The sequence below is a fragment of the Nomascus leucogenys genome, chromosome X (assembly GCF_006542625.1).
Source record: "Nomascus leucogenys isolate Asia chromosome X, Asia_NLE_v1, whole genome shotgun sequence".
Lineage (NCBI taxonomy): Eukaryota > Metazoa > Chordata > Mammalia > Primates > Hylobatidae > Nomascus > Nomascus leucogenys.
The window spans coordinates 115,535,317-115,606,278 of NC_044406.1; the positions used below are offsets into that span (position 1 = coordinate 115,535,317).

At 49.0% G+C, this 70,962-nt stretch overlaps 2 protein-coding genes across 2 annotated transcripts in view; both read left to right on the plus strand.

Annotated features, from left to right (window-relative positions):
* Positions 1-21,273: 21,273 nt before the first annotated feature.
* On the plus strand, positions 21,274-52,263 carry XPNPEP2 (X-prolyl aminopeptidase 2). Its single transcript, XM_030806869.1, has 21 exons — positions 21,274-21,551; positions 24,402-24,475; positions 26,266-26,376; positions 27,509-27,572; positions 28,557-28,661; positions 28,916-29,002; positions 29,922-30,068; positions 33,113-33,214; positions 34,333-34,414; positions 34,738-34,933; positions 35,743-35,832; positions 37,105-37,214; positions 37,926-38,003; positions 39,103-39,174; positions 41,952-42,012; positions 43,284-43,353; positions 43,944-44,048; positions 44,759-44,818; positions 45,447-45,523; positions 50,344-50,433; positions 51,032-52,263. The coding sequence occupies exons 1-21, from the start codon at positions 21,503-21,505 to the stop codon at positions 51,224-51,226; spliced, it is 2,025 nt and encodes a 674-aa protein (XP_030662729.1). The 5' UTR covers positions 21,274-21,502; the 3' UTR covers positions 51,227-52,263.
* Positions 52,264-62,694: 10,431 nt separating this feature from the next.
* Positions 62,695-70,962, plus strand: part of SASH3 (SAM and SH3 domain containing 3) — a 14,858-nt gene continuing 6,590 nt past the window's right edge. The window contains exons 1-3 of the mRNA XM_003262310.2: positions 62,695-62,913; positions 70,348-70,443; positions 70,808-70,954. Of these exons, the coding sequence (XP_003262358.1) occupies positions 62,857-62,913; positions 70,348-70,443; positions 70,808-70,954 (300 nt within the window). The 5' untranslated portion in view covers positions 62,695-62,856. The remainder of the gene's footprint in view (positions 62,914-70,347; positions 70,444-70,807; positions 70,955-70,962) is intronic.

Here is a 70,962-nt window from a genome sequence, read left to right on the forward strand (position 1 = left end):
TTCAACCTAAGTTACCGAATTCTTTTACCAAGGTTCAAGGAGGTGAGTCCCTTGCCCAGATTTCAATGTTCATCTCTCTGGCTCCAGAGCCCTTTTGCTATTTTCCCTACACTGCCAGCTTCTATCAGTTGTAAAATCCCTGCTATAAGCCAGTCCACAGGGGCTAAGAAGTCGGACAGGAGCGGGCCTGGCTAGGGTTTCAAATGCTCTTTTGCAGGGAGGATGAGCTGACTTGGCCTGAAAATGTTAGTCTTTTAGCGGTCGTGTTTCCAATTTCGTTTTAGTCTCTCACTCATCCAGAATCCACCTCCCTCACCACACACACACACACACACACACACACACGCACACACACACAGAAGAGCCAAGCAGCTGACTCACACACCATGCCGCAGTTGCCTTGACTTTGTTTACGTAGGCTCAGCAGCTTGAGACTGCAGCCCCAGCATCGGCAGTGTCCTCAATTGGCACCCGGAGGAGCTGTTGCATTCTCCCCTTTATTGTGGAGATGGCTGCAGCCGGTGCTCTTGTCCTGGGGGAAGACAGCCATTGAGATTGGCAGAGGCTTCAGTATGAAGTCAAAGGCAACGCCTGATATCAGAAAGGGCCCAGGCAGCAGTGGGGAAGTCCTCAGCTGGATCTTTGAGCCTTGGACAGAACCAGCAGCAGGTAGGGCAGACCCCAACCCCACTGATATCTCTGCTGCTCGCTTGCCAACCCTGTGAGCTGCACACTGGGGCAATAGGCCTGGCAGTGCTGGAGGCTGGGAAGGGAGAGACATATAGTACAGTAAGCAATGGCCCCCCAGGAGAGGCTCACAGTGACCCACCCCCCTTCATAGTATGAGGGCAATGACAGAGCATTGTCTGCATTGGGGGTGGGCAGGAAATAGAGGCCAGGGAAATGCACATACTCAGAGCCTCAGGCATCAGGTGGGCCGGAGAGGCCTGGCCGAGGAATGGGGGATGAGTCTGGACGTGCAGACAGACTTCCCATGATATTCTACCTTGAGATGAATGTGGTCAGGAGGAGAGTCCAGGCTGGCTGGGAGGTTGATCTGGGGCTACAAGCCCTGGGCCACAGGAGAGAGGAACCGGAAAGGCTTCCTCCAAGAACCCCAGAAGCCTCTGGCCTTTCCGGGCCTAACTAGAAAGAAAAGCAGACAGCCCCAGGATCTTACTCAATGAGAGCTCAAAGGCTTGCCTTCCTGTTTCCTCTCTCATGAGGGGGCAGCCTGAGATGCCACGAAGAGCCCTGGGCTGGAAGTTAGGAGGCCGGAGTGCTAGTCCCATCCCCGCCTGCCAGAGCCCTCCTCTCCCTGGGCTACAGTGTTCTGCATCTGCACAAATGATGAGGCAGGATGCGTCAAGTGGGGAAGGCAGTTGGTTTGACCAGAATCATGGTTTTCAAACTTTTGCAGTTTGGAACACTTTCTTTAAACAAAATCTAACAGGGCAGCTCAACATGTAAGGTGGCAGATGAAAATAGAGCTGCTCTCAGCCCATTCCCCTCCCCAGAGGTTCCCCTAGAACCTCCATGGTAGCCCAGAGCCCCTTTTAAAGACCACTGGGTTAGAGCTGTGGGCTTCCAACTTGAGTGTGCACCAGCATCACCTGGAGGGTTTGTAAGAATAGATTGCTGGGCCCACCCCTAGAGTTTCTGACTGTGTATATGGGATGGAACTGAGAATTTGCATTTCTAACAAGCACCCAGGTGATGCTGATGTTGCTGGTCCAGGGACCACACTTTGAGAACTACTAGGTTACATTCTACCCAAGGGCCTTCCTGTGATTCATGTCCAGTCATTCAATATTTACATTAATCCACCACAGATAGATTTTCTGTGATATTAAAGCATATGAGAACACCTGGTATTGTCCCTGGCACATAGTAGGCACTCAGTCAAAGCTGGTAGGATCCTTTCTAAATGCTCTGCCTAGAAGTCTGTTTAGGTGTACAATCATGCTAGCTACTGGTCAAGGGATTCACAGAAGCAGAAGCTTTTCTTTTAATAAGTTTACAGTCTGCCATGGCCCCTCCACCCACCAGGAAATACCACCCCCACTAATTCCATCATTAGAAGTTACTACATGTTAAACATTATCCTTTCCAGATATTCTCTTTTTTTCCAGGTAAACCCCCTGGGAAGGGGTAGTTGTTCAGTCCCTGACCCCTCAGCATTTCTTAGATGTTTTCCCCATGTGAAGGGGACACAGCTTCGATCCTCTAGGAGTTCTTCCAGGGCAAGGACCTTACCTGTATCATTCTCCCCCACATACCCCACGGCTCCTAGCCCAGTGTCTGGTACAGAGTGGACACTCAGTACAAGTTTGCAGAATAGAATAAAGGAAGCATGTGACCCCCAACTTGACCCAGCCCACGTGAGCCACCAGCACCACCATCATGGCCAAGGCTGCTCACTGGGGAACTTTGGAGGGTACATGGGAAGGGCAGGTCTCCAGCCACACGTACCTGGGATTGCTGCCCGGGAGGTTTTGCAAACTGGCTCCAGGAATGTTCGGGGCCTCCCATTCCCCACATCCTCCTTTTCAGCCTCACCACGTTCTTAAACAAATTGGCACTGACTCTGGTGACAGACTTGATCATTTCCCTTTGCTTCATGATTGTGTTAAGTGACTGCCAAAGGCCTGTTCCTGAATAGTCAGCACATTCCTCAGGACGGTGAGTGGGAGCCCATCTGCTCCTGGAGCGCTTCCTTTCCTTTATTGTGCTATTTTGGATTCAATTTCCCATTTGGACAGGAGCATCTTCCAGCCGGTGGGGAAAGGGAGAGGGTGGAGAGGGGCGCCACAGCCTTCCTTCATTTCTCACTCATATCCCTGGTTTCTCTGGAAATAAATCAACAAATATTATACTACGTGCCTGGCGCTGCTCTTAGCTCTCCACATGTGTCCATGGAGTTAATCCTTACAACATCCACTGTGAGGAAAGCACAAATATTACCCCCATTTTCCAGATGAGGGAACTGAGGCTGAGAGAGGCAAAGTGACTTGCCCAAGGTCGCACAATATGTGATAGAGCTGGGATTTGAACCTAGACAGGTCTGGCTCTGGAGTCTGAGTTCTCACCCATTGACTCTACCAAGGGTGTGGATTCTTGAGGCTGTGGATCTGGGCCCAATGGTATCTGAGGCCATGGCCCTTTCCCTCTTCACTTTGTGTCAGCAGGATCTAAAGTCACTTAGATTGAACACAGAATTCCAGCCAGGCGCAGTGGCTCACATCTATAATCCCAGCACTTTGGGAAGTTGAAGTGGGAGGATCACTTGAGACCAGGAGTTCAAGACCAGCCTGAGCAACATAGCAAGACCCCATTATTACAAAAAAATTTTAAACTGGCCAGGTGTGGTGGCGTGTGCCTGTAGTCTCATCTACTCGGCAGGCTGAGGTGAGAGGACGGCTTGAGCCCAACACTCCAGCCTGGACAACAGAGCAAGACTCTGTCTCTTAAAAATTTTTGAAAGAAAACAGAATTCCTTGCAGATCAAAAGGTTATCTTCATACCTTGCCACTGACCCACTCGTTTAATGCAACATTTGAACTCACAGATGCTACACCAATGTGGACTCTACCTTTGGGTTATAAGGGGCTGATGTAGTAATGCTAAACACCTCATCGTGTGTTCTTCTCCATGTACCTTGCCTCATTTATGTCTCACATCGACTCTAAAGTAGGTTGTAGGGAGAAGCTGAGGCTCAAAGAGCCCCCAGCCAACCACAGACCCAGCATGTGGGCCATTCATTACTACACTAGATGTTAAACAGCCAGGTAGCTTTTGCTAAGTGTCAGGTGTTGTCTAAACACTCTCCCTCATTGATTCATTCAATCCTCATAACAATCCCATGAAGTAGGTACTATTATTATCCCTGTCTCTATTTCGCAGATGAGGAAGCCGAGGCACAGAGAGGTCAAGTAACTTGCCTGAGGTCACACAGCCAGAAAGTGGGAGATCTAGGATTTGAACCAAGTCTGTCAGCTTAGACTGTTGGGTTCCTAGTGTATGCTCTTAACCACTATACTGTGCTACCTCTTAGCACTGAGGCCACCTCCAGGCACTTGAGGTACCATGATACCATAACCCCCTCCACCTCTTCTCCTTGTCTTCCTGCTATTCCAAATTGACTTGGTATTTCCAATAACCATAATTCTCAGAGGTTCTGGAGTTCAAATTACAGCACTGCACTCACTAGCAGGGTGACCTCTGTTTCTTTCTGTACCCCAGTTTCCTAATCTGTAAAGTGGGAATAATATGGTAATGAGCCCATAGGGTGGTTGTGAGCATGTAGGTCAGGCACAGTGGATTCCCCATCACCACCACCACCTCCTGTTGCATCTTCTCCAGCCCAGCCCCAGCATCCTGAAGGGGGAAATGGTGCTTCACGCCCTTTCACTTATCAGTCTCACCCTCCGTGTCTGTCTCTTCCTGTCTCAAATGAAAAGCAGCCTTCAGTTACAGATTCCCTAGCCTTTTGAAAACTTGGTGATTACAATTCCTCCCAGGAGGTCAGAGAAACCTATTTCCCTAGCATTCTAAGCAGGAATTCTATTGTCATTTGTTAACTCAAACATGGCCAAGATGGCCCAGCCCATCTCCTTTCTTCCACACCCACAGGAGACATAGAGAATAGATAACTTGACTGGAACAGATCCCATGAGCACCCCATGGCCAGAGTACCTGAGAAAGAAATTCACAGCAAGGAAATGCACCAATTTCAAATAATTATTTGGAATGTGATGATCCCTTGCAATGTCAGTGACTGCGAGTGAGCCTCTCCCTCTTGCCGTCTTTACAGAAAATGTTGAGGTACTAGACAGGGGAAATAAATTTTCCAGTATCTTTCCCTATCTTCCTAAGTGTCCCTGTCCTATAATTCCAGTCTTGCCTCGTTGCTACTGGTGTCTTATGTCCTCAGCTCAGTGGGGTAGAGCATAGCGCTACCTATAAGCAGGCAGTTAGGATTAGAAAATAAAGTCCCCTTCACTTAGCTCTTCATCCACAAAGCAAGCTCTAACCCTGGCCACTGACTGAGCACTAACCCCACTCTAGAATGTTCCCTAAACCTGTTCAGAGAATGAGCCTAAACCTTGGTAACGGGCTGCCCTTAATCTCTTTCACAGACTGAGTATATAATTGCAGAGTGAAGAAACTCCAACCTGGAGAGGTAAAGCAACTTGGCCAGCATCACACAGAACCAATCCTCCATCCCAGCCGTATATTGACCCTGAATTTTAGCCACTAAGAACAAGATTTTAAGCATGTGGATGTATCAGTGCAAGTGACCTCTACTAGTAAGATTCCAACGCAGAAACAGGTGAGTGGGCACCACATCTTTGTCTCTGAGGGAGATGCCACTGTTCCAGTCTTCACGGAGTACTGGGGCTATTAAAAAGAATTCTTGCCTAGGGAGAGTGATTTGTATGATGAAAGAAATCAATAAATTGCCATTGAATGCAGTCCAACCTCACTTACTCAAACTAATTGGAGGTAGCCTTTCAAATTAGTGAACCATCTGTATTGTAGTTTACTTGTAAAGAAATGAAGCTTTATTGCTTTGAATAATTCACAGTAGCTCCAAGTAAGCTAACAAGTTGTAGCCTAATCGAGGTCTTAGGAGACTTGCCTTAATGAAATGAAAAGAATCCCCAGCATCAATCATTTGTATGCAAACGGTCCTGCCAAGGAAATGATAAAGTTTGCTGCCTTGAAGTATAGAAACTCAGTGCACAGAGTCCATTTATTCAATTCATTTATGACTTTGTTGAGAGTGGACAAAGTCAAGACAGATAGGGCCCAAGCTATCCCCATTTGGTACTCATGGAGTGTCTTCTAATGAGGTTTTACTGTAAAAGGAAACAAGTGGAGAGCAGCAGGTGCAATCCATCCACTGATAAAATAAGAGATGGTTTTGGAATACTGTCACTTCCTTTCATGTTTTTTTCCTAAGAAGACATTAGAAAAAAAAGTTACCAATGCAAGTCAAGTACCTCGGTGCTTTGTCAAAACCCGGAACAAACATTAAGGGGAAAAAAATCTGAAGGTCGAGGAAGGGAAATAAACAAGAAGAGTAAGTAAAGCATGAATCATCCATTACCACCTGATGGCTCCTTAAAAATAAAAATAAAACTATGGAAGGAAATAGAGTCCATGCCACAGTCAGGCATGTTGATAGGGAACCTGGCATGGACTCTTATTTCGCAGAAAGAACTGACCTTTGGCTTCTGATTTGGATTGTCTTTTCCTCAAGGCCTTGCAGAGCACAAGGTTAGACGATGCTCGCCTAGCAATGGTTCCCACTTCTTTCTTGGGCACTATGAGTGGAGACAAGAGAAACAATTTTATTTTCATGCATTTAATTTAATTACCCCACCTTGTTTCCCAAAGACTTTGAGGTGGTTAATGACAACGAAAAAATAATGACAAAATAAAAACAGAGAATTAGGACCAAGGAAAATATTAATAGAAAGTTTTAAATCAAGAGTTAAAGACCTGAAAAGTCATATAAAGTTGCACTACAGGTTTCTAAAAAGAGGCACGGTTGGGATTCAAACCAGCTCAGTCCAATGGACCACCTTTGGAAGGAGCACAGGATCCCCAGATGGACCTATCTGTAAGTGTGATCTTGGGCTAGATACACAACTTCCCTGAGCCAATTTCCTCATCTGAATGATGGACCTAATCAATATTGTCTATTTCATAGGCTGTTATGAGGACTCAACGAAATGGTTTCTTTAAGCCACTGAGCTCCACTGTCTAGCAGAAGACATGTGCTTAATAAATGGTAGTTATGAGAATGGATATGAAGTCTCCCATGATGCAATACAAAGCATTTGCCCATAATGGCATGTCATTTAATCCTCGCACCAGCTCGGGCCTTGGGCCCAGGATCACAGGGAAGGGAGAGCAGAGGAAGGAGGGAGTCCTTGGGGAGGCTTCCTACAGAAGGTGGTACCCCAGTCATAGCTTCTGTAGGATAGGTAGGATATGAGGAGATGGAACTAAAGGTGAAGAATGAGCTGGAAGTGTATGGGGACAGTAAGAAAACCTACTAAAGCAGATGGCCAGGTAGGAAATGAGGTTATAGAGAAGAGGATAGGGCAAGATGGGCTCATGAACTTGCTTGAATCGGGCCAGATGGTGAAGGAATGTGGATGTCATTTGACAGGAAATGGGGAGTCATTGAAGGATTTTGAGCAGGTTGAGCAGGGGAAGGATGTGACATGTTTGAAGGGATGTTTTCAAAGGTGGAGTCTGTCTGCTGCTGTCTGCTGTGTGCAGGCTGTGGTGGGGGTTGGGAGAAACAGAGACTGGCAGACCAGCTGCAGTGATCCAAGGAAGGGACATGATAAGAGCTCAAGCTAAGGCAACAGTGACGGAGAAGATGGGCGGTTCCCAATTTCAGTTGGAGGCACCTGAGAGGGATGATTTGACTTCCTTTCTAGACTCAAAATTCCATGAGGACAGGGACCATGCTCTCCTGGTTCATCACTGTACCCCTAGGACCTAGCAAAGTGCTTGTCACATAGGCTCCCAGCAAGCGTTTTGTGAATGAATGAATAAATGAATGAATGCCTCTATGAAGACAGACACTGAATAAGAATGGTTGCTTGCTCAACAACAAGCAATAGTACAAGGAAAACAAAATAGAGAATTTTTTTAAAGAAAACATCACTTTAACTGACTTTCTTTCACTGTCCCTGGACTACAGTAACAATGTGGTGTAGAAAGGCAGCCCAGGAGAAATCCAGAGCTGACTGGGAAAGAAGCCCTTTAGAGCAGAACCTGTATCAGCAGTGATGCTCTATAGGAAGCATGCCAACCATATGTCCCCTGGACAGTTCACACAGTGTAGAAACATCACAATGCAGGTAAATTATAGATAGGAGAAGAAAAATGGCAGTATTTACCTCACAAAAGGATTAACTGAGGCTCCATTTAAAGTAGCAAACTGCCTTTCTAGTGTACTTAATTTGAGACCAGGACTTGACGTACTGAAACTGGGTTCCCATCCAAGACAATATAGAGTAATTGTCTATACTGGTAAGAGCCTTGATTTGGGAGTCCAGAAACCTAACCTTTGACCTAGGCAAGTAGCAGAATGTGATGGTTATGTTCACAGGCCCTGGAATTGTGCTGCCTGGATTTGCATCCTGGTGCAACACTGACTGGCTGTTTGGCCTTGGGCAAATGGCCTAGCCTTTCTGAGGTTCAGTTTCTTCCTCTGTAAAATGTGATGATACAACACCTGATCCTGCTTCATGAGGTTATTGTGAAGATTAAGTGAGGTAATGCATGGAATGTGTTCAGCAATAGCTAGAAGGTTTCAGTAAATATTGGCTTTCACTCTTAATCCTAACTATATGACCTTAGGCAAGTCACTTCCCCTCTCTGGGCCTTGGTTTCCTCATGAGCCTGAAGCTTCTTTTATTCATACCTTAGGGATGTGGCCCCTACCTGTACTACAGACTCATCATCTATCACACATAAAAGCATCTCCACCCTCTGGGGTCCCCAGTCGATAACTCTGCCCATAGAAGGACCATTGGGATTCCTAGAAATGAGCAAAAGCCCAAATAGACCAGACTAGGATAGATTCATTTTTCTTAGTATACTTTGTAAAAGTTCCAACTCACTCACTCAGCTCCCACTTCTAAATCTTAGCCCCCTCTTTTCCTCCCAAGAAGCCTTACTTCCTTAACCATCTTCATCCCAGGCCCTAAGGGAAAGGATGCTCAAGAGCACTGCTATCCTCTGGACAGCTCCCCTAGCCAAACCCCCATTTGGAACCCAAGTTTTTCCTTTAGGTTTCTCTTCCCCCAGCCCCGACTCCAACCCAGGGAACTGCAATCGCACCAACCTCTGCTGCCCTCTGCTGTCTGGTTCCAGATGAGCTGGCTCCAGTTGGGCCAGTTATGTCAGCTTCCAAGGACCTGTCAGTTTTTCCAGGCCCTAGCTGCCACTGTGACCTCAGGAATACAACTCAGATGCCCTCTGCAATATCCGTGCTCTCCATTAATCTGGACAAATGCACAGTCTTTCCTATTCAGACTCGACAGCCAAGCCACATCTGGTGTAGTCCATGAGTTCAGAACTGTTATTTTCAGCAAAGAAAGGAAGCTGCTAGAGCCATCCATACTCTCATCTAAGCCCCCTTCACAAACATTCTGCAATCATTTATTATGCATTTGCTGTGTGCCAGGCACTGTGCAAAATGCTGAGTATGCATTCTTATTGAATCCTGGCATCAACCTTCCAAGTAGGTAAAATTATTATTATTACTTCCATTTTAAAGATGAAGAAACTGAGACTCAGAAAAGTGTATGTCTTGCCCAAGGTCACAGAGCCAATGAATGGCAGAGATAGGACATAAAAACAGATCTACCTAGCCCCAAAGCTGGTGTTCTTAACCACTGGCCATAGTGTGGAGGGTAGCTTGGAGGGGAAGAGAGTGAAAGCAGACTAATCATTTAGGATCTATGGCAATAGTCCAGGGTAGAAAGCAGAGGAAGTGATGATCTTTAGATACATGTAGGAGGTAGACTTGACAAGACATGGTGTCAAGGCAAGGGGGAGGGAGAGGTCTGTGATGACCCTCAGAATTCTGGCTTGGGCAACTGGGTGGACAGGGACATGTTGGGGCATGGGGGAAATGAAGAGATCCATTTTGCACATATGGAGAAAGAGACATCCAGGTAGGGAAGGTCAGTAGGCAATTTTTTTTTTTTTTGGAATCTCACTCTGTCGCCAGTCTGGAGTGCAGTGGCGGGATCTCGGCTCACTGCAATCTCTGCCTCCCAGGTTCAAGCAATTCTCCTGCCTCAGCCTCCCGAGTAGCTGGGACTACAGGCACACACCACCATGCCCAGCTAATTTTTTGCGTTTTAGTAGAGACGGAGTTTCACCATGTCGGCCAGGATGGTCTTGATCTCCTGATCTCGTGATCCGCCTGCCTCGGCCTCCCAAAGTGCTAGGATTACAGGCATGAGCCACCGCACCCAGCCAGCAATTGGTTTTATGAGTCTAGAGCTCAGGAAAGAGACCTAGGCCAGCACCGACTTGGAGATGAGTGAGAGTGGAGTGTAATTCATCAGAAGATAAGAGGGCTGAGGCCAGGACATCAATATTTAAGGGGAAGGGAGAATAAAAGAAGTGTAGGAAAAAGACTAAGAAAAAGTAGCCACAGATGTAGGAGGAGAACCAGGAACAATTGTCAAGGAAGTCAAAGAAAAGGAGAGGTTCAATGAGGGAACAGTTCTGCTAAGTCGACTACCACAGAGAAGTCATTACCCTTAAAATGGCCCTTTAGATTTGGGAAGTAGAGGGCTGTTGGGTTATCTATTGCCATGTAAAAAAACAAAACAAAAAACAAACAAACAAAAAACCTTAGTGGCTTAAAGCAACAAAAATCATGGTATTATCCTATCATCTCTTATGGTTTCTGTGGGTTAGAAATTTGGGGTGGGCAAGGAATCTGGCTCAGGGTCTCACCTATTGCTGCAGCCAGAGAGGGGCTGGAAGCTAGAACATTGGGTGGCGGGGAGCTGGGGGCTGGCCTGGGAGCTGGCTGGCCTTCTCTCTCTCTCTTCCTGTGGTCTCAGGGCCTCTCCATGCCACCTCTCTGCAGGGGCTACTCTGAGCTTCCTCACAGCCTGGAGGTCTCCGGGGAGTAGACCTGATTGTATGGCAACTGAAGACCAAGAGAAAGGGTCCCATGTGCTACAGACAGAATGCTCGTGTGCCTCCAAATTCATTTGTTGAAACCCTAATCCCCAATGTGATGGTATTTGAAGATGGGGAAGTTTGGGAGGTGATTAGAGGTCATGAGGGTCGAGCCCACCTGGTGGGATTTGTGCACTTATATGGAGAGACCCGAGAGCCCCCTCTCTCTCTACCCCCTCCCTCCCTCTCTCTCCACCTGTCATATCAGGGCATAACAAGAAGATGGCCATCTGCAAACCAGGAATAGTGTTCTCACCAGACACCTGATCTGCCAGCACCTTGATCTTGGACTCCTCAGCCTCCAGAACTGTGAAACATAAATGTTCATTGTTCAAACCACCCCATCTATGGCAATGTGTAACAGCAGCCCAAACTGACTAATATACCATGTTTCTGTACATCAGCAGTGAAAAATCCAAAAGGAAATGAAAAAAATAATTCCATTTACAGTAGTACGTAAAAGAATAAAATATCTATCAATAAATTTAACCCAGGAAGTGAAAGACTTGTATACAGAAAACTACAAAACATTGCATATAGAAATTAAAGAAGACCTAAATAAATGGAAAGTTCACTTTCACTATCTGCCATTGGACAAAATACTCATAAAACCCTGCCCAGTTTCAAGGGGAATGGACAAAGACATCCCCACAACCTGCCACCTCTCAGTAGCGAACACCACAAAGGTCAGTAATGACTCTAGCAAGAGCTCCTTTAGTGGAGTGGTCGGGGCTCAGATCAGACCACTGTGGGCGAGGATAGGCATAGACAACTTTACAGAAGGGCATACAATACCTGAATCAATGAAAAGACAAGGAATATTACAGGTTATTTTAAAAAACTCAGACATTTTCCCCAGATTAATCCAAACATCTAACGCAATATCAATTTGAATCATAACAGGAATTTTTATAGGACTTGATGTGCTGATCCCAAGATCATCTAGAGAAGGAAATATGCAATATGACAGAGAAGTGTTTAAAAAATGGGCAGGAAGTCTTCCACTGCCAGCTATCAAAGCACAACACAAGCTATAGTAATTAAAGCAGTGTAATGTTGGCACCGCGACATAGATCAATGGAACAAAAGAGTCTAGTACAACCCCACGTACATGTGAGACTATAATATACACTACATAAGGCATTGAAAATCAATGAAGAAAAGATATACTTGTCAATAAATGGTGTCGGGACAATTAGTTGTCAAATTGGGGGTGTGGGGGTTAGGGCACAATATTCTTGAATCTGTACCTCTTGTCATATCCAAATACAATTCCCAGATGGATTAATGAGCTAAACACAAGTGCACTCACAAAAAAATTATATGAAACTGTGAGAATATATAGGACAGTATTTCCTTGTTAAGTAAGTCACAAGTCCTAGAAATTATAAGAGTATCTTGATAGGTTTTTGGCTACACAAAAAAATTTCAGTCTCTAAAATTAAAAACAAAGTTAAAAGGGAGAAAATACTTGAGGTATATACATATTTGTCAAATAGATAAAGGAAGAATGCACAAAATATATAAAGATCTCATTTTTAAGTTAATAAGAAAAAAACAAACAACCCAATGAGAACATGGGCTAATGAAAGGAACGGGTACTCAAAGATGAAGAAAAAAATAAAAGGCAAATAAAACATAAGGAAGCATAGTCAACCTTTACCAGCCAGCAGGTGTACACAAAGCAGCAAGAGACCAATTTTCACCCATAAAATTGGTAAAACCTTAAACCATTGATGTTATCCAGTGTTGATGACGTTGTGAAAACGACTATTTTATTGGTAGAAGTGTGAACTGCTACAGCTTTTCTTGGAGGGCAGTTTGGCAGAATCTATTGACATGACAAAATTGTATGCTTTTCTGCTTCTAGATGTGGATCCTAGAGCAATACTTCATGTGCATGGATTTTCATGGCCCCTGTTTGTAACAATGCAAAGTCAGAAACAACCTGGTCCATCAGTCATGAAATGCAAGCAGGGTAGGGATTTGAGGACAAGGATAAAGGTCTGGAATCTCCCACAAGGGCAACGGAAAACACAGCTGACTCAGGACAGGGAAAAGGATTGCCAAGCAGCACCAAGAGGCCTGCCCTGGTTGGACACCAAAAATTTGGAGTGATCCCAACCAACAGGGTTGGGATATATTCTCCTGTAGAGAAGACAGATGGTTCAAATGTCCTGGGGTTTCCTTATTTATTCAACAAATAGTTATGAATGCCTACTAAGCTCCAGGTAGTGTTCTAGGCCCTGAGATATAGCAGTGGACAAAAATAAACAAATAGATACACAATATAATGTCAGGAAAATACTCTGAAGAGGTAATCATACAGAATAGGAAATAAAGAGTGACAGAGGCACTGTTTAAATAATGAGATCAGGGAAGTCCTCTCTGAAAAGGGGACATCTGAACAGAGGACTGAATGAAGAGAAGGAATGAGCCATGTTGGCATCTGAAAAAAGAGCATTCCTGTTAGTGGGAATGGTATATGCAATGACCCTTGGGGATGGACATTGGCAGGATACATGGAGTGGAAGCACAAAGGAACAGGAGAGTAAAATGTGCTACTGAAAGTGAGGTTGGAGTGATGGGTTATGTAGTTTGAGCCAAATAGAGAGGGAAGGGAAACCAAGTGTTGCTGATAAATGGAGAGGAAGAGCATAGGGCAAGGGACAGGAAGTTTCGGTGAAGTCAAAAATCAGGTGCAGTAAGAGTGAGGGAGAGAAGCACAGGAGGATGTGTTCAGAGAATGGGGGCTGGAGTTCAGTATGTCAAAGGACAGTGATCCTAAGCAGTGGCAAGGCCCAAGATGCTACTTTGGTTGTGGGAGGTTAAGGAGGAGTGGAGGAGAAAGGGCCTTGAGCTGAGGAGCTTTGGACTTGAGGAAGGAGGACATTAGATGGGTCACTGACAGGAACCTTGATATGACTCATGGTAATGGCAGACGTGTTGTGGAGAGGCAGCCATGAGCTAGTTGCTGTGGTCCTTTCCATGACTGGGGAAGTGTTGAAAGGCAGATGACGGGACCTGTGACAAAGGCAGTAACAGAACTAATAGGGTAAGTCAACCTCGCCAGGAGGTCAAGGAAAGCTTCCAGACCAAATGACATTTGAGGCAAGACTGGAAGGAAGAGGAGTTCACAGAGCAAAGAGAGGAAGGAAGGGCGGGTATTCTGGGTGAAGAGAAATGAACAAAGACCCTGTTGCTAGAGGAGACACAGTAAGAGGGATTCAAAGAATGGCATACGGCTAGAGTGGAGATGGTAAGGAGAGGGGCATAAGATGGCTGAGAAGTAAAGAGATCAGGCTCCTGAAGAGGACAGAAGGTTGGGAGAGTGCCCAAAGACCACCAAATGAAGGGTTGAGTGAAATCAACTAGAACCTTGGTGAGGCCCAGTGGTGCTATCGCCATGCATTCTTATGCAGTGCAAGGCCCCTGAGAGGGCAGCATAGGTTTGTGACATGCCTGGCTGGGCTTTGGACTCAGCCAGGGCTCAGGATCTGACTCAGTCTGTGACCACTGAAGTGAACCAAGCTAACTGGCCTACACAGGGCTCTAGCCAGATCCACCGGGTCTCACTAGCAAAGTTCTTGAGCCATAATCTCTGATAATGTTTGAATATATGTCTCTTTCAAATCTGATGTCGAAATGTAATCCCCAATGTTGGAGATGGGGCCTGGGTGGAGGTGTTTGGGTCACGGAGCAGATCCCTCATGGTTTAGTGCTGCCCTCATGATAGTCAGTGAGTTCTCAAGTGATCAGGTTGTTTAAAAGTATGTGGCGTCTCCTTCTCCACTCTTTCTGTTGCTCCCACTCCTGCCATGTGAGATGCCTATTCCCTCTTTGCCTTCTGCCATGATTGTAAGTTTCCTGAGGCCCTCCCAGAAGCAGATGCCAGCACTATGCTTTCCTGTACAGGCCACAGAACTGTAAGCCAATCAAACCTCTTTTCACTATAAATTATTCAGTCTCAGGTATTTCTTTATAGCAATCCAAGATTGGCCTAATACAGAAAATTGATACCAAAGAAGTGCAGCATTGCTATAAAGATACTGAAAATCTGGAAGCAGCTTTGGAACTGGGTAATGGGCAGAAGTTGGAAGAGTTTGGAGGCCTCCAAAAAAGACAGGAAGATGAGGGAAAGTTTGGAACTTCTTAGACACTAGTTAAAAGGTTGTGACCCAAATGCTGTTTGTGATGTAGACGGTGAAGTCCAGGCTGCTGAGGTCTCAGATGGAAATGAGGAACTTATTGGGAACTGGAACAAAGGTCACCTATATTATACCTTAACAAAGAACTTGGCTGTATCGCGTCCATGATCTAGGGATCTGTGGAGGTTTGAACTTCAGATTGATGATTTAGGGTATCCAGCAGAAGAAATTTCTAAGCAGCAAAACATTCAAGAGGTACCAGGCTGATTCTAACAATCTATGCTCAGGTGTGGGAGTAAAGGAATGACTTAATGTTGGAATTTTTATTTAAACGGGAAGCAGAGTGTAAAAGTTTGGAAAATTTGCACCCTCGCTATGTGGTAGAAAAGAAAAGCCCAGTTTCAGGGGATGAATTCAAGCAGGCTGTGGGGTAACCACTTGCTAGAGATATTTGCATAACTAAAAAAGACATTTCAGAGATCTAAGAGGCAGCCCCTCCCATCACAGGCTCTGAGGCCAAGGAGGACCAAATGGTTTCATGAGCCGGGGCTAGGGCCCTGCTGCCCTGTGCAGCCTCTGGACACTGCTTCTCGCATCCTGGCCACTCCAACTCCAGCCTTGGCTCAAAGGTCCCCAGATACAGCTCAGGTTGCTGCTTCAGAAAGTGTAAGCTGTAAGCCTTGGCAGCCTCTATGTGGCATTAAGCCTGTAGCTGTGCAGAGTGCAAGAGTGAAGAGGCTTGGCAGCCTCTGCCTAGATTTCAGAAGATGTATAGGAAAGCCTGGGTGCCCAGACAGAGCCTGCTACAGGGGCAGAGCCCTCATGGAAAACCTCTGCTAGGACAGTGCAGAGGGGAAACATGGGGTTGGAGCCCCCATATAGAGTCTCCACTGGGGACACTGCCTAGTGGGGCTGTGGGAAGGGGGCCCCAGTCCTCCAAACCTCAGAATGGTAGATCCACCAACAGCTCACACCCTGCACCTGGAAAAGCCACAGGCACTCAACAACTGTGAGAGCAGCTACAGGGGCTGAACCCAGCAAAGCTACAGGGGCAGAGGTGCCCAAGGCCTTGGGAGCCCACCCCTTGTGTCAGTGTGGCCTGGATGTGGGACCTGGAGTTGAAGGAGATTATTTTGGAGCTTTGACACTTAAAGACTACCCTGCTGGGTTTCAAACTTGCATGGGGACTGTAGCCCTTTATTTTGCCCAATTTCTCCCTTTTGGAATGAAAATGTTCACTCAATGCCTATCCCCCCATAGCATCTTGGAAGTAAATAACTTGTTTTTTATTTTACAGGCTCATAGGTTGAAAGAACTCATTGCCAGATGAGACTTTGGACTTTGGAATTAATGCTGAAATGAGTTAAGACTTTGGGAGACTATTGAGAAGAGAGGACTATATTTTGCAATGTGAAAAGAACATGAGATTTGAGGGGCCAAGGTGGAATGACATGCCCCTGCCAAATCTCATGTTGAATTCTAATCCTCAATGTTGGAATTGGGGTCTGGTGGGAGATCTTTGAGTCATGGGGGTGGATCTCTCATGGTTTGGTGCTGTCTTTGCATTATCAAGTGAGTTCTCACAAGATCTGGTTGTTAGCCTGACCAACATGGTGAAACCCCATCTCTACTAAAAATACAAAAATTAGCTGGGCATGGTGGCATGCACCTATAATCCCAGTTACTCAGGAGGCTGAGGCAGGAGAATCGCTTGAACCAGGGAGGCAGAGGTTGCAGTGAGCCGAGATAGTGCCATTGCACTCCAGCTTGGGTGACAGAGCAAAACTCCGTCTCAAAAAAAAAAAAAGTGTATGGCACCTTGCCCCCACTCTCTCTCTTGCTCCCAGTCCTGCCATATGAGATGCCTGTTCCCTCTTTGCCTTCTTCCATGATTATAAGCTTCCTAAGGCCTCCCCAAAATCAGATGCCAGCACTATGCTTCCTGTACAGCCTGAAGAACTGTGAGCCAATTAAACCTCTTTTCTTTATAAATTACCCAATCTCAAGTATTTCTTTATAGCAATGCAAAATGGCCTAACACAATCACCAACAGATTTCACAAGAAGAAGGAGGAGCCATGGGCAGCTGTAAGCTGCTGAAAAGGAGCTGACCACTGGATCCACCAACCACAGTGAAGGACATCCAACCCTCACCCTGAGGAAAGAAACTCCCTTCTCTGATGCCTGGCTGTCTGGGTAAGGTCTTGGGCCTCATAGCACCAAAGATCAGATGCCATGAAATGAGCTCTTTTCCCCTCCTGTGTGACCACACACACACACACACACACAAAGAGAGACAGGGTAGTTTTATGTCAAAGCAGGGCAGATGTGATGGATGAGGCACCCAACAGCACCACAGCAGCCTTCTGGGGCTGGAAAATTGCCCTCCATTCAGAACATTCCTTTCAGGTTAAGGATGGGGAGGCTGGGCCACACAATGTTGGGGTTTAGCATCAACTCCACAAACTTGTGTTGAGCCCACTCTTTGCTGCGCTCTGTCCTGGATAGGACCTGTCCCGGATCTAAACATTTATAAAAAGCAAGCTCCTGCCCTTGGGGATGGGTGACCTAAGACAGAAGAGTTGTTGAGAAAGAAAAAGGTCAATGTGAGGCTTTGAAAATAGAAGCTCCCATAAAATGTTATGGGAGTCTCCAAGATGAATTTGAGGTGATGAGGGCTTGGTAGACAAGATGAATTTTGAGCTGGACTTTGATGGATGGAGAGAATGTGGACAAGAAGAGACGGGTAATATTAGGGAGGAAGGCCTTGGCCACTGAGCTGAAGAGATTGAATTCTACCCTGAGGGCAGTGAGAGCCATGGAGGATCTTCAGATTGGAGTGACAGTGAGGCCCAATGGACAGAGCATGGGCTTTTAAGTTCCCCAGACCCAGGTTTGAGTCCCAGCTCTGCCACAGGTCAGCTTGGACCTGGGCAAAGCCACTTTTTTTCTCCAAGTCTGTCCTCACTTCTGCTGCTGAGAACCCTGCCTATCTCCCAGCATGAGATGCTGGAACCTGATGGGAGGGTATAAAGGGAATTTGGAAGCAGTGATCACATGCTGTGCCCACGAGGCCAAGAGTCCCCAGTCCCTCAGCCTCTGAGGTCACATGAACAGTTAGATTGGGCATGTGCTAGCTCAAAAGCCTCCTTCCCACCTGCAGAACTGCAGAAACTCAGGTATCACTTCATGATTTCATCCTCAGTAACTTGGGACATCCCCAGGGGATGCTCTGCAGTGCTCATAGCCCCCTTGGGTCTCTGACTTTCCTGTTGCCACCGGCTATTCCAGGCCATGGCGCTGTCTACCTGTGCTTCCTCAGGCTGCTTTTCACATTATTGCCGCCAATCTGCCCCTAGACTGCTGTCCTTCCCTGTGACCACCTCCTGCAATGCCATCTCTGTACCTCTACTGCCAAGGTTCACTCCACCTCTCTGATTCCTGGCCTTCCTCCAGGTTCTACCCTTCCCCGGGGCTCCCACAGCAGAGCTGTTTGTATCCCTGGTGCTAGAGTTCCTTGCTTGCTTGTCACTTTATATGCATTTTCTCATTCACATTCATGACATGAGTTATTGTGACCTCAGCTGCAATTCAGGACACCTAGTGGTTGTCACCTGGTGAGAAAACATGTAAGTCAGGAAAGTGTATTCTGATGGAAGTCAAGGAGGCATTGGTGCCCAGAGAGGGCAGGCTCAGGTTGGAAGTCAGGGTGACAATCCTGGGATGGCATGAGGGTGCAAAATAAGAGGCACAGACAGGAGGTACTCTAGGGAAGATCACCTCTGATTTCACAATTTGGCCTTTAAGCTAGCTTTGGACCAAAAAATAAAACAAGCAGAAGTCCACTGCCTGAGCAGGCCAGAGTGAGACTCCACTGACGCATGCATCTTCCAAACAACTTTGATGCAAAGACTCGGCCATTCAACCCTCCCCACGTTGAATCATTTCTTTCCACTTCAAGCCTGTTGCCAACTTGGGTTGAAGTCTCTCAACTGATAAGAGTAAAGACAGTGGTTTTGAGATAGGGAGATAAGGAAGGAGCTGATGAAGGCAAGTGAAGTTATCTTCGCCACCAGGGCTAAGGCTGGGACCCAGAGGTATGAAACTAGAGGGCTGAGTATTATGTAGGGACCATCCCTGGGCAGAGTCCAGAAGATGGGGGTGGAATCCCCGTTTAGTTTGTTTGCTTCGGCGGTTGGCCCTTCAGCTCAGCTGATCTTTGCTATAACAACTGCTATTTCAGCAGTGCTGGATGCCAGGGAGAGAAAGAACAAAGTACAGATGAGACTGGCTTTATTTAGTTCTAGTATGTGAATTAACAAACATTTGTAGAACATTTACTCTTGTCTCTGCGAGGCATGTTCTGAGAGCATCACAAACATTAGCCCATTGAATCCTCATAACAACCCTAAGAAGTTAGTACTATTATTATGCCAATTTAGCGGTGAGGACACTGGGGACTCAGGGAGATAAAGTCACTTGCCCAAGATCACACAGCTAGTGGGTGCCACAGCTGGGACTGAAACTCAGGCAGATTGGCTCCCAAGTCAGTGTTTCGAGGCTCGATTCGCTGACAGAAAGACAGGACCGTGTTTGTCCTCGAAGGCTATCTTCAGGGGTCTTCCCCTGCAAAATCCCATCAGCTCTACCTGCTTGCCCTTCAGGATGGCTACTACAGCAAACAGAGGAGGCAGGAGTCTTTGAGGGGGCATTTCCCAGTGCTCTGGTCTCTGGGAATAATTTCATTACTAGCCCTGGAAGGGGTGGGAGAGAGGAGCCCGGGGAAAAGGCTGCGGGAACTTCAGAAGTTATTGAATGACAGCATTCTCATGTTCTCCTTGTCCCTGGTCTGTCCTCTGAGGCTGTGGGCTCCTGCCCTCTGCTTTTATTCCTGAGAATGAAGTTCACTGAGCCACCTCAATCATTTTGACTCTGCCCCTTCAGAGACTCCCACGAAGGTCCTCTTTCCCTCTTCAAAATGGCCCATTTTGTCGTTCTTGAATGGATTGTTGAAAGTTGCTTTACACTTGATGTGGACATAAGCAGACTGTAAATCCATTAAAAATAGAAACAAAACAAATGGTGGCCGGGCATGGTGATATGCACCTGTGGTCCCAGCTACTCGGAAGGCTGAGGCTGGAGAATCACTTGAGCCCAGGAGGCTGAGGTTGCAGTGAACCAAGAACATGCCACTGCACTCCACCCTGGGCAACAGAATAAGACCCTGTTTCAAAAATAAAAATAGAAACAAAAGGAATGGGCGGTTTGCCTCTGGGGCCCTCCAGGCTAGGTGAGCATCCATCCCCATTGGGTCTGTTTGTCTCTCTAAAGCATTCCTCTCTGGGACATCGCCTTCCTCGAGCCCAAAGAGCAAGGGTTCTGTAGAGCATTTACTAGGAGCTGCCTTGAAGCTGCCCTCTGATTCAGCTGGGCGTGAAGACAAGGCAGGCCTCAGCTTCTCCACTTCCCTCATCGGGAGTTGTGTTGTTTACGAGTGACTCACACTTCAGGGTAACCAAATCCCTGTTCTAGAAGCTACAGCAGAAAGAGCATTTCCAGTTCACCAAATTAGTCTTCTCAGAGCGCCCAAACTCCCCTTTCTGTGTCTTCTTCCCTCTTCAGTGGCATCCCCCGATCCCTCCAGATAGGGGCATCTTTGGGCTTTCATTTCCTCCCAGGTGTGAGTGGCTCTAACAGCCTCGGTTCCCCAGATTGCAGGTTCAGAAAAGGCAGGGGAATGGGACTCCCCAGATCCCAAGGGAAGAGCTGGCATCACTTCTTCAGAGTGGGCGCTCCTGGGGGGACTCATCCCAGCTCAAGAAAGTAACTCTCCAGTCACAACCAACTTTCCCAAGGGGTACAGTGGGACTTGCCAAGCACTACAAGAAGAGAGGACACTGGCTTTTCCAGCCAGCTTGGAGGAAGAGGGAGAGGAAAAAAGGAGGGGGAGGAAGAGGAAAAAGGAGGAGGAGGAGGAAATGGAGAAGGAGGAAAAAAGAAAAAGAAGGAGGACGAAGAGAGAAAAGAAGGAAGAAGAAGAGGAAGTGGAGGAGCCCAGAAAAGGAGGGGAAGGAGGAAAAAGGAGGAGAAAGAAAACGAGGAGGACGAAGAGGTGGGGAGGAAGAGGAGCAGCAGCAGGAGGCAAATCTCCATCCCCACAGCAAAAGCAGTGCTGGAGCCAGAGCCCAGAGTGTGGGAGCTAATGGGAGTCAGCTTGCTGGAGGGAAGGGGACCGAATGAAGGAATGGCTGGGGCTCTGCCGCTGAGAGGGGGCTGGGAAAAGCAGACTGATTGATACCAGCTGTTGTGCCTCTGTCTCTGAGATCTTTGGACTCTGCCCAGGATAGCCTCACACACCCTATCCTAGACGACTAGGAACTTGCACAGTCCGCCTCGGGCAGCCCAAAGCTCCTCTGCCCACCCTGGCTCCCAGAGCCCTCCCAAACAAAAGACCAGAGAAGCATTCTCCACCCAGCAGCCAGACGCCTCCTTCTTGACGCCAGCCCCCACCCTCTGTCTGCTGGAGCCCAGGAAAGGCCTGAAGGAAGAGGCTGGGGAAAGAGCCCTCCCTCTCTCCCTTGTCCCTCCATCCACCCAGCGCCGGCATCTGGAGACCCTATGGCCCGGGCTCACTGGGGCTGCTGCCCCTGGCTGGTCCTCCTCTGTGGTATGTGCATCCTAGCTTCCACTGGAAGGCAGCTCTGACCTCTCCCCTCTGAGCTCAGAAAGGGTTGGAGTGAGGGTTGGGGCCCGAGTCTCTTTTTCTGTTGCTTCCTCTCTCTGACTTGAGGAAGAGACACCTCAGGGCCAGTGTTGGGGGCCCTCATGACTTGGATCGAGTCTGGTTTGGCACCTTTCCATTCCCCCCGTTAAAGAAAAAAAAATATTCTGACACTCGTTAAAACGGTAAGGAAAACTTAATTTAAGACTACCGCATTGCAATAGAGGAGAGAAATGGGGCTCAACCCTGATTACAGAAAAGACTTCCAGGGATCTGTAGCCAAGGAGCAGAGTGAGGGGGTCAGTGGATGGAAAAGTATTAAGAGGAGATAGCAAGGGTAGGGGGATTCTTGCTAAACCGACTGAACAGGATTCTTGCTGACAGCAGGCCAGAGTGATCAGATATCAAGGGTGTCTAAACTGACTGAGCAAGATTCTTGCTAAGACTGGGTGATGCAGGCCTGGCAAGGGCAGGACAGACACAGAAGGCCAAGGTCAAGGCCAAGTGGAGAAGAGGCTTTGGGGAAGCCTAACTAAACTTTGGTCAGGGAGAGAGTCTTTGTCATTCCTGTGGCACCCTCTCTGTCCTCAACTAGGTGCCCAGCCCAGCACTCCCACCCTAGCCTTCCTTTCTTTGTTGTCTGTCAGCAGGGCCTGACCAGTCACTCAGTGTCCAGTTCCTGAACACCTACCCAGTGCCAGGCCTTGTGCCAGGGACCACAGAGTCATTCAGCTGCAGAGCCTGCTCTTGGGAGTCACGGCCCTGGCCTCAGAGAACAGCATATTCTGGTGTCCAGAGAGACATAAGTTGGCTGTGTCCCGATCCTTATGTTGGCATATCAGTGCCAACATTTTGCCAGGGATCTGTTTCTACAGAAATGGGTGTTCATTTTCTTAAATGAACAGTATGGGTCGCATCTGATCCTTGAGTTTATGAGACCAAGACAAAATCACGCAGGACGTTCATGGTGTTGAACCCCAGCCACCCTCCTTGCATCTGTAGCTCAACCCACTCAAAAGTGTGGCTGGACGTGGTGTCTCATGCCTATAATCTCAGCTCTTTGGGAGGCCATGGCAGGCAGATCACTTGAGGTCAGGAGTTCGAGACCAGCCTGGCCAAAATGGTGAAACACCGTCTCTACTAAAATTACAAAAATTAGCCAGGCGTGGTGGCGCACGCTTGTAATCCAAGTTCCTCGGGGGGCTGAGGCAGGAGAATCGCTTGAACCCAGGAGGCAGAGATTGCAGTGAGCCAAGATCGTGCCACTGCACTCCAGCCTGGGCAAAAGAAGGAGACTCCATCTCAAAAAAAAGGGGGGGGGCGTGGGCGCAGTGGCTCACGCCTGTAATCCCAACACTTTGGGAGGCCGAGGCGGGTGGATCACCTGAGGTCAGGAGTTCGAGACCATCTTGGCCAATATAGTGAAACCCCCGTCTCTACTAAAAATACAAAAATTAGCTGGGTGTGGTGGGTGCACGCCTGTAGTCCCAGCTACTTGGGAGGCTGAGGCAGGAGAATTGCTTGAACCCGGGAGGTGGAGGTTGCAGTGAGCTGAGATCACCCCACTGCACTCCAGCCTGGGTGACAGAGAGACTCTGTCTCAAAAAAAAAAAAAAAGGAGGGGGGGCGAGGGGAGTGTAACGTCTCCCCACACTCAGGGCCCCATTACCCTTTAGGGAAATCCCTCCCTAAAAGACAGGGGGGTTAGAGGCAAGGACTATCAGAGACCACTGGGCTTTCAGGGCAGGAAGGGGCTTTGTCTAATTCAAGGCCCTCCTTTCCAGAGGTCCAGAGCCTGGAGAACTTAGTCCAGTGCCTGGCACACAGTAGGCACTTAGGGGATGTTTGCTCAATGAATATTGGGGGGGTCACTTTCGAGTCACTCTAAATTGGGGGCAGAGCCCAAACCGGAAACTAGATCTCTATATACTCTGTCCCTTCTGTTGCATCACCCTTTCCAGGCCCACCTGTCATACTTGGCAGAGTGGGAGGACTGAAAGGGCACTCACCTCTTTTGTATTAAGATGGCCTGGGTTCAAATCCCTGTTCTACCACTGACTCCTGGTGGCACAAGTTAGACACGTTACCAAATCTATCTGGGCCTTGACTTCCTCCTCTGCAGAAAGTGAACAATAATTTCCACCTCATAGTGAGGTCACAAATATCAAATGAGATACTGTAGATGAATTGCTGCGTTCAGTATCTGGCACATAATAGGGTGTCTTTAAATACTAATTAATCCATCTTTCCCCACCATGGCAGACTAGGATTTCTGTCTAATATATTGAAAATGAGCCTGGGATGATAGGCAAAGATTTGGACTGTAAGAAACAGTGCAAGCAGGCCTTGAATTGAAGTCAACCCAATGTATCATACAATTAGATTTATAAAAGGCTAAAATGAAGGTGGGGTGATTATTTAGCGTGATCTTCTAGAGCATTTCAAAGAAAATTTGATAACAAAAATTTAATTTACACACAACTTTTCCACTTCACTAAACCCTGAAAAGACCCAATTAGATTAGAAGAAAAATTGATTTAATGAGCACTAAAACCCATCCAAAAGTGGCAATCACTTGCCTATGAAACAGATTTATTTGATTGTGACCCAGGGTGCTATCCAATTCAGCCTGATTTCCTATGAAATGTGATTATTTTTATCCTCAAGTAGAGCTGGCCAGCTTCGCGTGTTTCAAAGGATGGAGGCCCTGCGGGGTGGGCTGAGGGAGGATACTCCTTCTCTCTCTAGGAACTAGCTGGTCCCCAAATGACCCTGGATTTTTCTCCCGGCTTCTAGCTTGTGCCTGGGGCCATCCAAAGCCAGTGGACCTTGGAGGGCAGGATGTGAGAAACTGTTCCACCAACCCCCCTGTGAGTGCCCCCGCCCCCTGCGCACAGCACCCCCGCCCCGCGCACTCCCCCACCCCTGCCCCACGCACCCCTGCACCACAGCACCCCCGCCCTGCACTATCATTTTCTCTATCCCCCATTGGGTCAGCTGGTAGCCCCTCCTCCTACCAGGCTTTCTCCTGATTTCCGGACTCTTGGGCTCCTCCCCCCTCCACTCCCTCCCCTCCACATCAGTGCCCTCCCCTCCCTCCCACTCATTCCCACAGCAGGTTATCTGCTTCCGTCCTGATCTGGACCTGGGAAACCCCGCTAGGAGGAGGGAGGAGGGCAGGAGGCCCCTAGCTGGCCTTTGGCTGAGGCCAGGCAGAGGAAAGAAAAGACAAATTCTAGAGTGACAGCAAAAAGAGAAGCACAGAAGGGAAGAGGGAGGAAGACAGAGGTTAGAAGAGCCAATGGAGGCCAAGCACAGTGGCTGACGCCTGTAATCCCAGCACTTTGGGAGACCGAGTCGGGTGGATCACCTGAGGTCAGGAGTTCAAGACCAGCCTGGGCAAAATGGTGAAACCCCGTCTCTACTAAAAATAAAAAAATTAGCCGGGCATGGCGGCGGGTGCCTGTAATCCCCACTCCTCGGGAGGCTAAAGCAGAAGAATTGCTTGAACCCAGGAAGCAGAGGTTGCAGTGAGCCAAGATTGTGCCACTGCACTCCAGTCTGGGTGACAGAGCAAGACTGTCTCAAAAACAAAACAAAACAAAACAAAACAAAACAAAACAAAACAAAAACCAAAGAAGAGCCAGTGGAAGGGCAAGAGAGGAAGGCCTAGGGTGTGAAGACGAGGAAAAGGCCCTGCAGAAGGGGCTTGGGTAGTCAGCTTCCTAGCTGGAGACCAGAGTGATTCTTTCTACAATCAGAGTAGGGCTAAGGGGTAGGCATGCCAGCAGCACTGTAAGCCATGGGAAAAACGCAGTACATCTGCTAGCAATATCAACTTTATGGGACCCCTGGGGCAGGCAGGTGGGTGGGCGAACCACATTACTTTTATATTAAAACGAACATGGATATATCGTGGAGTAGAAAGCAAAACAGCACAAATGAAAACATGCTTTTCGTTTTAAAGCTAAAATGACCTGCAAAGAAATAGAGAACTGGTCTGGAAAGGGTCTTTCTGGGCAATATCTCAAACTGCTGGGGGCATTCATTCACTCTTCTCTGCCATTTGGGACCAGTGGGTGGCAACCTGAAAAAGCCCTGCCAAGGGAAGTTTGCCAGATAAAATACAGGACACCCAGTTACATTTGAATTTTAGATAACAAATGAGAATTTAGTGCAAGCATGCCCCAAATTGTGCATGTTTTAATACTTACATTAAAACATTACACATTGTTTATTTGAAATGCAAACATAACTAGGTGAGTGTCCTGTATTTTTATTTGCTAATCTGGCAACCCTACCCCCAGGTAGCCAAAGAAGGACTGTCTGCATGGCCTGGCCCAATGCCAGAGCTCAGACCCCTGCAGTTCTCACCCACACCCATATCCCAGACTCAGGTCCCATTACTGTCACAAGGGGTCCCTTTCCAAACTCTCCAACACCTCCATCTCCACCCAGCCCAGGCATCTTAATCTAGACTAAGCAGTAACATCAGTTGCCGCCCCATCCCTTCCCAAGCCAGGCCAGCCTAACTTCCCCCAACCCCTGCTTCAGGAGAGGCTGGGGGCTCTTCTGGAGGCCAGGGGCCCAGACGTCATTTTCTCTAAGCAACGTGTGTATCTGTTTGTTTGTGTCTCGATGTCTTCTTGTCATCTGTCAGTACCTTCCAGTTACTGTGGTCAATACCACAATGTCACTCACAGCCCTCCGCCAGCAGATGCAGACCCAGAATCTCTCAGCCTACATCATCCCAGACACAGATGCTCACATGGTAAGAGACAGCTTCTCTCCCCCTTGCCCTCTCTGCTACCCTGGGTCAGAGACCACAAACAGGAGCTGTTAAAACTCAGAAGATGAAGACAGAGAAAGGATCTGATGGGCAAAGGGAGGGAAGCAGAGAGCATGGACACGGTAGTTTTAGGGCAACTGAAAGAATGTATCCCTCTACATAGGCGGGCAGACATTGCCAAACCTCCTTAACCTCAAGAAATTAAATTATAAACAACTTCAGAATCAATTTTCATCAATTCCTAGAAGGCAGATCCAGAATGAATGTTTAGGGTATCCCTGCCCTAGGAGGTTAGAAGGTGGGCTGGAAATTGGGCTGGAAGAACTCTAAGCTCCCTTCTGGCCCAGGCCTTCCCATACTCTGTGGAATGGAGTAGCAAAATGATCCAAAATCCTGGGTTATGGGAGTGCGGGGTTGGTTGTGGAGGGGGGCACCCATCCCACCGTTTCCCCTCACTAGCTCCACTCTCCATACCATCCACCTTTCCAACGCCAGCCCATTTGAAAGAGAGGGCATTTTCAGTGTCAATGAGCTTGTTTGAATTAGTTTTCCCACATGCTGGGAAGGGCTAAGAACGCTGGGTAAGTATCTGAACTTCTCTGAGCCTCAGTTTCCTCTTCTGCAAAAAGAAATGAGTCTGTAATGAGATCTATCTCCAGGGATTATGAGGATCAAAATATGATAATGTGTAAAGCCCTTTGCAGAAGTTATGATGTTCCCAGTCTACTGTGCTTGACTCAGGAGGGAGAAGGATTAGCTGGTGGGGAAAACCCAAACGAGCCAAAAGACAGGACCCTAGACTGCATAGAATTTGCAGGGTAGGGCAACAAGTCTCCTTTGCAGAACAGTCCAGTGTTACACTGAGTCCAGTGTGGACGGAGTCGGGCGCGGGGGAATTGAACTGCAAAAGATACGGTTGCTCAAAGGAAGGGAAGATACTGAAGGCTGGGAGAGTTACAGAGGGCTTCCTGGAAGAGGCACTTGGTGTGCTTGGGCTTGTAGCTGACAAGGGGTTGGAGCTGACAGACAGAAATAACTGGGATGTGGTTGGGGGCCTTTCATGTGGGATCTGACACCACGAAAAAGGCTAATGGTGGTGTTGTTGATTTCCTAGAACGAGTACATCGGCCAACATGACGAGAGGCGTGCGTGGATTACAGGCTTTACAGGGTCTGCAGGTGACAATCATTACCCAGCCCCATTGCTTTTGTTCTGTTCTGCCCCAGGAACTGTAGATCCAGAGGTGGTCACAGAGGACCTAATGTGGCTAGTGTCTCAGCATCTGGGACCCCAGAACCTACTATAGAGAAAACCCTTCTACTCTCTCTGTCTCCCTCCACCACCCCAAAACCATCAGATTCCCCAGGGCACATATCTCATAGCCCACCAGCCACGTTCTGTATAGAAATGAGGCAGAGGCTGCCTTCCCGTGCTCATTACCTCTGCTGCAACCAGGCCCAGTCCAGCACTCCCGGGCTCCATTTCTGAATAGTTGCTACTTCTACCTCTAACCGCTAAGAACTCGCTGATTCCTTTCACATGAGGGCTCATTTGGGGACAAAGTTTTCCCTTGCCAGTTGTTTTACGGACAACATCACTTCACATGGCAGAATGAGACACGAACATAGAAGCCCTCGATGAGATCACAGCGTCTGAAGGGGCCTCGCACAGTGATCCTGGCCCATTGAATGAAATCGAAGCTTCCTTTCCTGATCCTCAAACATTCCTCCTTGGGCTTCAAACTACCCTGCCTCGTGCATCATAGGCTCTTTTTCCCTTTGCCAAAATCTCTGGATTATTCTTCCCCAACAGTCAGCTGAGCCTCTGGTTTAGCCTCCCTATCAGCCACCGAGTCTTTATGCTGAGCCCCATCTTTCCTGAGAGCACCTACATGCAGCCAAAAGTTGACCTCACTTCTGCTGAAAGTCCACAAGCATCGCTCAACACAAAACAGAGGTGCCTGATTCAGGACACCTTTCTGCCAGCTCCCTCCACAGCTCTTTTTAACATCTCCTTCCTCACTTCTTTCCAATGGAGGAGGGAATCTCTTTCCAGAGGCCCCTTGTGACATTCTCAGAGCCAGCACTGCATTGCACATCCATCAGCTAATGCCACGTTCCTCCCCTTCACCCTCACCTGCAAGTTTCTCTGTTCTGCCCCAGGAACTGCAGTGGTGACTATGAAGAAAGCAGCTGTCTGGACCGACAGTCGCTACTGGACTCAGGCTGAGCGGCAGATGGACTGCAACTGGGAGCTCCACAAGGAAGGTAGAAGGGCCTCATGGATTTGTCCCCCAAGTCTTGGGACCCGGACTAGGTTCAGGAAAGTATAGGTGAGAGCATGCATGTAAGACCGTGCTGGGCCCCTATGGGGAGCTTAGGAAATTTGAGGCCATCACTGACTTTCAAGGCTGATCTCAAGGAAGACAAACGTGGTAGGACCATCAGACAGAATCCCTGGCTGCAAGGCCTGGGGCTGGCCCTGGAGGTGACCTCTGCATTCCTTCCTATCTTTCTTTCAGTTGGCACCACTCCTATTGTCACCTGGCTCCTCACTGAGATTCCTGCTGGAGGGCGTGTGGGCTTTGACCCCTTCCTCTTGTCCATTGGTATGCTCTTCCCTCAGTCCCTGAATTTGTCCATGCCAATGGGGGTGATTCAGCTTCCCTAGTATATAAAGAAATGGAACTTGGTAGAAGGAAGGGCGGTGGGACTATAAAGATAGAGCATTTGAAATTGTAGTTGCAGAATGTTTTGCAATGAGGATGTATTCATGGATTGTGTAATTAAAATATATTTAAAAGAATCAGTACAAATATTTTAAAATTCATGAGCACAGAGACCCAACCTAGAAGACTCAGTGAATCATTAGAGCTAGTGGATGAATAGGCCAGGATGTGCTTGAACCCAGAACCATCCTCTGTGCCCTGGAACCCTGCCAATGATGATGCTGGAATCACATGGTAACCCTCTTCTGGAAGGTAGCTTAGAAGGGTCAAAAGAGTTGGGAGGGCTTCTGAGTTAAAAAAAAGAGGGCCCTGAGAATACAACTCCCTGAGTTCTGGGGCCTCAGACAGCTGGCAAGCCCATTCCCCCAAAGGGGAGTTCTCATGAATATGTACTGAAAGGCTTATGCTTTAGAACTGGCTTCTTTGCCAGCCTGTCCAATGGCCTGAACATCACCATTCCTTTTGACTGTGACATTGAAGCCCTGATAAAATAATTAGTGCCCGAAAGAAGGACCACCCACAGCCACTGGCAATGAAAAAGACAAGCTTGGCCAATTTGTGGCAGTCAGTGATAGAGTAGGCTCAGGGCATTAGGCTTGGAAAGCAGAAAGAGGATGAGAAACATACCCCAGCATGGGCACACATGCCAGGGGTGAGGGGTGGGCAGGCTGCTGGGCAGGCTCTGGGCAGCTGGGCTGCAAAGGGAGGCAAAGGGAACCAGGACTAACTTTGCTTGAATCACAATTTTTCCTGAGGTGTAAATGGGCAAGGGATGACTGACTCCTTCTTGTCTCTGCAGACACCTGGGAGAGTTATGATCTGGCCCTCCAAGGCTCTAACAGACAGCTGGTGTCCATCACAACCAATCTTGTGGACCTGGTGTGGGGATCAGAAAGGCCACCGGTTCCAAATCAACCCATTTATGCTCTGCAGGAGGCATTCACAGGTGATTCAGTAAGCCCAGTTTCCTTCCCAACTTGTAGCAATGCAGGTCCCGGCTGCTGTTCCGTAGGTGGCGAACTTCATCATCAGAGGTACCAAAGTAGTGGTTTGCAAACCTTAGCATGCACCTGAGTCACCTGGGATGCTTGTTTAAAATGCAGATTTCAGGGCCCCCTTCCCTTGAGGAGTCTGAATCAAAATGTCCTCCGACCATATTTAGAAAACACTGGGTTAAAGAATGTCAGGATTTGAAGCAAGATGGAGCAGGAAGGGAGGAAAGAAGGGAAACAGAGAAAGATGAGAGAAAATATCCAACCCCTTTCAAGAGAGAAAAAAACATGATATGACTTGCTTGCCTGGTGGCGGAGACTGATCCATAATGAATCATTCAGACCTTTACTTCTGACCCTCTTGTGATGAAGAATTTAGATCTGTGAGATGGCTGGGGTCAGATGGGCCAGGAGTGGACAGGAGAAGTAAATAACTAAGTTCAGAGTCATTCTGTAGCACAGATTACCATTCAGATTTTGCTGGACCAATCAGGAAAGTTAGAAAAATATAACATCGATAACCTTGGCCCCGTTGACACTATCGAAATATGTCACAAAAGAACAGTATGTTGTAAGATTCCTGTAAGTCGTAACTAAAGTCCTGACCAGGACCAGGCTACTGATTATGAATCAGTATCTTGGCCACCAACCACTCCTATCTCTCTGGGAATTCTGAATGAGCCAATGAACTTGGATTCCTAGTAACATTGATCAAGCCAAGAGATCCCTTTCCACAAGCAAGTCCACATAATTTCTCATTTAGAAAGGAGCCAATACAGCAGGAGGGAGATTTCAAAATAGCAGCCATGATGAAACAAGTGAAAATTGTGTCCATTTTTCTTTATCTGTTCTGATGTAACTTCTAGAATCATTCTTTCTGCATCTTGACACCATTTTTAAAGAAATTTGCTATCCAAGACTGTTAACTCATAAATAAAACTCATCTTATTCAGATAAAGAAAGTCAAAGTTATGTCGGGAAGGGGAGGGGAGAAAAGAGAAAAACCTTCCTGGGGCTGGGAGGGTTTTGTCACTTCCCAAAAGTGAGGGGATGCCAAGTCATCGCCCACTGCCAGTCTTCAAGAAAAAGGCACCTGGAGCTTGAATTTGGAAGCCGAAGAACAGAGTTCAGCTTCAATAAGCTTATAAAGACGAGAGAGACTTTCCAGCCACGTGCAGATTTTAAAGGCGAAAGGAGAGTGCAAAGGGCAGAACATGAAAAGTTTGCTACTCAAAGATACCGGTACGCAGCAGACCGTTGAAATTTGGGTTCATTTGGTTTCTCAGAAAGGTATCATATTCCTGAACCTTGAAAACATAATTGCAAGTGAAAGAAGCCAGTCAGAGAAGGCCACATATTGTACAATTCCATTTGTATGAAATATCCAGCATTGGCAAATCCATAGAGACAGAAAATAGATTAGGGTTTTCCTGGGGCTCAGGAGAGGGGGGATAGGGAGTGACTCCTTAGTGAGTACAGGGTTTCCTTTGGGGATGATGAAAATGTTCTAGAATTAGATCGTGGCGCTGGTTGCACAACACTGTGAGTGCTGAAAGCCACTGAATTGTGCACTTTAAAAAGATTAAAATGATACGTTTTATGTTATGTGTAAAATACACATAACATAAATTGTGTGTAAAATATGTAGTAAAATAAACCTACAAAATGTATTGTACCCAAAGCTTTGGTCATTGTTGAATAGTTTTACCTGTTTACATGAGATATTTTTCACAACATTAAGTTATTTATGCTCATATCTGAACCCAACTAGGACCCTTAATGTTTATGGCCTTCGGCCAGCAAATTCCTAGTCCTGCCTAGGGGTAGACTCTTTGAATATCTTGCAGGGGGCAGGGATAGAAGACGAAAATTAAAGTCGGGCCGGGCGCGGTGGCTCACGCCTGTAATCCCAGCACTTTGGGAGGCCAAGGCGGGCGGATCACGAGGTCAGGAGATCGAGACCATCCTGGCTAACACAGTGAAACCCCGTCTCTACTAAAAATACAAAAAAAAAAAAAAAATTAGCAGGGCATGGTGGTGGGCGCCTGTAGTCCCAGCTACTCAGGAGGCTGAGGCAGGAGAATGGCTTGAACCCGGGAGGCGGAGCTTGCAGTGAGCTGAGATTGCGCCACTGCACTCCAGCCTGGACGACAGAGCGACAGAGCGAGACTCCGTCTCAAAAAAAAAAAAAAAAAAGAAAACTAAAGTCATAGAACCCAGATATAAGCATCCGAGAAAGGATGGTGCTGTGACACAGAGTTTAAGGACAGATTTGGAGACTGACAATGTTATCAAGATAGTACAGTGTATGTACAGATTAAGAGTGTGGGCCATGCAGTCAGACAGACCAGAGTTCAAATCCCAACTCCACCTCTTGCATCCATGGAACCCTAGACAAGTCACTTTACCTCTCTGAAGCCTCAGTTTCCTTATCTGTAAAATGGGATGGGTAAGAATTAGAACAATGCACATGGAGTGCTTAGCCCAGTACCCGTGGCTTAGTAAATACTGGGGTTACTGCAGAGAAGGTTGAACATGGCCCCAGCCCTACCCCTTTGTCCTTCAACTAGGACTGCTCTCTTGATCTCAGTCTGCATGATTATTTATTAATCAGAAAGATACAAAAGTTACTATATCTCAAGATACCATTCTGTGTGCTTTACAAATATTAATTCATTCCATCCTCATAGCAACCCTATTGAGGCAGATACTTATTATACTCCATCCCCATTTTACAAATGTGCAAAATGAGACACAGAGGGGTTAGGTAATTTGCCCAAGGTCACCCATCCAGTAATGGCAAAGCCAGGATTTGAGCCCCGTCTGGGTCCAGGGCCCGTGTCATTAATGAGTACACAAGTAAGAGTTTGTTTGAGGAAAGGGTTCTGCTGCTTTTTAAGAGGATGCAAAACTGTTACACTAAGGCTGAACTTCCAGGAACCGAGTGCCAAAGGCAAGGCCTGTCACTTACACTTTTTTTGGGCCCCTTTGCTTCCAGGGAGCACTTGGCAGGAGAAAGTATCTGGCGTCCGAAGCCAGATGCAGAAGCATCAAAAGACCCCAACTGCCGTCCTTCTGTCGGCGCTTGAGGAGACGGCCTGTGAGTGTGGATTTGCAGACATGAGTGGGCGCCTGGGTCTCCCCAATGCCCCAAGCCTCCCGGGCCCTGCAGCACAGAGCTAGCTCTTCCCCAAATAACCATGTGCCCACCAGTTCTTGAGAACTCCATGGCCACAGCCCATGGGAACGAAGAAGGGTAAGGGGACAGGAGCTCATGGCTACAGAAAAAGGACAAAAGGTAGCCCTGAGCAAGCTGGGACCAGCCCACAGGCCACCAGAGGAACGAACTGACCACGGCAGCAAAGTGCTTCCGTCCCATTAAGGGGAGGAGGACCAGTAAATGCCTCCCAACAACTTAGCCACTACCCTAGGGCACTCACACTCCCAGCTTTAGCACCCAGTGGGACTCTACTCTTTCCGACATGGCTCAGAACTTCTTGTCTGATCCCTATGGCTGGGCTTCAGATATTCCAGGGACCCACTGGAACTGTGTGCTGACTGCTAAGTATCTGCATTTTTCTGGGGGGAAAGATCCGTAACTCTCAACAGCATCTCCAAGACGTCCACTCCCCCACCTCCCCCAAAAAAGATTGAGTAACATGCAGAGGTAGATGATGCAAGCATGCTGTTGGTAATCTTTGGGGGCCAAAGGAAACAGTGGGGCAAAAGTGTCAGAAATGCTTGCCTCAGGCCGGGTGCGGTGACTCATGCCTGTAATCCCAGAACTTTGGGAGGCCAAGGTGGGCAGATCACCTGAAGTCAGGAGTTCAAGACCAGCCTGACCAACATGTTGAAACGCCATCTCTACTAAAAATACAAAAATTAGCTGGGCGTGGTGGCGGGCACCTGCAATCCCAGCTACTTGGGAGGCTGAGGCAGGAGACTTGCTTGAACCTGGGAGGTGGAGATTGCAGTGAGATCTTGCCACTGCACTCCAGCCTGAGCGACAGAGCAAGATACTGTCAAAAAAGAAAGAAAAGAAGAAAGAAGAAAGAAAGAAAGAAAGAAAGAAAGAAAGAAAGAAAGAGAAAGAAAGGAAGGAAGGAAGGAGGGAGGAAGGAAGGAAGGAGGGAAGGAAGGAAAGGAAAAGAAAGAGGAAAAGAAAAGCTTGCCTCAGACAGATCAGCATTAAATAGTCCTTGTCAATTCTCTTCCCAGGGCTCTTCAACCTTCGAGCCAGTGACATCCCCTATAACCCCTTCTTCTATTCCTACACGCTGCTCACAGACTCTTCTATTAGGTATGGCTTTTCCTTAGCTTGCTGTTGTGGACTTTCTCCAACTTCCACCCTCTCGATGCCCCACCACTGATCCTGCCTTAACATACAGCCCTCTGGCTGCCCATCAGCTCAGCGCCTGCCCCAGCACGACCCTTTCGAAAACCCCCTGTTGGCTTTTCCTGACTCTTTAAACCTCTGTCCCTGTTGAATCCCAAATCTGGTCTGCTTGGCTCCCTGGGACTGGCTTCCTTTGACCTCCAGGAACAACGGGACTGTGACTGCCTCTGGTCCTTTGCATCCTTAGCAGATGCTCAGGACCCTCCTTGTCTTCCCACCCCACCCAGGTTGTTTGCAAACAAGAGTCGCTTTAGCTCCGAAACCTTGAGCTATCTGAACTCCAGTTGCACAGGCCCCATGTGTGTGCAAATTGAGGATTACAGCCAAGTTCGTGACAGCATCCAGGCCTACGCATTGGGAGATGTGAGGATCTGGATCGGGACCAGCTATACCATGTATGGGATCTATGAAGTGATACCCAAGGTGGGTTTGCCAGGCCCCAGCCCAAGCCAGGCACCAATCCCCACTCTAGGCCTGAGAAGTCTTAACCTAAAGTGGGGTGAAGCCCCTCAGCCATTCAGTCACTTGGTCAGCCAACAACTGTGCAGTGAGTTCCCTTCTTGGCCTAACTGGGAAGAGACAGAAGAGGAAACAGGGATGGCCATCCAGAGAGCTCATAAAATTGTCAGGAGGCTGGAGAGTATACGGCCTGATCTAGCAGACTTTGGAGTCAGCCAAACTTGAAAAGGAATTCCAGCTCTGTCCCTGACTAGCTGTGCAGTGACTTTGGACAAGCAACTTGGCAAATCTGGGTATTTTTCTTCACCTATAAAATGGCAATAAGAGTCCCAACCTCGCAGGAGTTGCTCAGTGGAGATTTAAAGGAGATAGTGTATATGGCTGACACATGGTAGCATCCAATAAATGGTAGCTGTCATGATATGCACAGGAAACTTACACCGTCAGGACAGCCTGTCGATTGACTCAGGCCAGACTCTGATCCATCCCAGAGTGCTGGTGGGATCCAAAGACAGGGAGTTCACTGCCAAGCAAGGCAGTGTCAATCAAGGAAGCCTTCCTGGAAGGAGAGAGGGTTCAGCTGGACGTGGAAAACTAGGAAAGACAGAAAGCACACAGAGTAGAGAACATTGCCACGAAACGGTGGCAAATCTCACTTCTGCTGGGTCCTCCTGCCAGTCCTCTGAAAACACTCCTATGCCATGGAGACCTCCTTTACTGTGCCTCCAGACCTGTGCCCACAGACCTCCTTTTCTCCTCCCTGCCCCCAACAGGAGAAACTTGTGACAGACACCTACTCCCCAGTGATGATGACCAAGGCAGTGAAGAACAGCAAGGAGCAGGCCCTCCTCAAGGCCAGCCACGTAAGTCCACGTTCAGGCAGACATGGCCTTTTGGGAGTATCCAGCCTAATGAGTTAGAAAGGAAAGGCCTCCAGAAGAGCCTGAAGAAGACCCTCAATGAAACAAAGAAGCAAGCTGGGCGCGGTGGCTCACGCCTGTAATCCTAGCACTTTGGGAGGCCAAGGTGAGAGGATTGCTTGAGCTCAGGAGTCCGAGACCAGCCTGGCCAACATGGTGAAGCCCCGTCTCTACTAAAAATACAAAAATTAGCCAGGCGTGGTGGCGGTCACCTGTAGTCCCAGCTACTCAGGAGGCTGAGGCATGAGAATTGCTTGAACCTGGGAAGTAGAGGTTGCAATGAGCTGAGATCGTGCCACTACACTCCAGCTTGGGCGAGACTAGGTAAAAAAAAAAAAAAAAAAAAAAAAAAAAAAAAGAAGAAGAAGGAAAGAAAGAAAGAAAAAGAGAAGGAAAGAAAGAAAGAAAGAAGCAGACACCAAATTATTCCTGGGTGCCCACATGCACCACATATCCTTGCCCCCAATATAGTACAGTGGTTTAGAGCACGGGCTCTAGAGCTAGGGTGCCTTGAGTTCAAACCCCAGCTCCACCCAATTCCTAACTAGGTGACCTTGACCAAGTCATTTTACCTCTCTGGGCCTCAGTTACCCCATCTGTAAAATGAGGATCATAACAGTAATCTTACAGCATATGGTTGTTGTGAGAATTCAATGAATATGTATATTGCTCTGAGCACTGCCTAGCACATTCTAAGTGTTAAATAAGTGTTAGCTATAATGATTTCCTCACACTGGCAAGAGGATGGCTCAATTTTTAAAAAAGAATTCTTGTTAAAATTAAGATAAACCACCTCATTTAAAAAAAAAAACTTTGTCTTATAGGAAATTTTAAACACACACAAAGATAGAGAAAATAGCCTCATAATCTCCAGTGTCCCTTCATCCAGCTTCAACAATCCTTGATTCATGGCCATTCTTGTTTTGTCTATAACCCCATGTTCATTACCACCACCACCACCCCCTGTGCTGCTGGATTCTTTTAAAAGTAAATCCTAGATAGCGTGTCATTTCTGCCGTCAACACAGAACTCTTTCAAAAACAGGAACACATTATGATCATATATAAACACTAACAAGAATTCTTTGACATCAAATAGCCAGTGTTTTTAAAGCTCCACATCCTGGAGCAGCTATCTGATCTCCATCATCTTGGAGCCTGTGGCTGCAACCAGACCTCAGCCGGCTCCTCTGTTTCCCTGCTTTCCCAACTCCAGGTGCGGGACGCTGTGGCTGTGATCCGGTACTTGGTCTGGCTGGAGAAGAACGTGCCCAAAGGCACAGTGGACGAGTTCTCGGGGGCAGAGCTCGTGAACAAGTTCCGAGGGTGAAGAGCCACGGCCGCCCTTTTTGGCTGACTGTCTTTTAGTGTGGCAGGGGGGGCAGGGAGGGGGAATTTGTCCCCTTACTTAGCAGAAAGGAAGATCCTCCTCATATGTGTGCTGGCTTGGGGAGGGCTCTGGAGAACAAGGAGTGACAGGTTCTTGGGTGGTCGGGGAGTTGAGTAGGGGGCGTTGGATGATATTTCCCGCCCCGCTGAAAGCAGGACAACTCGAAGGGCCACAACCCAATAGCGTCCCCTAGTGTCTGCTTCAGGCACAGTCTGAATCTCCCTGGGGGGTGCTGTGGCTCAGACCAGGTCAGCCCCTGGACCACTTGAGAATACCAGGTAGGGAGGAGGATTCCCGAAGGCATGCTTGGCCCAGGTCAGGGCTTGATTGTAGGTTTAAGGTACAGGATGCTCTTCCAGGACTGGGGGAGATTTCAGATACAGAAAGCTGGGTTTCTTCATTCCTATCCATAAAATGGAGGTGGAGAGGAAATAATTGGTGTCTACAGTGTGTCCTCTGATCTTCCTCTATAAATGACAGGTCAGGGCTTGGGGAGATGGAACCAGGAGGTGAGGGCTGGGAGAGCCAAATCGTGTCCGGTTGAGAGGTAGAGGCAGCCATGACCTTCATTGGATTTGATTAGATATCCCAGGCCAGCCTAGTCCAGGGGCCCATTCATTGACCATGCCTTGCCTTGCACTTTCCAGAGAAGAACAGTTCTCCTCCGGACCCAGTTTTGAAACCATCTCTGCTAGTGGTCTGAATGCTGCCCTGGCCCACTATAGGTACTTGAGGAAAAAGAATTTTCTAGGGCCCTGTTGGGGGATCCTGTTGTGTGTGTAGAGGAACAGAGTGAGGGGAGGGGGATGTTCTGGGACCTGAGTCCACGTTGAAGGTCCGAGGCCCTTAGCCCTGTGGGGGCTGGGAGAGGAGCTCAGTGTGGAGTAGGGAGTTGCCTTGTAATGAAAAGGCCTGAGTGCTGGAGGCTGGGGGACCTGGAAGGAAGACACCAGTGCCATTGGATGCTTTTCCCTGGCTTCCCGTGTGTTGCTTATGTTAGCTAATGCTTAAAGCTCACAAGCTCACATGGAGAGAGGTCTGTTCACTCAGCCTGAACCAACCAAGGTGGGCCCAAGATACAGGCTAGCCAGGTGTTTGGCCCTATAGAAAACAAACCCCTAAGAAAAGCTGACCAGCTGCCTCTGCCTGGCATGCGCACAGCAGGGAGAGGTCAATGCCCTCCAAGGGAGTGCCTGACATGTCCCAGAATTCCCTCTCCTGGTGTCCCCTGGTGTCTTCCACGCCTTCGGCTGCCTTGCCCCAGCCCCTCCTACCCACTCGGGCTAGAGTGGCAGGGTGGGTGCTCCTCGGCTTTACCACCTCTTGCTCTGCAGCCCCACCCTGGAGGTATCCTCCCTTCCTGCGCTCTGCTTCTTCTCAGGGCCCTCTGCTCTCGGAGGCAGCAGGAAGTTAGAGACAAAGGGCCGGAGGGAGCATCTGGGTAGAGGCCCCGCTCTTTGCTGCTTTACCGTGCATCCTCATGCAAGCCCCTTGGCCTCCATAGGCCTGTTTCTCCTTATGGAAAAGGAGACAGCTGAGCTGGGGAGTCTCTAGGGCTCTCCCAGCTCTCACATTCTGGGCTTCACCCTCTCTCTCCTCCTTGGGGACCAGGGCCTGGCTCAGCCAGGTGCAGGATTAACAGACGTGTGCCGAGGACAGCAGCAACGGAAGCTGAGTTCTCTTCCAGGGCCCTTTGGGATAGAATGACTTCCTCCAGAGGGACTGGCCTGGAAGTCCAGGCCCCAGAGGTCCTCCCACCAAGGCCTCCCACGTGACCCAGTGCAGGGTTAGGCTGCCCCTCTCAGCATTCTCTCCCCTTCTCAGCCCGACCAAGGAGCTGAACCGCAAGCTGTCCTCAGATGAGATGTACCTGCTGGACTCTGGGGGGCAGTACTGGTATGTACCCCTCACCTCACCCTAGCCTGGATGTCTCTGCTCAGACCTCCTGAGCCTGCCAAGAGTCAGCCAAAGCTTTCCCTTCCTGGGCCACGGATTCTTCGTCTGAGAAAGGAGAGACCTGGAATGAGCCCCGAACATCCTTCCCATTTTCACACATGGGGGTCCCTGCACAGTGGGAAATACACACGGGCTAGAATAGTGGCAGGACCCAGGCAGCACCTCTGTGGGAATTAGGAAAAGACTCCCTTTGCTCAAGTTACTGTTTTTTGTGGGTTGTTTGTTTGTTTGTTTTTTGACAGACTCTCACTCTGTCGCCCAGGTTTGGAGTGCAGTGGCACGATCTTGGCTCACTGCAACCTCTGCATCCCGGGTTCAAGTGATTCTCCTGCCTCAGCCTCCCAAGTAGCTGGGATTACAGGTGTCCACCACCATGACCGGCTATATATATATATATGTATATATACATATATATATATACATATGTATATATACATATATATATATACATATATATATATATGTATATATACATATATATATACATATGTATATATACATATATATATATACATATGTATATATATACATATGTATATATACATATGTATATATATACATATATATATATACGTATATATATTAGTAGAGATGGAGTTTCACCATGTTGGCCAGGCTGGTCTCAAACTCCTGACCTCAGGTGATCCACCTGTCCCAGCCTCCCAAGGTGCTGGGATTACAGACATGAGCCACCATGCCCAGCCTCAAGTAAAATGTTTTCTAAGTCCACGTATTATTACACAGTCTGAACAACTATACTCAATGTCCCTGCCTGGCTACACAAACACATATACCCTACTCTCATCCACTCGTGCACACCCTGGACACCCCCACACCACCAATGTCATGAAGACTTCTCAGCCCCCTCTTCCCCATGGCACTGTTCAGGGTGAAGGTGGGGGCAGATGAGAGAAGCAACCCTTTCGATGGGCTACCTTTGTACAGTGTACAACCTGAATGCTCAGGCATGACAGCCGTGCAGAATAGGCTAACCCGGCCAGGCGTGGTGGCTCACACCTGTAATCCCAGCACTTTGGGAGGCTGAGGCGAGCAGATCACCTGAGGTCAGGAGCTTGAGACCAGCCTGGGCAACATAGTGAAACCCCATCTCTACTAAAAATACAAAACTTTTCCGGTTGTGGTGGAGCATGCTTCCCAAAGGAAGCTGAGACAGGAAAATCGCTTGAACCCGGGAGGCGGAGATTGCAGTGAGCGGAGATCGTGACACTGCACTCCAGTCTGAGCAGTAGAGTAAGACTGGAAAGAAAAAAAAGAAAGAAAGAAAGAAAGAAAGAAAGAAAGAAAGAAAGAAAGAAAGAAAGAAGAAAGAAAGAAAGAAAGAAAGAAAGAAGAAGAAAGAAAGGAGGGAGGGAGGGAGGGAAGGAGGAAGGAAAGAAGGAAGGAAGGAAGGAAGGAAGGAAGGAAGGAAGGAAGGAAGGAAAGAAAGAAAAGAATAGGCTAACCCCATTCCTTCCAAACGTGTGACCAATCATTCACACCAGAGTTGAGCTGAGCTGAGCTGACCTGAAAGATCTTCCCTTCTCATTGAGGAAGGAAGTGTGGGAAGCGTGGGGTGGGACAAAAGAAGGGCCATACTGAACTCACGGAGGAGCAAGGAGTAGTTTCAAATGGTTTCCCAGCCTCTATCCTGTGGAAATGGCGAATGTGCTAACGACAGAGGCTCTTTGCTTGTTCTTAGCACAGCTCTAGGGGATCCAGAGTAGCAGGGGCTCAGCTTAGCAGCCTTTGCTGGTTAGGAGTTCGATGCTGTGTGTACTTGAGATGGCCAATGAGCAAAAGGGAAGTGAATTTGTGGGGGCGTTGCTGGAATGGGGTGTGCTCAGAGTAGGGTGAGGCCGGGGAAATAGTCACCTCACTTCCTCTTCTTTCCTTCTGAAGAAGAAGGTCACCACACCCCAAGACCCAAGGAGGAGCCCCAGGGCCCTGGGACCATTTCTCCCCTCTCCCTCACCAAGGCATGATCACAGGGGCCATCCTGTGGCAACTGCTGCAGCTGGGAGTTGGGAGTCAGACCTTGGGACTGAGGCTTCACCTAACTGGAACTCAGCAAATCACTGGGTCAGATCCGTGTTTGCCACGGAGAGGACTGTGTGGAGAGGCAGTGCTTGCTCTAGGCCTGGCTTCACTGAGGTTCAGAGAGGGAAACAGCCGCATGGCCTCAATGGCCTCTTCTGTGAAGTGGGTATAATGAGGCCTCCTCTGCCATTCTTCCCAGGGAGCAGCAAAAGTGTCCTATAAATGGTCAATAACTATCTGAATATGAGAGTGTTATGATAACATTGTCTCTCTGGACCTCAGTTTTCCCAGCTGTAAAAAGAGGACAATCCCCTTTCTGCCTCCCAGGAAGCCTGGAAGAAGCCTTGCTTTCATAACCAGCCAGACCCCAGGAAACCCAGATCAACAGAACAGCCAAAATGAGTGGGATGGGAAAGGAGTGTGTAGGGTGGGGAGTCACACTTGTCAGACAACTTAGTAACTTTTAACTTGATAGCTTTGCAGAGGCCTTTCACACATAGGTGCTGAAGAGGGGCTTTTGATTATGGTAGCTGTCTTCTTCCTTTCGCTGTCCACCCATCCCATCCCAGCCCTGCCACTTGTGCAAAGCACACAGAAAGCACATGGCCCCAGTCCCTGGCCCCAGTCCCTAGCCCCAGGCATTTGGCAGAGCAGGACATGTTGGTTTTCCTTCTCCACAGGGACGGGACCACAGACATCACCAGAACAGTCCACTGGGGCACCCCCTCTGCCTTCCAGAAGGTAAGCATGGGCCCAGATTTCCCCTCGCCACCCTCCCCCAAGGGGGCACCCAAGCAATCAAGATCCCTTCCATTTCAGAGGCTAAAGCTGAAGCTCAGAGAGGTTAAGTAATTTGCCCAAGGTGACACCATTGGTGCCGGAAAACCCGGTGCTCCCTGCTGCCTCCCCAGGGATATTTCAGGCCACTGACAAGGCCTCAGCCCAAGCTGAGCCTCATCCTATTCTGGTAAATCAGTGCACAAATTTTTTTTATTGTTGCCTGTGTGCCTGGCCCCTGTACTCAGCAGAAAGGAGAAAGAAAGTCATCCCAAGTGGAGGAAAACGGCACAAGTGAAGCCTCCGCGGTGGAAAGGAGCCAGAGGTGTTCAGGAAACAGCGAGGGCTGGCCAGCTGGGGCAGAGGCGAGGGTATTGTCTCTGTGCACCAGAGGGCCCTGGGGGTGGAGTAGCGAGCTGCCGTCATGCTGCATGCAGCAGGCCGGCTATGGGGCAGACATTGTGCTGGAAACACAGAGAGGGGAACAAAATGCTGTCCAGGTCTCCAGGAGCTCACAGTTTAGCGGCGGAGTCTGCTGCCTCTGGCTGTCCTGCACAAAGTGACAAGCCTGTGCGTGTGTGTGGTGACGGAGATTGACCACATCGCCTCTGGAAGTGACCAGAAGAGGCCACTGTCAGCTCACCTCCCTCCCCTGACAGAGGAAGGCTAAGCTGCCAAGTCAGCAAACCTCAACCCTCATGAAAGGCCTTAAGAAAACTCAGCAGCCGTCACAACCACAGGAATGAGAGCACTAAACTTCCGTGAAGCATGCGCGCTGTTGGCAGCACCTTCTGTACATTAGTCTACCCACCTCTCCCAACAACCTTAGGAGCTAGGTCCTGTTATCTTCCCATCGCAGATAAGGAAACTGAGGCACACAGCAATTAAAGTCGCCTGCCAAAGGTCTCAGAGTGAGTGGATGAGTCAAGATTCAGCCCAGGGAGTCACAGCCTCGTTTCACCACCACCAAGTGTCTCCTGCACATATTGTAATGATCCTCATAGACCAGCCAGAGGGAAGCACGTGATGGAGCCCCAGCTTTGGGAAGGCCCTCCTCAGCCTCTGTTAGCCATCTTGCAGAACCCGGGCAGCCACACATGACGACGCAACTCACCCCACCCTGCCCACACACACCCAGGCCTGGGTCCTGCACCTCGTATCCATAGGCCAAGCAGCTGGAAACTCCCCTGGCTCCTCCTCCCGTCCTCCACATCACCTCTTCCTCTCCCCATCAGGAGGCGTACACCCGTGTGCTGATAGGAAATATTGACCTGTCCAGGCTCATCTTTCCCGCTGCTACATCAGGTGGGTTTCAGAAACCGGGCTGGACACAGCCTCAGGCCCCGATTTCACAGGACTCAGACCATTACCCTGGGAGGCTGGTGGGGCAAGGATTTTGTCATCATCCCATCCCTTATGTAGATGAGAAAATCCAGCCTAGAGAGAGAAAGTGACTTGCCCAAGGTCACACAGAAGGTTAGCAGGAGACCCAGGCCTTGAACCCAAGTTTCCTGCCTCTTAATCTAACACTGTTGCTCAGAGGTGGGAGAGATCAGTGGGCCATAGCAGTTATGGGAGGATTCTTAGAGGAATTAGGTGTCAAAGTGCAAAGCCCTGACAGATGGGGAGAAAGGACAGTAGAGGCATCAATCCAGGTAATGGATACAATGTATGGTAAGCTGGAGATAGTGATGGGCTGGTCTGGCTAGGGAACCACTAACTCCATCCATCAGCCCTTCTCCATCCCAACCCAACATCACTGCATTAGTGCATGCTTAGCGGCCTCTCAGGGGCCCCTCTTCTTAGGCACCACTCTGATAGTGGAGCAGGAAGGGGCAAGGTGGACAGTCTTCGGTAAAGCCATCTGACTGGGGTCAATCTCTCTTCCCTTCCAGGGCGAATGGTGGAGGCCTTTGCGCGCAGAGCCTTGTGGGATGCTGGTCTCAATTACGGTCACGGGACAGGCCACGGCATTGGCAACTTCCTGTGTGTGCATGAGTGTAGGTGTCTCCTCAGCACTCCCCAGGCCCCCCCCCTTTTATTATACCCTCTATGAAGGTAGAGCATTTCACAGGTATGGAAATGACAAAGACCCACAAAGATGCCATGATCTACCCAAGGTTACCCAGCTCCACAGGGTAACGCCAGTCCTGCTGGCTGCTTGGCATTCAAGAGGGCACCAGAAAGAGGGTCAAGGCCTAGTGGCTAACTTGTATAGACCCCACAGAAATAAAAGCCAGAGCCAGCTGCATGTGGTGACTCACACCTGTAGTCCCACTGCTTTGGGAGGCCAAGGTGGGAGGATCACTTGAGGCCAGGAGTTTGAGATCAGCCTGGGAAACACAGCAAGACCCTGTCTCTACAAAAGAAATGTTTTAAGTATCCAGGTATGGTGGCATGTGCCTGTAGTCCCAGCTACTCGGGAGGCTGAGGTGGGAGGATCCCAGGAGGTCAAGGCTGCAGTGAGCCATGATGGCGCCACTGCACTCCAGCCTAGGCAACACAGCAAGACCCCTCTCAATACCTAAATAAATAATAAAAGCCAGAGCCAATCTGATGTGTGCCAGGCCCAGGCAGATAATGATGTAATGGACCTGTGCTCATAGAGATGCTCTGGGATCCTCACTTATCTGCTCTTCCTTGGAAGCTGCTCACTTCCAAGCTGGTGAGTATAGGAGAACTGATACCATGTTTATGTCTTCCTTTCTAGGGCCAGTGGGATTCCAGTCCAACAACATCGCCATGGCCAAGGGCATGTTCACTTCCATTGGTATGGCCCGCAGGCCCCTCTACCTCACCACTCCATCCCAGGACAGGGCTAGCCCAGGACTGCAGTCTAGAGTGTACCAGACTTCAGAGGAGCACAGCAGGCACTAGTACAGCTTGGGACTCACCTCCCCATTCCCACCACTACACCCAGCCCCAAAATGGCTTGTCCCACCTTAATTCCAGCTCCCCTCAGCCCAGACCCTCTTTTTGCTCTTGGGAGTTGGTTCCCAGCTGCATATTCAAACGAGATCAGGCGCATTCAGGGTGGTATGGCCTTAGACTCAGCGGTATATCCAGACTCTGGAGTTGCCAAATGCTGGAGTAACAGGACAGTGGCATCCAGGGAGATGGGAGTACCTTCAGGACTCAAGTGGTTTTTAGGGCTTCCCTGCTGGACTACAGGGAAGAGAGGGTGAGTCAGAGATGCCCCTGTGGGGGATCTGAGGCCTGAGAGGGATGAGTTGCCTCTGCTTAGCCAACAAGCATCTAACCAGTTGTGGGGCTGCCAGAGTCAACAGCCAGGGAACAGCCAGGCAGCCAGTCCCTCCAGCCACTCATCAGTAGGTACAGGAAGCCTGAGCTTGGGCCCTCTCCCAGCTTAATGCCACCAGCATCTCTGTGTCTCCCAGAACCTGGTTACTATAAGGATGGAGAATTTGGGATTCGTCTCGAAGACGTGGCTCTCGTGGTAGAAGCAAAGACCAAGGTAAACCGCCACCAGGATGGGCTGGAGGTGTGGGCAGCATGTCAGTGACTTTGGGCTGCATGGGAGGAAAGGGGAGAGGAAGATCAAAAGAGAAGGGCATTTAGTGTGCAGGCATGAATTTATTTGGTGTCTTCCTTAGGAATTCCATAAGTCAGGCTTTTCAAACTCGCTTGCACATTTGAATCACCCAGAGAGCTTTCTGGTGCTTTAAATGCCCGTGCCCAGGCCCCATTCCAGACCAAGTGAATCAGTATCCCTGCCCCATATCATTGGTTCTCAATGCACATAATAATCGCCAGGGGAGCTTGTTAGAAGTAAAGATTCTGTATAATAGCAGCCAACAAGATAAAATACCTAGATGTAAACTTAAAAAGGCTTACATGGAGAAACTCTCTACTAAGGGACATAAAAAAGATTTAAGTAAATGGTGCTCTCTGGAGAGAAGCCTCAATATTATGAAGATATCATTTTTCTCTAAATTAATCTATAAATTCAAGACAACCTCAATTCCAGTGCTAACTGGATACTTTTGTAACTTCACAAAATGATAGTAAAGTTTATTTGTAAAAATAAACATGTGAAGATAGCTAGGAAAATTCTGAAAAAGAAGAGCAGGGCCAGGTGCAGTGCCTCATGCCTGTAATCCCAGCACTCTGGGAGGCCAAGGCAGGAGGATCACTTGAGCTCAGGAGTTTGAGACCAGCCTGGGCAACATGGCGAGACCCCATCTCTACAAAAAATACAAAAAAAATTAGCTGGACGTGGTGTCGTGCACCTGCAGTCCCAGCTACTCGGGAGGCTGAAGTGGGAGGAAGGTCTGAGCCTAGGGAGGTTGAGGCTGCAGTGAGCCGTGATCACGCCACTGCACTCTAGCCTCGGTGACAGAGCAAAACCCAATCTAAAAAAAAAAGCAATAAGAAAAGCCAGTCCTCTCAAATTTGAACACAAACTACCATAACTAAAACAGTATGACACTGGAGATGAAATAGACAGCTGTAACAATGAAACAGAACAATTAGTCCAGAAATAAACCCTCTTATTCCCATAAACAACATGGGAATTTAGTTTACAAGAAAGCTGATTTTGCAAAACAGTAAGAAAAAATGATTATTCAGCAAATGGACAGGGGGAATAAATGGCTAATCATTTGGGGGGATTAAACTGAATAACCTCCAAAATAAAATTCCAGATGGACCAAAGTTTTAAGGTGAGCAATGAGACCACAAAAGATGTAGAGGAAAGCCTATATCAATTCATTTATAATCTCAGGGTGGAAAAGAGTCTTTCTGTGAAAGACCAGAAGCCATGAAGGAAAAGATTAATAACTCTGACTAAATAGAAAATGGAAACAATGTTTATGGAAACAATGCCATAAACAAAGCCAAGAGACGTGTGACAAATATCTCTTGGCTTTGTTTATGGCATTGTGAGAGGGTGAGTTTTATTTTACCATGAGCTTTTACAAATCCATAAGACAAAAATAGACAAAACAGGAAAAAATAGGGCAAAGGACATGAAAAGGCAATTCACTAAAATTAACACCAAATGGTCCACATGCATGTGGAAAGATGCTCAAGTTCATCCTTAAAGAAATACAAGGCCAGGCGCGATGGCTTACGCCTGTAATCCCAGCACTTTGGAAGGCCGAGGGGGGTGGATCACCTGAGGTCAGGAGTTCGAGACCAGCCTGACCAACATGGAGAAACCCCGTATCTACTAAAAATACAAAATTAGCCGGGTGCGGTGGTGCATGCCTGTAATCCCAGCTACTCAGGGGACTGAGGCAGGAGAATCACTTGAACCTGGGAGGCAGAGGTTGCGGTGAGCCAAGATCATGCCATTGTACTCCAACCTGGGCAATGAGAGCAAAACTCTGTCTCAAGAAAAAAAAAATACAAATCAGGGCCAGGTGTGGTGGCTCACACCTGTAATTCCAACACTTTGGGAGGCAGAGGCCAGCGGATCACTTGAGGTCAGGTGTTCAAGACCAGCCTGGCCAACATGGTGAAGCACCATTTCTACTAAAAATACAAAAATTAGCCAGGCGTGGTAGTGCGTGCCTGTAATCTCAGCTATTCAGGAGGCTGAGGCAAGAGAATTGCTTGAACCTGGGAGATGGAGGTTGCAGTGAGCCGAGATCACACCACTGCACTCCAGCCTGGGCGACAGAGGGAGAATCTGTCCCTAAAAAAAGAAGAAGAAGAAAAAGAAAAGAGAAGGGGAAAAAAAAGTCTCTTTCTTGCTCAGTTTCCTTCCTGAGAACATTTCAGGCACACACAGCATATGTATCTATCTATGTATATATTTTGAAAATTCAAACCAAACGGATTCTACCGTACATACTTTTCTGCACCCTCCTTCCCTGCCCCACTGCCCCTTACTTAATAATAAACCTAGGAGAGTGCTCTACAATAGCGCAGGGAGATCTATCTCATTCTTTTTAAGGGTTGTGGAAGAGCCTATAATACGTGGATGTCCCATGATTTATTTAACCAACCGTGGATATTGAGGCTGTTTCCAAATTTTTACTATATTTGCCATCAATGCTACAAATCAACCTTACTGTATAAACATCTTGGTGAGCTTTTGGGACTATATCCAGAAGGTACATATCTGGCGTAGGGATTTCCGAGACAAAAAGTGCAAGCATTTTTAATAGGTAATTTGATAGATATTGTCAAACTGCCCTCCAGGAAGGTTGCACCGATTGTGCTTTCTCCAACAGTGTGTGAGAGTGCCCATTTCCTCACATACTCGCTAGCACTGAGAATCATCAAAGTCACTAATTTTTCCAATCTGATAGGTGAAACATGGTATTCTATTGTTGTTTTGACTTGTATTTCTTTTTTCTTTCTTTTTTCTTTTCTTTTTTTTTTTTTGACGGAGTCTCCCTCTTTCTCCCAGGCTGGAGTGCAGTGGCAAGATCTTGGCTCACCGCAACCTCCGCCTCCCGAGTTCAAGTGATTCTCTTGCCTCAGCCTCTTGAGTAGCTGGGATTACAGGTGCACACCACCACGACTGGCTAATTTTTGTATTTTTAGTAGAAACAGGGTTTCACCATGTTGGCCAGGCTGGTCTTGAACTCCTGACCTCAGGTGATCCACCTGCCTCGGCCTCCCGAAGTTCTGGATTACAGGCATGAGCCACCACACCCAGCCTTGTATTTCTTTAATGATGAACTTGAGCATCTTTCCACATGTATGTGGACCATTTGGTGTTAATTTTAGTGAATTGCCTTTTCATGTCCTTTGCCCTATTTTTTCCTGTTTTGCCTATTTTTGTCTTATGGATTTGTAAAAGCTCATGGTAAATATGAAAATTCACCCTCTCTCTGTGATATGTGCTATATTTGTCACACGTCTCTTGGCTTTGTTTATGGCATTGTTTCCATAAACATTGTTTCCATTTTCTATTTAGTCAGAGTTATTAATCTTTTCCTTCATGGCTTCTGGTCTTGCACAGAAAGACTCTTTTCCACCCTGAGATTATAAATGAATTGATATAGGTTTTCCTCTACATCTTTTGTGGTTTCAGCCTCCTGAGTAGCTGGGACTACAGGCGCCCACCACCATGCCCAACTAATTTTTGTATTTTTAGTATAGAGTAGAGACAGGGTTTCACCATGTTGGTAATGATGGTCTTGAACTCCTGACCTCAAATGATCCACCCACCTCAGCCTCCCAAAGTGCTGGGATTACAGGCGTGAGCCATCCATTGTACCTGGCCTCTTTTTTTTTTTTTTTTTTAGAGACAGGGTCTCACTCTGTTGCCGAGGCTGGAGTGCAGTGGCACGATCACAGCCCACTGCAGCCTTGACCTCGTGGGCTCAGGTGATCCTCCCACCCTTCCACCTCAGCCTCCCAAATAACTAGGACTATAGGTGGACACTACCATGCTCAGCTAGTTTTTGTATTTTTTTGTAGAGACTGGTGTATTAGTCTGTTCTCACATTGCTATAAAGATACTACCCAAGACTGGGTAATTTTTAAAGGAAAGAGGTTTAATTGGTTCACAGTTCCACATGCCTGGGGAGGACTTGGGAAACTTACAATCATGGCAGAAGGCAAAGGGGAAGCAAGGATCTTGACATGGTGGCAGGAAAGAGAGAGCTAGCAAGAGCAGGGAAAACTGTCTTATAAAACCATCAGATCAGCTGAGCGTGGTGGGTCATGCCTGCAATCCCAGCATTTTGGGAAGCTGAGGTAGGCGGTTCACCAGAGCTTAGGAGTTCGAGACCAGCCTGGCCAACATGGTGAAACCACATCTCTACTAAAAATACAAAAATTATCTGGGTGTGGTGGTGCCCATCAATAATCCCAGCTACTTGGGAGGCTGAGGTAGAAGGATCACCTGAGCCCTGGAGGTAGAGGCTGCAGAGGGCCGTGATCGTGTCACTGCTCTCCAGCCTGGGTAACAGAGGGAGATCCTATCTCAAAAAAATTAAATAAAATAATTGAAATTTAGATTTCTGGGCCCTGCCCTAAGGATTCTGCCTCCAGTAGGTTTGGGAGGTGGGCCCTAGAATCTGCATATTTATCATGTTCCCTAACTGCTATTGATGTGCATACTTTGAAAAACACAAACCTAAGTCTAAATTTCCAGAATCAGGAGGGAAGCACCAAAGGTGGAGCACTAAGTGGCAGACAAGGGGCCTGGCCAAGAGAAGGGACTCTAGAAGGCTCAGGCCTAGCCAGGTGTCCAGAGTTGATGAGGCCCAGCTCCTTGTGTCCTCCGGGTGGAGTGCTCCCTCCTTCCCTTCAGCCCGGCTCCTCCTCCTCCCTCACTGTCCTGCTTACCCGCCTTCTCTTGTGGGCTCCCAGTACCCAGGGAGCTACCTGACCTTTGAAGTGGTATCATTTGTGCCCTATGACCGGAACCTCATCGATGTCAGCCTGCTGTCTCCCGAGCATGTGAGTGCCCCTCAGCATTGCCTTCTCCCTGACCCTGGGCCTTTCCTGCCTCTGCTACCTGCCACCACATCCTCTGTCCCTGCCCCTCCTCCAGGAGGGTCCATACTGGTGGCACCTGCAGACACACACTGGGGCATTCCTCCCCAGCTCATCAGAGACCCCAGTGCTTCTAGAACGTTCCAGTCAGACCAGCTTGCCCAACCCCAGGTAGTGAATAACTGGAGGAATCTGAGATTGGGCCTCTGAGCTCAGCCACTACAAGGCCTGGAACTATAAGTGATCCCTTCCATTATTTTGCCTCAGTCTCCTCTTTTGTAAGCTGAGGATAAGAACGCCTGCCCAGCTTACTCCCATTCCCGGGCCTGAAATCTACCCACCCCACTGCCCATGAACATCACCACAACATGAAACAGCCAATGAGGGGAACTGCCTCTGAAAAGCCCCGGAGAATTCCTGAAGCCTGATGATGGTGGGGGACCTGTGGCCATCTGGACTATGGTGACAGCTGGAGTACCACAGCAGGGGACTGGGCGTCACCAAGACTTCACCTCTTGGCAGCTTGGCTTGGAGAGGCTCTCACCCCTTCTATCCTTCACAGCTCCAGTACCTGAATCGCTACTACCAGACCATCCGGGAGAAGGTGGGTCCAGAGCTGCAGAGGCGCCAGCTGCTAGAGGAGTTCGAGTGGCTTCAACGGCACACAGAGGCCCTGGCCGCCAGGGCCCCAGACACCGCCTCCTGGGCCTCTGTGTTAGTGGCCTCCACTCTTGCCATCCTTGGCTGGAGTGTCTAGAGGCTCCAGACTCTCCTGTTAACCCTCCATCTAGATAGGGGGCTCCCTTGCTTAGCTCCCCTCACCCTGCACTGAACATACCCCAAGAGCCCCTGCTGGCCCATTGCCTGGAAACCTTTGCATTCATCCTCCTTCTCCAAGGCCAGGCCCCAGGAACACAGGGCTTCTTGGCCCCAGACGGCACCTCCCTGCACCCCGGGGTTGTATACCGCACCCTGGGCCCCTAACCCCAGGCCTCAAGATAGGAAAGCCAGCTAGTCTCTTCTCTCCTGTGATCTCAGTAGGCCTAACCTATAACCTAGCACAGACTGCTACAGCTGCTCCCCTCCCGCCAAACAAAACCCCAAGAGAGCAATGCCCCTACCACCCAAGGGTGCCATGGTCCCAGGAGAGCCCAAACCTATCACCACCTGTTGGGCATAGCCAGAGCTGTTCCCACCCGGCCAGGGCATGAAACATCAACCCCCCACATGTGAACCCATCATTCCTAAACCCTGGGTGGGCTCTATGCCAAGTAACAGCAGAGAGAGTTAAGCCATAGGAATTTGGCTGTGGAGTAAGAGGGAATGCGGCGAGGCACTCTGGAATATGACCCTGCCAGAGGTTGGAGAACAAACTTGGGCAGCCGGAACCCGTCACTATTCTAGACTTCCCTGGCATTCCAGGAGCACTTTGAACTTTCCAAAGTGCAGCCACAGCTACAATGCTGTTAAATCCTCCTGCGTTCTTGGATGCCCCTTCACCTTGTGTGGACAGTGTCTGGTTTCTCCATTTTACAGACAGGAAAACTGAGCTTCAGACAGGGGGTGGGCTTTGCCTAAGGACACACGCATTTGGTTGGGAGTTGATGGGGCCAGATGAGCCAGCACTCCAGCTCTTTTCACCCTTCAGCGCCATGCAGAGTCCCTGAGCCCACCTCCCAGCCCTCTCCTCATTCTCTGAGCCCACTGTGGTGAGAAGAATTTGCTCTGGCCAAATTGGCCGTTAGCCACCTGGGTCCACATCCTGCTAAGACGTTTAAAACAGCCTAACAAAGACACTTGCCTCTGGGTTTTGCATTGTGTCTGCTGTGTTGCCGGAGACTGCTGTCACCTGTGGCTTTTGTGGTGGGGGAGGAAGAAGAGAGGGTGAGGTGGGGGTGGGGACATGAGGCTCCTAGAAGCTCAGTGGGGGAGCACGTGGGCTTGAGAGTATGTGTGTGAGCATGCACGTGAGTATGTGTGCGCATGTGCACAGATGCACGTGCATACCACGCCCAACCAGCCAACCTCCAGCCTGTCTAAAAAGGTATTGTAACCTTGTGGAAGGGACAGAAAGGAGCCCTACACTGGGGAACTTGTCAAATGTAGTCCAGAAAAGTTGGGGCTGGCACCTTTGCCAAGCAGCGTACAGTTGGTGGAAGGAAAGAACCAAAGTGCAGGGTGCCAGGCAAAGGCACCAGGCAGAGAAGTCTCCTGGCCTGGGACCATCAGGCCTAGTCTGCTGTGAGGGTGACCTGTGATGGTTACCATCACCAATGCTTGCATCCAGAGGCCCCAGCCCTGACCAAGCCTTACTGAGTATCCAAAGATGGGCCTCTGTTTGCTAAGTAATTTGCTCCCTCACCTGCTCACCCCACAAAGACAGGTACTACTAATAAAATTAAAGAAGTCATCATCACCCTCATCATCATCACCATCATCATCATCATGGCTGCCATTTACTGAGTGTTTATGTGCCACTGTGCAAGAAGCTTTACATGCATTTTCTCATTTAATCCTCACAACCTCTGAGAAGGCCCTTTTCTTATTCCCATTTTACAAGTGCGGGAACTCAGTGAGGCCCATAGAGATTTATCAAGTGGCTCACAGTCACTTTTTTCACTGGGTAAATGAAAAAAAGCCAGATTTAAACCAGTCAGAGGACTCCAGAATCCACTCTCAAGAAAGGGCAAGTCCTGGCCGGGTGTGGTGGCTCACCCCTGTAATCACAGCACTTTGGGAGGCCGAGGTGGGAGGATCACATGAGGCCAGGATTTCGACAGCAGCCTGGGCAACATGGTGAAACCCCGTCTCTACTAAAAATACAAAAACTAGCTGGGTGTGGTGGCACACACCTATGGTCCCAGCTACTCGGGACGCTGACGCAGGAGAATCGTTTGAACCCAGGAGGCGGAGGTTGCAGTGAGCTGAGATCGTGCCTCTGCACTCCAGCCTGGGCAAGAGAGCAAGACTCCATCTCAAAAAATAATAATAATAATAAAATAAAGAAAAATACAGTGCGAGTGGTGTGGCTTTCATCATTTTACTGACGAGAAAACAGGCTCAAGCAGGATCACACCACAGATGAGAAGCAGATCCACATCATAATGCCCCCCCAGACCCTGCCAGACCTTTGCCTTTGCACCCTGACACTTGCTCCTGGGGTTCTGGCAGGTCATGGGTGGCAAGACCAGGCACCTGACCAACACCCTCACACAGGCCTTTAGGCCCGAGGCAGCTCATGTGCTTTTTTCCTCAGTGTCAGACCCAGGACTCCACCTCATCTCTGATTTCCCTTGCCCCTTCCAGCCTACCATTCTGGGAGGAAGAACCCAGCCCTGGAACGTGGCTGGAACGAGGGTTCACAGTCACCCTAGCTCTTCCCTCCCCTGGGACCCAGATGGCCAGCCTTGACCATTCCTGCTTTAAGGGATTAACTCTGGGTCAGGCAGGAAAACATTCAGGGCACATACACCAGGGCTGATACACAGGGACTCTTGTGACATCGTTAGGAATGAAAGATCGTTAGGAATGAAAGATCGTTAGGAACTGTCCCCTTGGGCTCTAGTACTTTGTTTTAATGTTGGAGGATGGGGCTTAGTAAGCAAACCTCTCCTCGCCTGCTGATTGCCTGGGGAGCCGGCCATGTGGAAAAGCCCCTTTTCCTAGGAGTTAAGATTCTGGGGTTTGAGTCCCACTTGTGCCAGCTGTGTGGCCTTGGGCAAGTCACTTCTCTCTGGGCTTCAGTTATCCCTTCTGGAATCTCCCATACTGCCTTCTTGGTGAGGTTACAGCGAGAGGCTCATGAGACCCGGATGTGGCAGCACTCTAAACCAGGAAGCCACACAGACAAGAAATGATATTTCTGTTATTTGCCCAGCACAAGTTCAACTCAGCTTCACCTTTGCAGGTAGGCAAGAAAAAGGTCTGGGACCCAAGTTTTATATATAAATAGCCGAAATTAGAAAGGCTCTAGAGCAAACACCTAATCTACGTCTTTCCAACTATGATCCCGGGAGCCTGAGATGCCTCAGAAACACCACAGGGGCTGTTGAGGAAAACAGAGCTGCTGCGCGAAGTAGCCCTGACCGGCTTCCTGTAAAATTGTCCTTGAAGTAGTTGCAGGGCCAGCTTCACGGGTGTAGGACCTGTGCAGTCCCTCAAGACTTTGTGCTTGGAAGCGCCCCATGCTTGGTTTAATGCTCGCCTGTCACTGTCTCAAAATTCTCGATAATTTTTAAGCAAGAGGCACCGGGCATTTTCATTTTGCACAAGGCCCGCAAAATTCCAGAGCTAGTCCTGAATAGGAGCTCCATGACCAAACACACACACACACTCACACACACACACACACACAAACCTGGTGCAGTCCTTTCAATGTACAGATGGGGAAACTTCAACAGCAACCCAGGAAGAAGAAGGGACTTGTCCAAGGTCACACAGTCCACTGGGGCCAGAGCAAGGACTAAATCCGCAGCATACTGACTCAGCTACACGATGGCTCCGCTCTCGCTTTCAGTGTGTGCTTCTGTCACTCCCTTACTGCCTCTAATGACCCACTGAGGCCCAAGAAGACCTGTTGGAGGTCACACAGCTGTGACAACAATGGTGACGGCGGTGTTGAGCCACGTTCCTTCAAGCTTCAAATCTGAATAGAAAAGGGCATAGGTAAGACGATAGGTAGATAGGTACATACACAAATCGTCTAAATAGCTCCTTCTAGTTTTTTGTTTTTTTTTTTTTAGAGAGAGGGTCTTGCTCTGTCACCCAGGCTGGAGAGCAATGGCACCATCATAGCTCACTGTAACCTTGAACTCCTGGGCTCAAGTGCTCCTCCCGCCTCAGCCTCCTGATTAGCTAGGACTATAGGCATGCACCGCCACGCCCGATTATTTTTTTATTTTATTTTTATTTTATAGAGATGGTGTCTATGTTGCCTAGGCTGGTCTCAAATTTCTGGCCTCAAGCAATCCTCCCGCCTTGGCCTCCCAAAGTGCTGGGATTACAGGTGTGAGACACTTAATAGTTCATTTTTTAAAATGATAACTAACTCGGCCTTTGCTCATTTGCCTGCCAGCTGGTTCCAGCTGTGTGTGAGTTAGGACCTCAGAAGGGGCTGGGCTGGTTACTCTTCAGCCAGCTAAACCACGTCAGCAGTGAATTTTACCAACTCACTGGGTGCTTCCTCAAATCAGTGGTTGGGCACTCTTGGCACCAAAAAATATATATATATAGAAATGCGAAAGATTCAGTAGCAACCATTTCCTCCCTGTCCGTCCCTGCCCCTCATGGCTCGTCACAGCCAGGAGGGGGAGGTGCTCCCCAAACTCCCACCCAGCTAGCCTTTGCCCGGAGGCCGGCCCATCTCTTCACTTCCTTGTTTCTTTGTGAAACAGGAACTGAGCAAGCAGCTTAAGTCGGGTAGGATGGGTGGTTGAGAAAGCCCCAGTGGTCCGTGGCAAGTCCACGAAGCTGAAAAGCTGGTTTCTCTCCCAGCGGGTCCCAGGCAGCTTCAGGCCCTCTTGTTTGTCACACCTCTTGTGTTCTAGAACAACTTGGGGTGAGGGATGCACTCTTGACAAGGTAGAGACATAGGATATGGACCACAGGATCATGTAGCAGAGATTCGGATGCGGACCTCAAGAGACACAGAAGCAGGTGCCAGGCCGGACATGGTGGCTCATGCCTATAATCCAAGCTCTTTAGGAGGCCGAGGTGGGTGGATCACCTGAGGTCAGGGGTTCGAGATCAGCCTGGTTTGCCAACATGGTCGGCAACATGGTGAAACCCTGTCTCTACTAAAAATACAAAAAATTAGCTGGGTGTGGTGGCAGGCGCCTGTAATCCCAGCTACTCGGGAGGCTGAGACAGGAGAATTGCTTGAATCTGGGAGGCGGAGGTTGCAGTGAGCCGAGATCTTACCACTGCACTCCAGCCTGGGCCACAGAGTGAGACTCTGTCTCAAAAAAAAAAAAAAAAAAAGGAGAAGAAGAAGAAGATTCCAAGGGGACACCAAGGGAGAAAGCGGCAGCTCCTAACAGTCACCAAGGCCTTCCTGGATTTACCAAGGGGAGAAACTCCAGGTGGAGTCTGAAGTGAACTGATATGGAGTCACTCACCAGGTACCCAGCACTTTCCACTAGCTGGGCGCTGGGCTGAGAGCACTCCCTCTATGCATGTCACCTGAGTAGTAACCCTAGTCACACACACCCACAAGAAAGGCCCACATTATCACTGTTACCATCTTCACCAAGGCTCATTGCAGGTGAGGTCACTTGCCCAAGGTTATGCAGCCAGTAGGTGACCATACAACAATCTGAATCCAGTCAGGACAACCTGACTCCATTTCTGGGAGGTGTTCTGCTCCTCCTCTTCCCTGGAGCCCTGGACAATTGTCCCCATGGGGGAGGGGCCCACTGATCAGAGAGGTTTGTCCTTGTAACCTTGGAACAGAGATTTATGCAGAGTAGCCCAGCCCCTACTTGTCCCCCATAGAAAGTGCACCCCCCCACCAGTGAGTCATGGGTGTGTTTTAATCTGAGCACCAAAGTCCAGCCTCCTCTTCTGACGGTAATTGACAGAGCTACCAGCAGGTGTTTTTTGTTTTGTTTTGTTTTAAAACCAAGACCTTATCACGAGTTCAGAGTTCCAAAGATCACTGTCTTTCCCTCTCCTCCCATCAGCCCCTGCCACCAGCTGCCCACTCTGTGTGTGTTGTATGTGGGCATGAGGAATGGGTGCAAGAGTCACCTGCCCTTGTCTCCTTGCTTTCTTTTGCCCGCCTTCTCCCTCCTGCAATTTTGCTCTTTCTGCCCTCCCTGCCTAAAATGACCACCATTAAATTTGCTAATGGGCCGGGCTACTAAAGTGGGCTTCACCCTGGAAATATCCAGGTATTTTCAAGAAACTATGTGGCCTCTGCTTGGTTATTTCTTTTTCTTTTCTTTTTTTCTTTCTTTCTTTTTTTTGTTTGTTTGTTTTTTGTTTTGTTTTGTTTTGTTTGAGATGGAGTTTCACTCTTGTTGCCCAGGCTGGAGTGCAGTGGCGTGATCTCAGCTCACAGCAACCTCCACCTCTCAGGTTCAAGCAATTCTCCTGCCTCAGCCTCCCAAGTAGCTGGGATTACAGGCATCTGCCACCACGCCCACCTAATTTTTGTATTTTTAGTAGAGATGGGTTTTGCCATGTTAGTCAGGCGGGTCTCAAACTCCTCACCTCTGGTGATCCACTCACCTGGGCTTCCCAAAGTGCTGAGATTACAGGCGTCAGCCACTGTGCCCGGCCTGCTTGAATATTTCAAGAGATGGGGAGATCATTACTTACCAGAGCTGAACTAGTGCCATCTGAATAGCCAAAATTTATTCCTTGGAATAAACTAAAACCTTCCATTTATCTGTTCCCCATCATTCATACCACCTGCTTCCCCACCCCAATCACCTAGGCTAAATGTGACAGGAGTTTAGTATTTCACACGTTGACGACTTCCCTATACCTCACCCCCGCTTAATCGACCCTAGCTATTGCAGCTTTGCACATGCGATGCGACTTCCAGATGCCCTCCCCATCCTGTTCACTCCCCTCTGGGCCTGCTTCAAGGTGGCTCTGTGGCACCTAGCGTGGCACCCAAACCAGCATCAGGTGCCAAGAGAAGGCTGCAAGCCGAGGGCTCCATAATTCTCTCATGTCCCCATTCAGGAACTCCGCATCAGAGGCACTTCAGCTGAGTGGTTAGTAGTGTGGGCCCTGGCCAAGACCAGACCTGCATTTAACGCTGGGCTCCACTGCTTACTAGCTGTGTGGGCAATTCACTTAACTCCTCTGGGCCTCAGCTTCCTCCCTGGAAAATGGGGATAACAATAGTGCCTGACTTACCAGGTTGTTGTAAAGCCCACTGCCTGCCATGAAGTATAATAATTTTCAGCTAAATGTGGGGATGGGGGGGAATGGAAATAAAAATCTTTGGGGGCTGGGTGCAGTGGCTCACACCTGTAATTGCAGCACTTTGGGGGGTAGAGGCAGGAGGATCACTTGAGGCCAGGAGTTCGAGATCAGCCTGGGCAACATAGGCAAAAAAAAAAAAAAAATAGCCAGGAATGGTGGCATGTGCCTGTAGTCCCAACTACCCGGGAGGCTGAGGTGGGAGGATCATGAGCCCCAGGAGTTTGAAGCTGCAGCGAGCTGTGACCACGCCACTACATTCCAGCCTGGGCAACAGAGGGAGACCCTGTCTCAGATTAATTAATTAATTAGTTAAAACTTAAAGAATCTTTTGGGAGGTTTTTCCAGATATAAGTATTTCTCACTATCCAAACTCTTACTATCTCAAATCAGAAATATATCCATTCAGAGAGTGAGAGATGCTTTTGCACATGGTCTGGATCCCACCTGCCCCAAATATCCCACTCATGATCATCTACTAAATAAGAATTTCTTGGCTGAGTGCAGTGGCTCACACCTGTAATCCCAGCACTTTGGGAGGCCAAGGTGGGCAGATCACGAGGTCAGGAGATCAAGACCATTATGGCTAACATGGTGAAACCCCGTCTCTACTAAAAATACAAAATATTAGCCAGGCATGGTGGCATGCGCCTGTAGTCCCAGCTACCCAGGAGGCTGAGGCAGGAGAATAGCTTGAATCCAGGAGGCGAAGGTTGCAGTGAGCCAAGATCGCATCATTGCACTCCAGCCTAGGCAACAGAGTAAGACTCTCAAAAAAAAATTAAATTAAATTAAAATTAAAATTAAAAATACTTGGAGTGCACTGGTGTGGGAGCTGCTTTATCTGAATGTGGCCTACGACGACCTTTGTGTCTTTGGTAGTCCTACATCCACCCTCTGAGGGTTCAGGTTGATTTCACTATCAGTGGAACCCCAAAACACACACACACACGTACACACCCTGCAATCCTGCAGTATTGGCACTACATCAAGGTTCTTCTGCCCCAAATCTATACTTCTGGATACATCTTTATATTAAACTACTTGCCTCCGGGGGTTGTGGTGGGATTAAACATCTGTCAAGTGCTTAATGTAGTGCTTGGTAAAGAACAAGTGCTGGGTAAATGTAAGCTTGCCACCCCACCTAGGATGTCAGCTCCCAGGTACAAGGGGCCCTGATGGCTATTTATTTTGTACCTCCTCCCAGGGCCTAGCACAAGGCTGTGCCCACAGCAAGTTCCTAGGTCCTGCCTGCCGGCCCATTATCAAGTTTAAGGTGACCTTGTTCCCTGAACTACTGACTCATATCACTTCCTTAGCTGAGGGCTCTGCGTACCTCAAACAACATAACTTGTAAGATGCAAGTATGTTACCCAGAAGGGAAAATCTATTAAACACATGTTTAAGGGTCATCAGCCAGCAAGGACCTGGCCTACTGGGATTCAGCCAGGGCAATCTGTTGGAAGAGAAAAGCTGGGGGAAGGCAAGTCCCGATGGGGGGTCCTGGACACCCCGCCTCCACTGGCTCCGGTCCCCAGGTGGCGGGGAGGAGGTGTTGCTGATCAGAGGAGACAGATCTGAAAAGGAGAACGAAGGAAGCCGTTGAAAACACTTGCTCCCTTCTGTCCTGGGAGCTGGTCACCTCTCCATATTTCTCTCCGAGGCACCCTCACCTCCCCCTCGCTGCCTTTTCCCAAGCCTCGCCAGCCCTGTGCCCTGGTTTGCTGGCCGCCTTTGAAGGTTCTGCGGTTAGTGTGTGATCTTCGGTCGCTGCCGGCGCTGAGCAAACAGGAAGCGGGCACATCCTGCGAGGCGGCCAGGGACGCAGCCGCTGCGCAGGCCTGCAAGGTTCTGCGACCTGCTTCCTCCCTCACGGCTCTGGCTCCAGGTGCCCCAGGCCACTACAGCGGCGTCCCCAATCCCAGAACCCTCTGGGGCTGCCCTCCTGCCCCTGGTCACGCAGAGCCCCAAAGGCCCGATGGGTCCCCTACACGGCTGCCAGGCTACTGTATATGCCGAAAAGCCTTAACCAGTTACCGCGCTTGCTAGTGCCCCTGGGCCGCCTGGGAGGGACTTACAGGGTGGAAAATACAGGCCAGTGGGAAGGAGATCTGGGGTGTGGAATCTTTTCATGAGTCTGCCTGGCCGACTGAGTAGGCCAAAGAATGTATGGTTTCAGCTTAGGGAAGAAAGATCTTATCTGCCCTGAGCTCACCCTGAAGGTTGGATGGTCAGAGGGCATAAAGCAGAATCGGGGAGGAAGTCACGAGAACATCTTGGGAACAAGGGTGGACAAGCCTAGTATTTCACAAGTACCACAGAATTGAAAGCCTTAAAAATGTGCATACCTTTGACCCCAGCAATTCCTCTTCTGTATATTTCCCCTACAGAAAAAAACTATGGATGTGACTATTTACCATAAGTATGTTCAATGAATAATTTAAAAATTTAAGCCAACCCAAGTTCATCAGCAAGGGCTTGGTGAAATAAGCATGGCACATCCACACAATGGGATGTTCCGCAGCCGTTATAAATCACGTAGTTGAAGAATATTTCATAGCATGAGACAATCTTGATACTGTGTTCAGCTGGGCGCAGTGGCTCACGCCTGTAATCCCAGCACTTTGGGAGGATGAGGCATAGAGGTCGCGTGAGACCAGGAGTTCAAGACCAGCCTGGGCAACATGGTGAAACCCCGTCTCTACAAAAACTACAAAAATTAGCCAGGGTGGTGGTGCACACCTATAGTCCCAGCTACTTGGGAGGCAGAGGCACAAGAATCGCTTGAACTCAGGAGGTGGAGGTTGCAGTGAGCCGAGATCATGCCACTGCACTCCAGCCTGGGAGACAGAGTGAGAGACTCCATCTCGGGAAAAAAAAAAAAAAAAAAAAAAGATACTGTGTTTAGTGTGAAAAGCAGACACCAATAGTGTGAATTATGACCCTTTTTAATTAAAAAATTTTAAACAGCTTTATTGAGGTATAATGGAGCTACAATAAACTGCACATATTTGAAGTATACAATTTGATACGTTTTGACATGTGTATTCCCCCATGAAATCATCACCACAATCAAGATAGTGAACATATTCACCATTCCTAAAAGCTTCCTGTTACCCTGTGTGATCTCTCCCTTCCCTTCTCTCCCCTCCCCTTCTCCCCAAACCAATTATCTGTTTTCTGAGCAGTATGATTTTTGTAAAAAGAAAAAAAATGTGTATAGACAGAGAGTAGATAGATGCTTAAAACAGTGTAGAGCACAATGATGGGAAATTTTGAATTTTTTTTTGTTTACGTGTTTGTGAAATTGTATGACAAATACAAATTGCTTTTGTAACAACAAGAAGTTATTAAGGTTATTAAAAGCTGCCACAGATAACCCACAAATTGAATATACTGCATAGGTGTTTGATAAATGCCTGTTGGATGCTTGCTAGAGGCGTGGAGTTGGCTGCAAGTGTTTTCAGCTGTGGTGGTGATAAATATACTCATGATGGCTGAGGGGTACTGACTGGAGGGGTGACTGCTCTAGTGATGATGGCCTTAGGTGTGCTGATGGCTGTAGGAGTGATGGTTGCAGGGCTGATGGCTGCACGGATGTGATGATGGTTATAGGAGCAATGACTGTAGGGATGATGGTTATAGGGGTGAGAGGGTCATGGGTGTGGTTGGCTGTAATGTCCAGAAGGGTGAAGGCTATAAGGATGATGGCTGGAAGGGTGATAGCAGCAATGGTGATGACTGTAGAGGTGATGGCTGAAGGATATCAACTGTAGAGGTGATTACCGTAGTGACAATGGCTATAGGTGTGCTGATGGCAGCAGGGATGGCTGCAGGCCTGATGGCTGTAGGGGTGATGGCTGTATGGTGATGGCTATTGATAGGAGTGATGGTAGCAGTGGTGATGGTCACAGGGGTGATGGTAGTGGTAGTGATGGCAGTGATGACCTTGAAGATGTGAGTTGACCGGGAGCATTGATCCAACAGGCAGCCAGATGGTCCAACTTCTGGTTTCTGGATTCTGGTCAGTGAGATAAAGGGCTTGAGTACGCCATATAATGTCGAGCTGATTGTCCACCTCTAGGAAGATGGAGCAGAAGGACTGATGATGATCGACATGAGACAACATGGTAGGGACTTTCTCTGACTGTTCAACCCAAGAGCCGTCTGCATCAGAATCTCTGGAGACTGAAGCTTGGACTTCCTTCCTCCCTAGGGGCCGGCAGGGGCTGCGATTGCTGTAAGAGTAGGTCACGTGGCAGGGCTTCCTGTATGCTGCTGCCGCCCGGTGTCCATGGCCCGCACCCCCAAGCTGCCACTGCAGCAGTCAGAGTGGCAGCTGAAGGCTCGGTTCATGCCGTGCCCCCGGGCAGTTCTGGCGAGGCTAAGCAAGAGGCCTCTGCATCTTGACACCTAGGAGAGCAGGGACGGAGTCTCCCAGGGTGGAGGACCATGCTGCGCCGCAAGCCCTCCAATGCCAGTGAGAAGGAGCCCACTCAGAAGAAAAAGGTGAGGAGCATTTGGGGAACTCACATCTTCCTTTCCTCTGCTTGCTTGACCCATCCCTTCCAAGACTCTTGGAAGTGGGAAGTGCCAAAGGCCACATGTTGAGTCTGTAGGTGAGGGCCACTCACCTAGAAGGCAACAGGACAGGGACCCAAAGGTTACAAGAGTAACAGAAGTACAGAAGAGATGTTTAAAATTCTAGAGCAACAGAGTTACAGAATAGATCCTTAGAAGTCTAGAGTCATGCAATTCAACCCTAGAAGAATGGGAAAAAAGGTCTAAAATTAGGGGCCAGAATCTTAGATTAGAATTTGAGAATAACAAAATACAATGCTTAAGCTGAACCCTAAGCCTGTACTTAATTATCTCTCCTCTATGCTGGTCCTGCCGCCAATTCTGCCCTGGCCACGGCCTCTCAGGAGCCATCTCACTCAAAGGGCCCCGCTGGGCCGCCCAGCTTGGAGCCATGATGCTCACAGGACCACCACCCCCTCCTCCGCTTTGGCCATGGCCCAGACCCTGCCCACTTGGCTCAGCTCTGTGGTAGCTCCCAGGCCCCACCCGAGATGGAGCCAACCTGGAGATGGGGACCTGAGGCCATTCCAGTCTTGGGGGAAAAGGCACCCGGAAGTGCAGTGGGATGCAGGGGGCATACAGGTTCTTCCTGGGTGGGGAATGAGAAATGAAGTTGAGATGTTGAGTAGGAGTGAAGGCTGAGTTGGGAGGATTTTAAAGGCCGGGAGGAAAAACAGCTGTCATGGATGGCTGAGGTGTTCATCCTCCTGGGGCAGAGACTGGACTGGAAGATTCCTTGAAGGCTCTGCCAGATCTAGGATTTTGTGGTTGAATTTGAGGATTTCCAGATTTCTTTGGTTGGGTTTGAGGATTTCTAGACCTAATTCTTTAATTCGATTGAAGGATTCTCCCAGACAATCAGCAAGTATATCCTACACATCCAGTGGGATGCTAGGACAGTCCCAAAGCAGGCCTGAACTTGGTCCAAGAGGCCCAGGCTATCCCCCGCCAGGTTTCCCTGGAACTCAGCCCAGGTGCCCTATGGTGGATCCCCCTTGTCAGGGGAGCAGCTCAGAGATGGAGGCCAAGGCAGCTGAAAGACTGAGACTCGGGGCACTGGGGTGTGCATCCTGCCCCAGCTCTCAGGTCCTGGGGTGGCTGCCACTTCCGGCCGTATTCTCCCCACCCCAGCTGCTTCTCTAAGGTTGCAGTGGTGGTGGGCGGGGGAGGGGGGAGGTTCACGAATCTTCACACGGGCTCTGTCATCCCCGTCCAAACCCTGCACGGCTAGGCCCAGCAGGCCTGCCATTGGCTGCCACTCCTAAGAGAACAGGGCCACTTCCCCTTGCTTTCTGGCTGGTGGGGGTGGGAAACAGAGACTGCTCTATAGACACTGCTAGGCCTCAAACCACAGGGGCGCTGAGCTGGAGGAAAGTGTGAGAAAGAGCTGACACTTTGACACTGGGACCCTGTGCCACATCAGGAGGATGTACCTAGGGGCACTCAGAAGTCCCCTTTTTCTTTCCCAGCTTCAATTACCCAGATTCTGTGTTCGGCAGGCAAGTGGGCCCCTGGGATTTCCCCAGGTCTCTCCCAGGAGAAGGGGTCCTTTCGGGGAGAGTAGTCCAGGCAAACGCCACCCCAACCCCTGCCAGAGCCAGTGCCAGCCTCCAGAGCTGGGATGAGCTTGCCTCCACACACTCTGCTAGCCCCAGACTATGTAAATGTCCCCCAAAAGCCAAGCTTCCAGAAGGTACAGAGCACCTTCCCCAGGCCCAGAGGCAGCGGGCTGGCTGAATCACTGCTATTCCCTTCCTTCAGAGGCTGAGATGACGTGGTGGAGAGGAAAGCACAAAGGCAAGAGAGGCCTCTTTCTCTTGCCCCTGCTTCTCCTCTTGGGCCTGCCAATGGAGAATGTGCCAGACAGGGGGCAAGAAAGCTGAGCTGGAATCCTACCACTCTCTAGCTGTAGGACCTTGGACAGCTCATTGACTTTCTTTGGGCCTCAGTTTCCTCACCTCTGAAAAGGGGGATAACTCCTAATCTGCCCCCCCAAGAGGTTGTACAGATCACCCAAAAGAATAGATGTGAGAGTACCCTGTCACAAGTGTGCACGTGCACACCACACAAGGGGGTGCCTGCTGTAGGCATGGGTGGGGATAGGGAGACACTGCGAAGAAGAATGAGCCATGCCCCCAGTGCCCCAGTGCTGGCACAGAGAACACAAGACTTACTAGTACTAAGAGCCACCACAGAGTGAGGGCTCATGGGATGCCAGGCACGGTGCTGTGCATCTCTTACCTTGTTCACTCCCCACGACAACCTGGTGAGGTAGGGGCAGATATTGTCATTATCCCTGTTTGACACTTGAGGCTCACAGAGGTGAAGCAACTTGCTGAAGGTCACACAGCTGAGAAGCTTCCGAGCAGGGATCCAAGCCAAGATTTGTCTGACTCCAGAGTCTTGACCCCTTCTCACTCCACTCTCTTGTCCTCTTGTTGATCTCAAAGGCGCTAGAAGAGTCTGACGAGCATAAAAGATTCAGCCCATCAGCAAGAGAGCTCCTTGGGGCAGACCCAGATAGCTGTGGAATGAGTGACCTTCCAGCCAGCAGAGCAGAGGAGGGTGCAGGCCCTCTAGAATGGTAGGGCTAGGACATGGCGCCTCCCATGGATCATGAAGGATTGGAGAGGCCCCAGGGTTGGGAGACAGACCTCTTAGCTGCCCTTTGGAGACTTTCACTTCCTTCAAGTTCTTGCTCTGTGAGCCCTTTGATCTGATTTCACCCAAAGGCCAGTGTTGGGGTATAGGAAGTGGAGAGGGATTTTTCCTGGACTTGGTTCCCCTAAAGATGCTCCTACTCTACCACATCCCCATTTTCTCTATGGCTCCCTTCCTACAGCACACCTCTAGTATGACACCCGCACCCCACCAGCATGCACTTTGTATTTTCAGTGGCTCCTCACTGCCCACAGGATACATGCCCTTGGCCTGGCTGGCAAGAGCCTTCCATAGCCTTTTCTACTCCCCCACCCACCATCCCATGACCATGCTCTCAACGTCTCTAACTTTCATTCTTGTTCAAACCCTTCCGAGCTCCACCTGGAGAAATCCTGCCTCCCCTGCATGGCCCAGCTCAGATGCACCTCCTCCACGAAGCCCTGCCAGAGCCCTTCCCCCTCTGCACTCCCAGCTGCTTTCCTAGGAGCTCTGTTCAAAAACCACCTGCATGCCATCACCACTACACTCAATCCACTGCTAACTTCTACACTGGTGGGGCGGGGCAACAGCCTGAGCTCTGAGGTAGGACGAGCACAGCAACATACTTGGGCTTCCAGAGTCATAGACCTGGGTTTGGATGCTTGCTCTTCCTAAGACCAGCTGCGCCACCCTGCCTAGGGCACTTCATTTCGCATCTTGGTCTCCTCTGCTTCGAGGTGTGAATATGATGCAGGGCTGCGATGAGGCTGGAGTGAGCTGGCACACATGAAGTGCTTGGCAGGATGCGGGCATGCGGGAGGAGTTTAGCCCCTCATTGCTGGATTCTCACACACACAGAGGCGGGGCCTAGAGCTCACAGGGTGCTCAGTATATGCCTGGGACCCTGAAGGAGCAGAGAAGGTAGCTCAGGAGACCACTGGGTAAAACCAAGTTTGCTCAGGAAGTAAGGGAAGAGGATGCTGGCTGGGGCAGTGTGGACCTCTGAGAGATTGATCAGGGCATGGTTTCTGCATGGATGCTGCCTTTTAAGCTGGAATTGAAAAATCTTTCTATAGAAGTATAATATCCATACAGAGAAGTGGATAAATCATAATTGCACCACTGAATGAGTTTCTATAATGTGAACATACCCATGTAGACAGCACTTAGATCAAGAAACAACACTCCCAGAAGTCTAGAAGCTTCCCTCATGTCCCTGCCAGTTACTACACGCCCCCTTTCCCCCAGGGCAACTGCTATCCTGACTTCCAACAGCACAGGTGAGCTCTGCCAGGCTTTGAACTTGCAGGGGGAACCATATCGTGTATATATACTCTTTGGTGGCCGACCCCTTTACTCAACCATATGTTTGTGACACTCATCCATACTGTTGGGAACAGTTGTACTGTCTCCTTCCTGGGTACTATTCTTTTGTGTGACTCTGCCACAATTAATTTATCCATTCTACAGATGATGGGCATTTGCGGGTTTTCCACTTAAATTGGAAGGGGGAGAAACTACGGCTGACAGAGAGAAGGGCAGAGTATTCCAGGTGGGGAAATGCCCAGGGTAAGAGGCTGGAGGTGGGTTGTAGGAAAGAGTAAGCATAAACCTACATTCCGCAAGGGACTGCTGTGTCAGACAATGTTCCAAGCACTGTATGGGTACTTGCACATTTCATCCTCACAACAGCCAGATGAGGTCGGTGCTTTTGTCTTCATTCCACTAATGAGGAAACAAACCTAGAGAAGTTAAGAAACATACCCAGTTTACACAATCAGTGGCAGAACCAAGATGGGAACACTTGCCCTGATGTGAAGTGGGCTTCGGAGAGGTTCGATAACTTGCTGGAGGGCACAAATCCAGAGTTGAACTTCTGAGAAAGCTTCCCTCATGCCCCTGCCAGTCACTACATGCCCCCTTTCTCCCACAGTAACCACTATCCCGACTTACAACAGCATAGGTGAGTTCCGCCAGGCTTTGAACTATAATTATACAGGGGGAACCATATGGTGTATATATACTCTTTGGTGGCCCTACATTTCAAATGTATTGTATATTACATTTGAAATATACTAAACATATTTCAAATGTAATATACGATACAATACATATATACTCAACAATATATATTTCAATATATATTTCAAATGTAATATACAATACAATACATATATACTCAACAATATATTTAGTATATTTCAAATGTAATATACATTTGAAATGTAGCTCTTTCCAAGAGGCCCACACATTCCCCTGAGCCATGAAGTGAAAAGGGGGCCAACAGTGTATGGTACCACCTCCCCCATCAGGCACGACTCCCAGGAAGTCCTCACTCCAAAGGGAAGCCAGCAGAAAAGCCAGCCAGGCTCAAGAATTTCAACTCAACCCTGAGTGGGGGTCACCTCTCTCTGAAACGCGGTCAAGATATTTGGGGCTGTCCCTGAGGTTGGAGGTAGGCTTGGCAAAATGCCACCCTGGCGGGCCCTGAACCTCGATCACCCAAAGAACATGTGTTCGTCCTTTCCATCTCCCTGGGCTGAGAGTCGCCAGCTGGGCCCAAGACCCAGCACCATCTCTGTAGTCCTTTGTGATTATCTCCTCTCACTTTGGACTAAAACTGAGAGAGGGGGACCCTCACACAAGGGTCTGGGAGCCAAAGGCCTTTCCTCCCAGCCCCCAGACTGCAGATTAATGACAGGAAAAGGCCTTGGGAAAGAGCTGCAATTAGAGGGCAGGCAGGCGGTGAGTTTACTCTTCCCCAACAAAGCCGACTTCCGGCCCCATGCCTGCCCTCCTGCTTGCTTTGCAGCCTCACCAGTCCCTAGGGTTTCAGGGGCGACTTTTAGCCTCCTGGTCTGCAGATCAGGCTGAGGGTTGGTGGAGAGAAGGCCACAATAGGCCCCATCGGCCTATAAATAGTAGCCCAGCCTGCCCTCCTTGGGCCCAGGCCAGCCTGATGCCCACCCTCTCTCCGTTCCCTCTTTTCCATGCAATAAGAGGAGGAAGTTATCCAGGCAGCTGCATCCTAGCCATACAAGAGGAGGAAATAAATGGAAGGTGGAGAAGAGAAGGGGAAAGAAAGGGAGAAAAAGAGGAAAGAATAGTGGGAGGGGACAACCAAGAAAGGAAGATGGAGGAGATGCAGGTGAACCAGAGTGGTCACCCCGTGGTCATGCTTCCCCCCCTACACCCACCTATGGCCCCCTTTTCAGCTCCCCAGAGCAACACAGAGGAGGCTTTCTGACTGAGGCTGCAGGCACCCCACCCATCAGGCCCCAATCGTGCTAGCGTCTGCTTGGCCTGACCGCTGACCTAGTTTCTCATCAACTACCTTGCTGTGACTTTTAGGAATGTGTGACCCCTGACCCCCAATTCTGCTACACTGCAGTCCCCAGGAGTTGGGGCCAATTATTTGTGTGTGTGTTGGTGGGGGACAGGTGATATTGCCCCTGCCCTGGGAGTTTGTCACTGGACACACACAACCCCTTTAGTAGGAAAGAGGATGTGAAACCTTCAACTTTGTGTGGGTTTGGGGCTTCAGTTCCTCAAGCCCTTATCTCGGGTGTCTGCAGTCTATCCCACTCTATCTGTCTGGCCATCTGTGAACCCTGGTTCCTGTGTGTATCTTCTGGTCTCGACTGTTTATCTTGATACAAGCTCAGCCTTAACTTCTTGTGTCGAGGGCCTGTCCCCCTTACCTGCCTTGCCCTGGTTTCTGGCTGCTACCTTGCATGTGCATGCATATATATTTAAGAAAGCTCACTAGGCTGGGCTTGGTGGCTCACGCCTGTAATCCCAGCACTTTGGGAGGCCGAGGTGGGCGGATCACCTGAGGTCAGGAGTTCGAGACCAGCCTGAACAACACGGTGAAACCCGGTCTCTACTAAAAATACAAAATAAAATAAAATAAAATAAAGCTCATATCCTGAAAAACATCTCATCAACACAGACCACAAACAATAATAGGTCATGCCTAAAAGTCCAAACACCGGCAAATGTCACGGTTGCCAGCTCATCACATTAGTGGCTAAGATTAAAAGCTGAGAAGAAAGAGAAAATGGTGTCTTTCTTCTACCAAATTAGCCCCAATCACGTATGTCCTAAATCTGTGGGCCCCTTCTGTGAGTAAGCCTCTACTGTGCTTTTCCAGAAAGTGTCATGCCAGGTCTTGATGGCTTCTAGTCAGATTGTCTTGCTCTTCTTGGGACACAAATTCATCAGGCTGGAGACCCCAGTGTGTTTGTTCCTATCACTGTGACTGGGGACCTGGCTCAGAGTACACCCAGGACATGGAGGCCAGAGCCACGGGTTTTGGGAGGGATTTGCTCAGTTACACACTGGGCGATGTGCTCGTGGATGCTGAGGTATGCCTCTAGTAGTAGATACACCTTTACTCTGACTCATGTAGTCTTTCACTCCAGGATTCTGGGTACCAAACTTGAGGAACTGGTGGAATTTCAGGCTAAGTCTGAGGCCCGATTGAGGTGTGAAGCTCTTCAGGTCAGGAGCTTGGTCTGTGGCCAGGGCTGGGGTGAAGAATGGGATGAAACCAGGTAGTGCCAAGAACATTGAGGTGCTTCACCCATTAGCCTGGGGCTCCCAGGGCAATGTGGCTCTGCCAGCTCTGGGCTGTGGGTATTGTGTGGTGGGGGGAAGCGAGTATGTGGGCCCTCGGGCAGCCATTTAGCCCACTGATTGCAACACCCACGCTTTTTCCAGCTCTCCCTTCAGCGCTCCAGCAGCTTCAAGGATTTTGCCAAATCCAAACCCAGCTCCCCCGTGGTGAGCGAGAAGGAGTTTAATCTGGATGATAACGTGAGTTTCAGGGCATCCTTGGGGGATCTGGCTGCAGGCCCTGGGCAGGGGAGTGGTGGTGGGAGAGAGGAGGGTGAAGAGGAGATAGAATTGTTGAGGCAAAGCCCCCTTTAACACAGAGGGTCCACCTCTCCCCACACCAAGCACTCCCCTGCATGCATTCCTTTCAATTACACTTTAAATAGCAAACTATTTATAAATTTATAGGGCTAAGGACATGGCTGGGGCTAAGAGGGGAGGGGATGGGGGCCTCTCAGTTCCACCTCCTCCAGCTTCTGCTGTGACCCCAAGGCCTCTTGTGCCTCAAGTCCCGGACCCAGGCAGGACCACCAGGGTCCCTGGATCGCCTCTTTTGTTGTCACAGATTCCAGAAGATGACTCAGGTGTCCCCACCCCAGAGGACGCTGGGAAGAGTGGCAAAAAGCTGGGGAAGAAGTGGAGGGCAGTGATTTCCCGAACCATGAACAGGAAGATGGGCAAGATGATGGTGAAGGCCCTGTCAGAAGAGATGGTGAGGCT

Bases quoted from the DNA above. Each gene is read 5' to 3' on its own strand.
- XPNPEP2 (XM_030806869.1), top strand. From the start codon at position 21,503: ATGGCCCGGGCTCACTGGGGCTGCTGCCCCTGGCTGGTCCTCCTCTGT. The intron at 39,175-41,951 runs GTATGTACCCCT...CCTTCTCCACAG, and splicing joins GACTCTGGGGGGCAGTACTG to GGACGGGACCACAGACATCA. The intron at 43,354-43,943 runs GTGGGTTTCAGA...CTTCCCTTCCAG, and splicing joins CTTTCCCGCTGCTACATCAG to GGCGAATGGTGGAGGCCTTT.